Source organism: Astatotilapia calliptera, chromosome 4 (genome assembly GCF_964374335.1).
Source record: "Astatotilapia calliptera chromosome 4, fAstCal68.1, whole genome shotgun sequence".
Taxonomy (NCBI): Eukaryota; Metazoa; Chordata; class Actinopteri; order Cichliformes; family Cichlidae; genus Astatotilapia; species Astatotilapia calliptera.
This window is the reverse complement of record NC_137425.1, coordinates 15,009,583-15,081,671: the sequence shown is the minus strand read 5'-3', so window position 1 is coordinate 15,081,671 and position 72,089 is coordinate 15,009,583. Positions and strand designations below refer to the sequence as shown.

The window sequence follows — 72,089 nt, the reverse complement described above, 5'->3', positions numbered from 1 at the left end:
GAATGAAACTTGATGTCAAGGAGGCGCTTGCGCCATCTAGTGTTTTCCTTGTTTGTACCTATGAGGAATGGCACTATGAGCCAGTCCGCACGGAATCTTGTGGCTCAAATTCTAAGTAATGAGGAGCTAATTACCAACCTGGCAAATGCATGTTCTGGACAACCTAATATTTGTACTAGTATGCTGCATCGTACTACTTATGAAGAAATTTATTCACTTTTTCATCGTGGAAGACCAAATGCAGTGAACCTCTCCGGTCAACTGGAAATTAAGTTGGTTTAGTGTCTGTTACTTACTCATCTTAGGCATTGTGTCTTTGGTTAAGTGTCAAGTCTTTGTGAAAATCATATTTAAATTTAGTTAAATATTTTGAGCAGAACGAAATGTACCCCTGAATACATGAAAAGTAAAAGCTGTGATCTTAAGGATGGTACCTCATTATTGTGTTGGTGGGTTAGACAAGTATATTTCTTTACCGATTGTGTAGGTGTGTGTGTGTGTGTGTGTGTGTGTGTGTGTGTGTGTGTGTGTGTGTGTGTGTGTGTGTTTTAATCAGGTCAGTTGTCTCAGTGTTTGAGTCCTCTTGTATGGAGATTAAATTCTGATTGCCTTGTGTTATGTTCCCCATGCCACATCCTTGCGGTGAACAATGCTGCATCATACTTTACCTCCCCATATCAGATTACTTTTCTGAAATTTCACTCTTTTTCTCATGCTTCTCAAATAGCAGTTTATCTGTACTGCCGCACGTGGGATATATTCAGTCGAAATTTAAATTTCGTATCATGTGTGATGTCACCCTTCATTTTCAAAAACATTGTAAGGAAGGAGCAAACACATCAGGAGTCTGAAAGTGTGATTGAGCCCTCACATGGTCATAGATCCACTTTTCGGGGTTCTTTTTTAGATTTCCTGTGAAAGTCTGAAATGGTTCATATTTCCATTCCATTCCCTCCCCCCACCCTCTCTCTCTCTCGCTCTCTGTTTCATTCCCTGAATCTTTCTTTGTGTGTCAGTCTGTGTGCAGGTGGCAGCAGGACAGCTTCAGTGCAGACAGACGTTCCACGCTCCCTGCAGAATCATAGCCCATCAATCATGTTAACATGTTAACTAGTGGGATTTATTTTATTCACCAGAAAACAGTGAGGATCCCATTACAGAGAGTGGCCTAAGGGCAGAATGTGTATGTGTGTGTATGTGTGTAAATGTCTGAGTTGGGGGGAGACCCTCTGGGGAAGACCCCTTTCTCTTCTAGTGCAACATCCAATCTCTCTCAGTGGCACAGTGTGAGAAATAACGATATGTAACGAAGATGTAATGAACAAAAGTCAGTTGTTTTGCTTTGTTTTATTTTTTAAAAAGTCACTGAGTTGTTGTCAAAATTGCAATCTACTGCAGCGGATTTCCAGTATGTCAGGTTCGATTCACCTAAAAAAAGCAAACTTATATTCAAATCACTGGTTCCTTGTTATTGAGAGAAGTTAGAGTGTTAGCAGCAACTTACATGTGCGAATTGGAGGCCTGCTCAGATGCGACCAGAGATTTACACTCCACTGCTCACTTTCAGAGTGTAAATAGGATTAGCAAATAATACCAGGTGTTCAAGTTACCACACCTGACAGCATATGACAGGTTTCATTTTGCCTGAATCGCAGAGGCATGTATTACAGTCTGGCTGGGATGCATACACTGACTGTGTTTTTGCTTGAATTTGTTCTCTGTACCATGCTCTCCTGAGTTTTAAATGCACTTTAGAACAGCACACAGCAACACTACATATGAGCGGGCGTAGGGAGGTTTGAGGTCTTCACTCACCCCGGTTCTGTTAGCTGTCAGGGCTGGGAAGCTGGGAGGAGGTGCTGGCCGTCAGACTGAGGTCTGGGATGCGGGGCCTCCCTGGTACTGCAGATAAGGAGGTGGTCCGCTTGCCTCCACCCCAGAGAGAAGGGTTACATCTCCTGGGTCTAGGTGCGGCTTGCCCCTCTGAGGGCGGGGGTACCTGGACCTGGGATATAGAGTATGTTTGGGGAGTGCGACTGTCTGTGCAGTGTCTATTTGTGTCTGTCTACACGTTGGGTGAGTGCCGAGTATTTGGTTGTGCATATGGGGTGGGAATGCACGTCTGTGTCCGCGTGTGCCTGTTCGTCTGTGTCTATATGTCAGGTTGGGTCTTAGACTCAACCTCTCTGGGTACATCTCAGGCCCTCCAAAGTACGGAGGCCTATCTCCCCTCACCACACTCCCTGCCGGTGGCTGATGCCCTCAGACGTTGGTGTGTTGGTGGTCCTTGTCGTCTGGGGCTGGGCGCTCATGTATGTACCGGCTCACTCCTGGTGGCCGATTGGCGGGGCCGAGCGCCTGTGGCCCGGCTGGGCTCCTTCCGGGGGGTGGGATGCCCTCAGACCTCTGGCCTCTGGGCCTGAAGCTCGGTCCTCTCTGGCACAGCTGGCTGCCGGCAGAGCCCGCGGGCACACCACTGCAACCCCCTCTGGCCTCTGCTCCGTAGCTGCGGGGTGACCTCTCATTTGGGGCTCTACTCAGCTCTTCCCAGGAGGGTGGCACGGTTCCCCCCCCCTTTGGTGGTCCTCCTCGGGTCCTTGTTGATAGGTTTGTAGCTTGAACCCATCCGCTGGAACGTTGAAGACAATATAATTACACTGCAAAGCAAGACACAAGTAGGCAAAGTTCTTCATGTTACTCGTGCACGGGAGAAAACCGGACAGAGCGCTGTTCCTTCGCTTGACCCCAGTTGCTCTCGTCCGTTCTCCCGTACCACTGTTCTTTTATTGAGGTTACATGAATATGCATAGGTTCATTAACATATGACGTCTACATACACACAAAGAGTACCGTGTGTGTGTGTGTGTGTGTGTGTGTGTGTGTGTGTGTGTGTGTGTGTGTGTGTGTGGGTGGGTGTGTGTGTGTGTGTGTGTGTGGGGGTGTGTGTGTGTGTGTGTGTGTTACTGCTGATCAAAGGGTCCTATACGCACAAAGGCACACAACAAACATCCTTGGTCAGGAAGAGAGTAGACCCCCCCTCATCCTAGATAACACCGTGAGGAAGTCCAGCAGTTCATTTATAAACAAAAGCACTTAGACTAGAACAGACGCAACTACGTTAATCCTACCGTAAAACAATAAGACAAGGCACGAACTCTCGTGCCCTCAGTGTGCTCTCTAATACACACAAAGTTTGCAGACTATTAAGTATGATCAAACCTCTACCAATCTAAAACTAATTATAAACTCTAAGCATATATAAGTAAATATTTCTAAGCATAAATGACAATCAAAAATACAAACTCTAACACTTGTTGTCACGGTCCTGGGTCTCCTGACCCAGCGTTTTTAGTTCTTTGTGATTTTCGTATTATTGTACTTGTGTGTGATTTATTCTATGGCTTCTAGTTTTGATCCCTTGCCCTTCATGTCTCCCTGTGTGCCCCTCTGTGTATCTGTGAGCCCTCGTCTCTCCTTATGTTTTATTCCATGCTTCCCCTGCCCATTATGTCTAAGTTCTCCCCGTGTTCTCTCTTCCCCCTGTGTGCCCTCTATGTATTTATGAGCCCTCGTCCCCTTTCGTGTTTATTCCGTGTCTCCCCTGCCCGTTACGTTGGTGTTCTACTCGTGCTCTCTCTCCTCTGTACTTCCTGTTTCACCTCTCCCGTCAGTGTTCAGTTCACCCCGCCCTGTCTCGTTATGATTATCAGTGTCACCTGTGTTCCCCGTGTGTTCCCACTCCCCTCGTTAACCCTCTGTGTATTTCTGTCTGCGTCTCCCTCTGTTCAGCGTGACGTCGTCCCTCATGCTGTGTGTGGATCTCCCTGTGTCTCTCTGCGTATGTTAGTTTACTTTTCCCAGTTTAGTTTTGTATTTCCTATGTTCTGCCATTCCAGCATTAAAGCTGTGATTTTGAGTTCATCCCCGTGTCTGTGAGTTTTGCGTTTGGGTCCTCCTCCTGCCTGCCACACAGCCGAGCCTTGACAGTACGACGTCACCACAACATGGACCCAGCAGACTTACCCGGGGAGAGCGATCTGATACGTGTCCAACGCCTAGTCGAGTGGATAACCCACACTTCCAATACAAGGGCAAAGATTGTGGGGATAAATGCTATCGAAGCAATCCTCAAAGGAAATTCTCATCTCCGCCAGGTCAGGGGATGTTTGGACTTATTGGCCAATTTGAATGAAGCCCGGGAGGCGGCGCGAACTCGGGAAATATCAGACTTGGCCCAGCAGCAACAGACAACAGCCACCCTGGAGCAGCCGCGTCAGTTTCACCGGCCGGATGAGGTTTTGCCCGGCCCTTTGGAGCTATCTGCGGGGAAGAAGCGTCGATCACGCCGCGGGCGCGCCACCCCACAGCCGGACGTTCGGACTTTTACATCGCCGACTGTGGTGAATAAGGACTCTTTTTCTGTGTCGAACCGTGGGACTATTCGTTCAGGGGTTGTGTTTTGTGCTACGGACGGTAATGTGAACAGTTTATCAGCTGCCCAGCCTCCTGACGCTCTCTTAGCTGCCCAGCTACAAGCTGCGTCTCCTGTGTCCCCGCTAGCACAGCCATTAACTCCACCACACGCTCCATTTTCACCTCTACCATCGCGTCAGTCATCAGTTCGGTCTGCCATTCAGTCGCCCTTAGTTCCGTCATCCACACTACCACCTGTTTCTCTTCCACCACAACCGTCGCTTCACCCAGCCACTCAGGCTGCTACTCAGTCAGTCATTCAACCCATAGCCCTGCCGTTAATATGCTCTGTAGCTGAGCCACTAGCCGCACGACCCGCAGCCACTTCAGCCACTCCTCCACCCGTCACACCTCCACTACAACCATCACTGCAGTCTCTAGCGCAGTCACCTGCAGCTCTGCTTTCCCCAGTGCAGTCTCCAGTGTCCCCAGTGCAGTCTCCAGTGTCCCCAGTGCAGCCTCCAGTGTCCCCAGTGCAGCCTCCAGTGTCCCCAGTGCAGCCTCCAGTGTCCCCAGTGCAGCCTCCTGCAGCCCTGCTTTCCCCAGTGCAGCCTCCTTTAGCACAGTCACCCACTCAACCACCAGCACCACAACCGTCACTACCTCTAGTTCATTCCCCTATGAAGTCATTAACTCCACCACCTACTCCACTCTCACCACCACCGTTACTACAGACATCAGTTCAGTCCCCTGTGCAGTCATTTACTTCTCCACCGTTAGCAGCTCAGGTCCCCGTGTGTCCAGCAGCTCAGGTCCCCGTGTGTCCAGCAGCTCAGGTCCCCGTGTGTCCAGCAGCTCAGCTCGCACCTGAACCTTTGGCCCAGTTCCCCGTAGCAGTGCAGTTTTCTAGCCAGCTTAACATTGAGCCCGGGGTCCCAATCCTCTCTGGCTCTACATCGGCTCCTGCTGGAAGCTCGGATGAGCTCATCCAGGACTCCGCGGCTCCCACGCCGCCATCTACCTCGTCCGCTGGGGGTTCCAGTGAGCCCGGCCAGCACCTCCCTGTCTCCGCTGGAGGGTCCGAGGGGCCCGTTCAGCCTCCCGTCTCCGCTGGAGGGTCCGAGGGGCCCGTTCAGCCTCCTGTCTCCGCTGGAGGGTCCGAGGGGCCCGTTCAGCCTCCTGTCTCCGCTGGAGGGTCCGAGGGGCCCGTTCAGCCTCACGCCGCATCAGCTGGAGGGCCCGAGGAGCCTGTCCAGCCGCCATCTGCGACCGCCTCGTCATCGCCTGGCCCAGCTACATCCGCCTGTGCTGCAGCTCCGCCTGGCCCGGCTACATCCGCCTGTGCTGCAGCTCCGCCTGGCCCGGCCTCAGCCTCTGCAGCTCCGCCTGGCCCGGCCTCAGCCTCTGCAGCTCCGCCTGGCCCGGCCTCCGAGTCTTCGTCCTCGCCTGGTCCGGCCTCCGAGTCTTCGTCCTCGCCTGGTCCGGCCTCCGAGTCTTCGTCTGCCGCAGCCTCCTCAGAGCCTTCGTCTGCCGCAGCCTCCTCAGAGCCTTCGTCTGCCGCAGCAGCCTCAGCCTGTGCTTCGCCTGGTCCCGCCTTGACTGGTCCCGTCTCGACTGGTCCTGTGCCCACCGGGCCTCGGCCAGTACGCCTGACACTGGAGGGCCGCCGCCGCCTTCCGCACGGCCGGCCCCCGGACCGCCTTCGCCTGAGTGGCCGCCGTCGCCTTCCGCACGGTCGGCCCCCGGACCAGCGCTGTCATCGTCGCCGCCGCCTCCCGCGCGGTCGGCCTCCTGAACTGCTCTGTCGTCTCCTTCACCGCCGCCGTTGCCTTGCGCACGGCCGGCCTCCTGAACTGTTTCCACGTCTCCGCCGTTGCCTTGCGCACGGCCGGCCTCCTGAACTGTTTCCACGTCTCCGCCGTTGCCTTGCGCATGGTGGGCCCCCTGAACTGCTCTGTGTTTGAGTTATTTTCTTGGGCTCCGGTGTTTGCTGTGCTCTTCTTTTGTTTTCTGTTCCGAGCCCTCCGTCCTGGGCCCCCGCCGCCCGCCCTGGGTTGTTTTCTGTTTGGTTTTGTTTTTCTGTGTTTGGGCTGTCTGGAGCCAGCCCTTGAGGGGGGGGTACTGTCACGGTCCTGGGTCTCCTGACCCAGCGTTTTTAGTTCTTTGTGATTTTCGTATTATTGTACTTGTGTGTGATTTATTCTATGGCTTCTAGTTTTGATCCCTTGCCCTTCATGTCTCCCTGTGTGCCCCTCTGTGTATCTGTGAGCCCTCGTCTCTCCTTATGTTTTATTCCATGCTTCCCCTGCCCATTATGTCTAAGTTCTCCCCGTGTTCTCTCTTCCCCCTGTGTGCCCTCTATGTATTTATGAGCCCTCGTCCCCTTTCGTGTTTATTCCGTGTCTCCCCTGCCCGTTACGTTGGTGTTCTACTCGTGCTCTCTCTCCTCTGTACTTCCTGTTTCACCTCTCCCGTCAGTGTTCAGTTCACCCCGCCCTGTCTCGTTATGATTATCAGTGTCACCTGTGTTCCCCGTGTGTTCCCACTCCCCTCGTTAACCCTCTGTGTATTTCTGTCTGCGTCTCCCTCTGTTCAGCGTGACGTCGTCCCTCATGCTGTGTGTGGATCTCCCTGTGTCTCTCTGCGTATGTTAGTTTACTTTTCCCAGTTTAGTTTTGTATTTCCTATGTTCTGCCATTCCAGCATTAAAGCTGTGATTTTGAGTTCATCCCCGTGTCTGTGAGTTTTGCGTTTGGGTCCTCCTCCTGCCTGCCACACAGCCGAGCCTTGACACTTGTACTCTGGGGCCTCTGGATATCTGGGGCCTGGATCTCCTCCATGCCTGCTTCATACCCTGGTGGACGGGGCTATGGCTCCCCACACTCCCTAGCAGATCGTTACATGGAGAAACCTTTGGAATAGAAGCATGCTGATCCACACAGGTGTGCACACGGGTGTACACACGGGTGTTCACAGACGCGGACTACACCTTTCTTGGCTGCTGCCTCAAAGCACATTGTGCGCTGTCTATCTTGCGTGCTGCACAATATCGTTTATTATTTAGTATCTACTGTTATCTACTGCTAGCTAGTTTATTGTGATGGTGCTGTTTTTTTTATTATTATGTTGCTCTTTGTTGTTTGCTTTCTCTTCTGTTTTTTTTCTCCATACAGGTGACCCAGGTGTTTTGTTTGTTTTTCTTTTTTCTTTTTTTCTTTTTTTTTCTTTCTTCCCCCCTTCTCACCGTCTCTTCTCCCCTTTGGTTTTCTTTCTCTCCCTCTCTTTCTTTCATTCTTTCTCCCTGTCCTATCCCCCAGTCATGTCTGTCCCGTTTGTAGCAACTGAAAATAAAATAAATTCATAATTATAATAAAGGTCAATCAAATGGACCAATATGGCAAGGCCACGATGATCCACTTGGTAAAATAAATCCGCTTGGCATCTTTCTTGGCCTTAAGACAACAATTCTGATGGCTAAAGATCCAAACGGGACACAAAAAAAAGAAAAAAAAAAGAAAAAAAAGAATTTGTTCTCTGTGCATGTTCACGGGTGATGGGCAACGTAGGTATAAGTATGCAGTAAAGGTGATGCTGATATAAGAATGAGCAGAATGTCAAAGATATGCCCATAAAAGTTTGTATTTTAAATGTCCTTTCTTCTTCTTTCAGTCTTCTGACACATCAAATTTGATGGAAAATCACCATTAACCGTAAGTGACATTTTTCAGATGAAAAGTAACAAATGTGAAAGGATTTAATTAATTAATTTCACTCTAGGTCCAGCTCTTGGGATCAATTTCTCGATTTCTTGGGATCAATTTCTCGATTTGATCCTCAAGATGATACATACTTTCCTCATCAGTTCAGTAGGAATAAAGATTATTCATAAAATTAGTTCAGAAATACTTTTTTAAAGGAGTTCTGCATTGGTGTATGAATTAAATGCATGTTAATTCTCTTTGTTTTAAGCAAGGTGTTAACAGTTTACTCTTGCTTACACATTTTGTGTATGAAGTATAAAATCCACAAGTGATATTTTACTCTCTAAACATGGACAACATTTAGGCTGACCATGTTATAGTACGGAACAACATTTTAAGCTCTATTAGTAGCTCTTATGTTTCATAGTTAGCGTTACATAAGTATATATATATGTACCCACAATAAATGAAACATGTTAAACAAAACAAATGTAACAATTCACCTTCAAATGTCTCTGTTTTTTCACTTAGTTTCCATTCAGTCAGTTTTCTTTGCACAAAATCACCCATGACCAAAAATCGAAACTGAAAGATAAATTGTAATTTCCATTAAACCATTCCTCCTTTATATACTAGACCTTTCAACTCCCTAAACTGATCAGTAGAGCAGTTACATATATGGAAAGATTCATCAGAACAAAAAAATTTTGTGTGTGCTCATCTGCTTTTAAAGTTAATGCGAAAATGGTCAGTTATGGAGGATGAAGTTAGCAGGCAAAAGGAGAAGTCCAACAATAAGCAGGATTACAAAGAATAATAAGATTCAGATTAAACAGAAAATAAAAAGACAGACGTGAATGAGTCTGATGACGAGTTGATGAGAGGGACTGGATGTTTGTTAAATGTAGAAACTGTCTCGGTTCATTGTTGTCTGTATGTCAATTAGTTAAAGGGGTTAAGTAGAAAAAGAAAGGAAAACAAAAAACGTTTTAAAATAAATAATAATATATTAAATAATAATAATAAATAAGAAAAAGTAAAATCACTTACAACAACTTCTGCTAGTATATGTATTTTGCACTATGTAAGAGTGGTCCCCTCACATCACTGACACAGGACGTATTCTGGGTTTTTTTTCTACAGTCTCATTTATTTAGTGTCTTAGTATAATATTTACATTTTGAACACAACAATCAAACTCCAAACACTCCAGTTCATTTCTGAAGTACTGTGTTTTTACTCAGGTAATTCTATTAATAATTTTTTTTTTTTTTTAGCAACTTGAGTTTAGATGTGTGGAGTTAGATATGTTACAGAAAGTGTTGAAAGTAATGCACATACCAGAGAGTGATGCAAAGTGCACCCCGAGAAGTTTTTTTTTTTTAAGTATAATAAACAGGTTTCTCATTTGCATAGGGAAAAAGCTGTAGATATCCTGGAGTAGGTACAAGTAATTTGCACGCTAGTTTGACTAGCCACACCCAATTCTTCTCAAAACAAATGACCTCTTGTACAACCATCACAGCCACCATTTATCTTGCATGCAAATGAATTATTATGTGTGCAAATGATTTGTACTTGTCCTATTCTGGGATATCAACAGCGGCTCTTTGTTCATGCAAATAAGAAACGTGTTTATCCCAAAAATACTAATAATTTCTTTCACTTTGCTGATATGTGTATTTCTTTTAACAACATGTTAAAACGACCAAGGTTGTAAAAAAAAAAAAGTGTTTTCATCTTAAACCTAAAATAAATACAAATACTTTTATTGAGGTTTCAAGGTTTTCATGGACCATGTGAAGGTCATTTTTGGAAAGTTATTCTTGTTGCAGAATGTGAATGCTACCTGACAAAAATAAATGTTGGAGAAATGGAGGCTGAATAATGGACAGCAGAATACTAACATCATAAAATCAAAGGAAAGCTCACCACTCGGATGATTTCCAAGTTTCCATCATTTCTGATGGAGGCTTTAACATGTGAAGATGGGTGCCTATTTGTGAAATCTACATATTAGTCTTTCATGGAGTTCTCTGCATTACACCAAAGACACATACATCAACTAAAAGTGAGTGCAAATATTCTGGTACAAATCCAAACACAATGTCAAACAAAGGAAGTCTGGAAAGCAAGGACACTCCTTTTATTCCATCCTTCACGACCTAAAACTTCTCCACCTGCATAAGATTTTTTTAATTTTATTTTTATTTAACTGTTATTTAACCAAGATCCCATTGAGATTAAAAACCTCTTTTTCAAGGGAGACCTTGCCAAGTAGGCATGGGTATCGTTTAGGTTTTATCCGATACCGGTGCCAAATCGGTACTTTTGAAACTGTGCCGGTGCTCAAACGGTGCTCAAACCGGTGCTTAAAGAATGGAGAACACAAAATTGGTCCAAAAACATATTTGCATGGGCAAACAGCTTCTTTGATTCCCTGAAATATAAAGTACAAATGATTTGGGAACATGTCCTCCATCTCCTTTTCCCAACCACATTAAAGCCAATGTCCTGTTCCACCCACTGCACACAAAGCAAACAACCCCATGCAAACAAAACACACCATATTTACTCAGAAGAAAAATTAAGCTTGAACCATTTGCTGAACACAGGCCATCTGAAAAGCAAGAAAACTAAAAGCAAAATAAACAATCTGACCACTAATGAGCTTTAATAATTGATAAATCGCCAAGAGACCTTATATAAATCCTCGCTGTGAAGGAGATATTATTACAAATAATTAGCAAATAATACCAGGTGTTCAAGTTACCACACCTGACAGCATATGATAGGTTTCGTTTTGCCTGAATCGCAGAGGCGTGTATTACAGTCTGGCTGGGATGCATACACTGTGGTTTTGCTTGAATTTGTTCTCTGTGCATGTTCACGGGTGATGGGCAACGTAGGTATAAGTATGCAGTAAAGGTGATGCTGATATAAGAATGAGCAGAATGTCAAAGATATGCCCATAAAAGTTTGTATTTTAAATGTCCTTTCTTCTTCTTTCAGTCTTCTGACACATCAAATTTGATGTAAAATAAACATGTTAATATATATTCTGTGTGTGCATGTGTGTCTCCACATGTATGTTTTCATACATGCCTGAGTGTTTTTGTATTTGTGCATGTGACCGAGCTTTTTGTATCTCCGTGGGTGATATAAGTTTAGGGCTGTTTGATTGTTTCACCACCTGTGCCCGACATGTCTGCAGATTGGTACCTCCCACCCTGACACTCAAATCAAACACGGCTCAAGTTTCCTGAGCTGTCTTTTGTGTGGAGCGTGTTAAGCGATTTTTAAAGTGGCCCTTTCTGGTTTCTCCTCCAGGGCTGAGGGGACACACTCCCTCTGGCTCGCTCTATCTCTAACTTTCTCTCAGTTTTGTTTTCCCTTTGTCAATTGCAGCTTCTCTCAATGTATCTACCCATCTTTTCTGTGTGTGTGAGGAATGAACACAGTGAAGAGAAAAAGAAGAATTTATTTTAGAAAGTTTTCTAATAAAAAAAAAGTTTCCTTGAATCTTCAGTGGCTACAATAAGATGCATTTGCATTTTAGCAGTTAGTTCTCTGCATTCCACAGATGGTTCAAATGCTCATATCTCACTTCTCATTAAGTATTTAGCTGGCATCCTATTTGCATAGCTGAGAACAGAGGGGAGAAACGTGTAGATGTGTACGAGGTGGCTAACGAAGTGGCCTAGAGATTGCATGGATGGATTCTTGCCAAGCAACGCCCCACCTGCTTGCACCCGCCACTTACTCCCAGTCGTGACTGCCCCCAACCCCCTAGCTCATTGAGTGTGCCCACTCTAAAAGCTCACAAATTCTGCTCCCTTTGACAATGGTTAGGTCAGCCTAGATAAAGCACGTCTATTAGAGGCAATCGAGCTGGCGGGACAGAGTGACAGAGACACACAGGAGGGCAAAACAGGAGGGGAAGGAGTAGGAAGGCTTTGACAAATACCAAAGGTGGCCATAACTCTGCTTGTCTTCCTGGGAAATTTTTGCATGCTTTTTTTCCCTTAGAGCTTGATAAGTGTTTCTGAATTAAATGGGTTTTAATTAGCAGTCATTAAGAAGTTCATTAGCAAATTGCCTGGCTGTTTGGCTGTTTCGATGGGGATGATGGCGCTGCTCTCCGGGGCTCGCTCTGTCTTTTTACCGTGGCAGTAGTGCGTTTGGGTTTAAAGGAGAGGAAGCAGACATTTAAAGAGAGAGTGTGGATTTAAAAAGGAGAGAAAGCACAAGAGAGGGAAAAATCTGATCTGGACACTTTGCACTTGTTTCTAATTTTTTCTGACCTTTCTCACCTCCTCTCATTCTGCACCTTTTTCTCTCTCACTTCTGCATCCTCCCCATTTTGCCCACATCTCTCTCTCACTGTCAGTGGTTACTTTGTGGTTATGTGGTGATGGAAGCTGATAGCTGGCAGTTGAAGGCTGTTCTGTAGGGCTTAAGAAGAATCCATCTGTGACTGCGCGGTTGCAGTTTAGTCAGATGGTGCAGACTGGCCTGCTGAGGTGGCGTTACAGAACGATACTCGAGATGAAAGCACAGGACATGGACAACAAAAGCCATGATAGTAGCACAGTTATAGAAGCAGATAGTATTTGGTGGCTAGGCTGTTGTACTTACACTGCTTGAGAAATTGTGTGGAAATGTAGCATGGTTAAGCAAGACAAGTGACTGTGTGTGTGTGTGTGTGTGTGTGTGTGTGTGTGTGTGTGTGTGTGTGTGTGTGTGTGTGTGTGTGTGTGTGTGTGTGTGTGTGTGTGTGAGGGTGTTTTATGGAGAGGCACATGGAGACAAAAAAAAGCTTCATATTTGTTTATTTACTTTATGGTTGTGGTTCACTCATGTCATAACTGCTGCTGTGTTTCTTTAATTCATTACTGTAAAATTGTATACAAAAGTACACACAATATTTAGTCTTATTTACTTATTATTAGTCCTAGTTTTAGAGTTTTTTCAGTTTAAAATAATGATATAAAGAATATATAAATAAATACACCAATTGTGCTCACCTTGATAAAAGCTTTGGTCACATTCTCACACAGATAACCAGACCTATCAGCATGCACCAATATCTTTTAGGAGAATGATTAGAGTTTGGAAATGAGGAAGTGCGCTGGCTTCCCTCACATGAAGACATGTACAAATTAACCTTCCTTTAATCTCTCTTTCTCACTGCTGAACATACAGTGGGGCAAAAAAGTATTTAGTCAGCCACTGATTGTGCAAGTTCCCCCACTTAAAATGATGACAGAGGTCAGTAATTTGCACCAGAGGTACACTTCAACTGTGAGAGACAGAATGTGAAAAAAAAATCCATGAATTCACATGGTAGGATTTGTAAAGAATTTATTCGTAAATCAGGGTGGAAAATAAGTATTTGGTCACCTCAAACAAGGAAAATCTCTGGCTCTCACAGACCTGTAACGTCTTCTGTAAGAAGCTTTTCTGTCCCCCACTCGTTACCTGTATGAATGGCACCTGTTTGAACTCATCATCTGTATAAAAGACACCTGTCCACAGCCTCAAACAGTCAGACTCCAAACTCCGCCATGGCCAAGACCAAAGAGCTTTCGAAGGACACCAGGAAAAGTATTGTAGACCTGCACCAGACTGGGAAGAGTGAATCTACAATAGGCAAGCAGCTTGGTGTGAAAAACCAACTGTGGGAGCAATCATCAGAAAATGGAAGACATACAAGACCACTGATAATCTCCCTCGATCTGGGGCTCCACGCAAGATCTCATCCCGTGGGGTCAAAATGATCATGAGAACGGTGAGCAAAGATCCCAGAACCACACGGGGGGACCTGGTGAATGACCTGCAGAGAGCTGGGACCAAAGTAACAAAGGTCACCATCAGTAACACACTACAACGGCAGGGAATCAAATCCCGCAGTGCCAGACGTGTTCCGCTGCTGAAGCCAGTACATGTCCAGGCCCGTCTGAAGTTTGCCAGAGAGCACATGGATGATACAGCAGAGGATTGGGAGAATGTCATGTGGTCAGATGAAACCAAAGTAGACCTTTTTGGTATAAACTCAACTCGTCGTGTTTGGAGGAAGAAGAATACTGAGTTGCATCCCAAGAACACCATACCTACTGTGAAGCATGGGGGTGGAAACATCATGCTATGGGGCTGTTTTTCTGCCAAGGGGACAGGACGACTGATCCGTGTTAAGGACCGAATGAATGGGGCCATGTATCGTGAGATTTTGAGCCAAAACCTCCTTCCATCAGTGAGAACTTTGAAGATGAAACGAGGCTGGGTCTTCCAACATGACAATGATCCAAAACACACCGCCCGGGCAACAAAGGAGTGGCTCCGTAAGAAGCATTTGAAAGTCCTGGAGTGGCCTAGCCAGTCTCCAGACCTCAACCCCATAGAAAATCTGTGGCGGGAGTTGAAAGTCCGTGTTGCTCGGCGACAGCCCCAAAACATCACTGCTCTCGAGAAGATCTGCATGGAGGAATGGGCCAAAATACCAGCTACTGTGTGTGCAAACCTGGTAAAGACCTATAGTAAACGTTTGACCTCTGTTATTGCCAACAAAGGTTATGTTACAAAGTATTGAGTTGTATTTTTGTTATTGACCAAATACTTATTTTCCACCCTGATTTACGAATAAATTCTTTACAAATCCTACCATGTGGATTCATGGATTTTTTTTTCACATTCTGTCTCTCACAGTTGAAGTGTACCTCTGGTGCAAATTACTGACCTCTGTCATCATTTTAAGTGGGGGAACTTGGACAATCGGTGGCTGACTAAATACTTTTTTGCCCCACTGTACATTCATTACTCCTTTCCTAGAGTCTTGAAGCCAAGCCAAAGACAACATGTTTGTGCCTCAGGACAGCTTAACCGTCAGGAGCAAGTCTGTACCGGTACAGATTGTAAAACATCTATTATAACACACCCATTGCCTGAAGTCATTCTTTCTCAGTACATTGTCCACCGAGGTTTCAATATTTTTTATTATAATTAATTATAATTATAACATAATTTGTCACATATTAATAAAAGTAGCAGTCTTCAGACACAACCTGCTTTCGACGTATAAATAAAGATCTTTGTTTACACACTGGCATGCTGTTACATTAATTGTAAGGGGCAAGTTTGTACTTGTCCAGTAATTATTGTACCAGTATAGTACCAATAAACATTGTAGTCATCCTTTCTTAGCTCAGTGTCCGCAAAACTTTAAACATTTTTTGTTTTTTATAGATAATTAATTACAGTTCTAACATTATTTTAGTCACATATTCATAAATGCAGCAGTCTTCAGACGCACCCTGCCTTTAATGTATTTAAAGTCATGCCCTAACTGGAGTTTTTACTCTTTTAATGCAAACCTTTCACCACTAAGACTTTAGTCAATGCTGCTAACCACACGATGGTCCTTGAATTAGCTTTGAAAATTCACATGAATGAACTGTTGCTCACCGAGTAGAGCCGTATTGTGAGAGGGTCACCATGGCTATTAGCCAGGCCAGCTTCTGGGAGAATGGTTCTGGCCCCTGTTTTTTTGTTTACAGTGTGATGATGTGAGGGGAGCCGCGGTGGAGCAATGGACTCCAGGATGAGATGGGGATAGGAGGGTTCTCCTCTTCTGCCTGGGACGAGGCTGGTCTGGACCCTGCTCTGAAGGAGGAATTTCGGTCCTGCTTGTGAACACCTAACAAACATTTATCCTTTGTTGTGGGACAGTTACATTGTGGGACAGGGTGGGAGTTTAGCGAGCATAGAACATTGTGTTTTATATGTTTTTTTGAAATTGGGATTATTTATTTCTGGGGATTTTAGTACCTTGACAACATTTTATTGCTTGTTTTTAGAATTGTTTTTCATTCTTCCTCCCTGGTTTGGAAATAAGCTGTTTCTGATGAGACTTACATCATCTATGTGCCCTGGGTTTCTGACTCGCGCACTCTCCCCTTGTATCTAAAGAACCAGCCTGTATAGTAAGACATTCGCACCAGCGTGTCTACATATTCACGAACAAAAACATCACAGTGCTGTTGGTTTGACTGTTGCCACTCGCCAAAATAATTTGTGTCAACAGCTGATTGTCAATGAAGGAAAAAATAAGTAGCTGTAGTTAAATGTAAGTCAAAAGAAGCTAAATTAAAAACACTTAAAAACAGTTGTGTGCCTAATTACTCTGGCTTTGTTATCTGTCATGTTTTAGTGATGCATATATTTAATATCAACTGCTTATAGCTGTAAGTTCAGTTTAATACAGACAGTCAGACAATTTAGTTGTGGTCAAAATACAATATTTAAGTGTGTATGATTTATTCATTGCATTTTTTTTTCTTCAAGGGCTTTAATTACCAGATGCATGCTTAATCATCAAGGTAAGTAAATCCCAAATGTACTGTTTGGGAAAACCTGCAGTCAGTTGAGACTGAAGAAGTCACTTGGATGAGTGACAAAACATTTGTCTCACTGAAAACACTACGCGCAGATGAACACAATCAGCCTTTTGGGCTATAGTTACCAATTTGTACATTGTTTCCTTTTTTATCTATGCTGAGTTTTCAGTTCTCTGAGTCATATCAAAGTGTTTTAGTACTTGGTTTTAATGACTTATGAAAAGGAAAAAAGATACAATCTCTGACATCTATTCTGATTATTTTTTCATAAACTATAAACTACATTCACTCCTACAGGAGAAAGCTAAGTGCCCCAAAGAGAGAGTGGCCCTTTCTGCTGCCACACATCGGTCTCTGGACAGGAAGAAGAAGTAAGACAAGAAATGGAAACACATGTTTTGCAATAATGCTGTTGAGATCCAGTGATCAGTGGTGTATTTGGACTTCTTTAGGGTTGGTGAATCTCCAGCACAGACTAAAAAGATGCAGCAGAAGCCAAAAAGCCCCACTACCAACAGGTGTGAAACACGGCTGTGGGATGTTATTACTTTTTGGTTCATTTTGTGTTTCCCTTTATGCAATTTCCAGATTATATTCTCCAGAGGTTATTTACATACATTCAGCATTCCTTTCCTAGAGTCTTGAAGCCAAGCCAAGGACAAACGGTTTGTGCCCCCAGGACAGTTTAACCGTCAGGAGCAAGTCTGTACTGGTCCAGATTGTAAAACAACTTTATAATACAACCATTTCCTGAAGTCATTTTCTAGATAATCCTTCTTTCTAAGCTCATTGCCCACCAAGGTTTAAACTGTTTTCTCTATAATGAATTATAATTCTAACATCATTTGTCACATATTCACATAAAATGTCACATAAAAGTAGCAATTTTCAGGCACAACCTTGTTTCAACGTATAGACAAAGATCTGTGTTTACACTCTGGCATGCTGTTACATTAATGTAGCTTCACACAACCACAGATGCACAGCAGGCATTCAGTGTGGACTTTGTTTCAGAAATGACTGAAGAATAAGAAATTGATGGGACCAAGAAACAATATAAGACATTTATATAAAAAGTATTTCTGTAATATTGTGTGAATTGATGCGTGCACTGCAGCACCACGCTGATTTCATATTTGTGCACTTGTAGCATTCAGTGTTGAGTTTTTTCTCCCACACTGCCATGTGTGTCTTTTAAACGATGTTTGATTTCATTTAAAATGTCAGATTGTTTTTTCTTTTTAGTTTTAGGTCAACTTACGGCATAAGTCTATATACGAGCTTCTTTTCTGTTGTTTGCTTCACTGATGGTTCATGACCCGGTAAACATGTTTAACATGGTATTAAACAAGGGTCCTACTTAGATATTTAATTCTGGCCTATGATAAGGTAATAAAGCCACATATGAACAGTGGTCATGTTTATTTTTCAAAAATCTCTAAACATCATTTACTGTATTTACACATCCTTTTTTCTTTTTTAGGAACGAACAAATTTGAGTAATTTGAATTGACTCTGAATAGCAGCACAAATCCAGAGTGAAGAAGGAGGCCAAACAGATTTTTCAGGCATATTTAAGTAATAAGACTTTAATTATAATCATTTTTATGTAGCAGGATACAAACATTCTTGAGCAAATCAATCTGTATTATATTCAATAGACTTGCACACATTGCAGATTTAAACAGAATAAGTCTCATCAGCCATTACACAATAATATGAGGTAATATGAAGCTTTATGATCTGTTATCTCAGTAATAGCAATCTGTATCAGGATGCAGTAAACCACATTGATCCACTCACCCCGGATTTTTAGCGTTAATTCACAAAATGTTTATGTGTCACAATAATTTGCATTTCAGTTTGAATAGAGGTAAACTGACATGTATGATAAATACGTAGTGAATACAAAGTTGGGAAAGGCAAGCTTTTGGCTGTTTACAAATCACTCCATAATTTCCTCCATATACAGATAATACACATACAGTACTGAGTGATATAATCCTACATTACACTGACTACATTATGTCCACACTGTCACACCAAAAGAAAACGTAAGCCACAGATCTCGCACACATATGAACAAAATGACTCCAAACTCCTTTGAAAAAACTTCATCATCATTCATTTTTCCAAGATTTTCACTGTAGTAAAAACAGCCATGTGCCATGATATACAAGACAGAGAAAGCACCTTAGCTGTGCTGGAACTTTAATATCTTTCATATGAGTTTGGTAAAGTCACCAGCCAACCATCCACATACATGCATTTACACCTAACATCCCTCAAGAAGAAGGCTTTGAGCTGAGTTGTCCTTTCCACTTCCACAAAGATAGTCCTTGATGCACTGTCAGGAATCATCCTGCTGTCCTCTGCATCACGTTTGATATAAAACAGCTGGACCACAATGACTGAAATAGCCGAGCACACACAGTTGGATGTGCAAACACAGTTCTCTTTAAACCTGACGATGAACTGTATTTCTCCATAGCAGCCATTCTTGAGTTTTATGACACAGTCTCTTGTCTCTTCATGGTTTACAGAGTAAACAGTATTTCTGTTGATGAAGCTGTCAAAGGCTTCCACTGATCTGAATGAAACAGGTCGATTTAAGAGCTCTTCTATTGCTAGTTTTATGGATCCTGTGATATCCAGATGCCGTGAATTTCCAAGCAGATCGTAACAATCAGTGGTTTCATTTACTGGTGAAATTCTGGCTAACGGAGAATTTCCGTTAGAAACAAGGGAGCGAAGGTGACTCGGCAGGCGCTGCCAACGGAGAAACTTGTCTTGAATTTTTTGAGGATTGTAGTTTATGTTGCTAAGCAGTGCCCTTAAATTTGCACTGTTCCTCTCAAAACTGAATGCTGATGTTGCCCAGAGAGGCCCCCAGTTACGCACACAGTCAGCTAAGTGGATCAACTGATGGCAGTTGAATGAAACGTTTTCTTCACCATAGAGTTCTTCCATGTTTCTAACAAAGAGTACCAAGTTCTCATGGGCCAGCTGAAGGTCATTTTGGGAGACTGATTCTTGTAGCAGAATGTGAATGCTGATCGACAAACAAAAAAAATGCTGGAGAAATGAAGGCTGAAGGATGCCTGGTAGGACACTAACAGCATAAAATAAAAGGAAAGCTCGCCAGTCAGATGCTTTCCAAGAGTCCCGACCCTTCAGTGACTGTAGAGATCTGCTCATTTCTGATGGAGGCTTTAAGAGATAAGAGTCCATCTGTGAAATCTGTTGACCTACATACCAGTCTTTCTTGGAGTTCTCTGAGTTCAGCCACAATCCAATAAGTTGCTTAGTCACACCAACTAAAACTGAGTGCATATATTCTGGTACAAATCCAAACACAATGTCAAACAAAGGAAGTCTGGAAAGTAAGGACATTCCTTTTACACCATACTCTGAGGTGTTTTCAACAAACATATTTTTTGATCTTGATGCTTGTTTAGTTTCATCATATCGGTATGACCTCATAGAGCCAGAGCCTTTTGGTACCACTGTGCCAGGGTGTAAACACCAGTCACAACCATATTCTCCATTGAATTGTTTGCAATTCCGGAGAAGTGGCCTCGCCACAGCGTCAGAGGAGCAAACCAAGCAGAAGACTTTTGATGAATGAAGAGTGCCTCTGCTGTCTCTCCACTGAAATGGATTTTGGGCTAAATCACAACATTCATCCACAAATGGTTTCAGAAATGTGTTCATATGAGGTTTTCCTTGGCCAAACCAAAATCCAGCAACTATCATATTTTCCTGTCTTTGTGTGTAAGGAAGTTCATTAATAACAAACTGAAGGGGCCAAATTGAGTATCTGGTGGTGCTAAAAATTGGTACTTCATCAAAATTCCATGTCAGTGTGAGATCATCTGCAGCTAGTTTACCCTCTCTGAGGAGATTCTGGTACATCATCCCATCCATCACATCTTTGATGTTATCATGCTCATCTTTAACTGTTTTAGGTAACAACTCAGTGCTGTGGTTCTCAAGGATACCTTTCAGAAGGTCTTTCAGGGATGAGTACAGAAAGAAGTTTCCATTTTGAATGCTGCTTGCTTTGTTGAACACAGAGGCACAGTGAGAACAACAAGAATCAGGATCGTTTCCCATGAAGTTTTTACACTCTTGACAGTAAAACATTGTAAATGTGGTTGGACTTTGTCCTTGTGTCACTGTTGCCCAGGAGCAAATTGGTTCATTACTCTGAAAAGACAAACAAACATGTGTTTTATATACACAAATAATATTGGGATAACAACATGACTTGAGGAGAAACATCAATATTCCTTCTTACTGTGTCACTGCCTCTGTCAACTGCTGAAGCAGACTCCAACTGAAATGGATAAATGTTGTGGTCCTGCATCTAAACCAAGGCCAAAACATCAGCCAGGCCTACCTATACTCTTAATATTTCATATTCACGTGATGAAGGTGCATTTCAGATATTTATATTAAACTAATTTGAAGCAGTTTGAATTTGTTAGCTTCATTATTTATTGCTCCTCTTATTGCAGCATTATGGAGACAAAATGTTTGTCTTCAGATAAAATCATTGTAAATCACTGGATCTTCAACCAGTTTAAAAGTATCTTTTCTGACTTCCTTTCTTACCCTGTCTTTGCCATCTGTTGTGTCAGACGCTGAAGAAGATTCCAAATGTTGAGGAAAAATGTTTGGCTCCTGCGTGAAAACAAATACCAAATAATTATCCAGACAAGGCACAGGCCTTCATGTTGTTTACTCACAGTTTGTGAAAAACAGTTGAGCTGTGTTGGAGAATTCTGCAGAGGACTTAGGTAAACAGCTAACCTGGTTCACTTTGCTCATATTGACACCTGTTTTACTCTAAAGATATGAGTCCTTGAATCCATCAAAATGTATTTTTGATTAGTGCTGTCAACATTAATCTCTTTAAAATGACATTAACGCCATAATGTCATTTTAACAATATGGCACAAGCTTGTTATTGTTTAGTGGCGTCCAGCTCACCCATGGGGAGATCCACGGTAACCAGCTAACGTAGATTTGCTGCGTTAATGCGGCTATGGTGTCAGGACGTCAAGTCTGACATCCTGTCAAGTTCAGGGTTCATTTTAAGATTATAATCATGACCTATAGGGCCCTGCACGGTGTAGCTCCAACTTACATCAGTGATCTCCTTCTGCCTTATCGCCCCAGCAGGTCCCTGAGGTCTTGTGACCAGCGCTTGCTGGTTTTCCAGCATACAAGGTTAAAAACAAACAATGACAGACCGTTTGTGTCAATGGCTCCCAGACTCTGGAACTCGCTCCCTTTGAGTTCGAGATCTGTGGACTCAGTCATTTCATTTAAAAAGCAGTTAAAAATGTATCTGTTTAAACTTGCTTTTGGTTGCTTTTGTTTGTTTGAGGTTGTATGTCCATTTCTGCTTGTGTGAAGCACTTTGTGATTTTATCTTGAAAGGTACTATTTAAATAAAATTTTACTTACTTACTTTACTTAAGGAGATTAACGCTGACAACATTAATTTTTCTATAATAACATGATGACATTAATAACAAAAATGATCAAAGATTAATCACTCAATAATGAACCATGTTCAGGCACAATGAGATCATACCATTTCTGGACTGTCCTCTTGCTCTGCGCTTGTTTCCATCATGTCAGCAGAATCATCATGTGTTCTATTCAAGTCCTGCAGTGGTGAGGGATAAATTTAAGATGTATTTCGTATAATAAAAGAAGTGTGATCAGTTTTGTTATATTGATACCTGCCAGTGTGAAATGCATTACATGCACAGTAAATGCTACATTAAATACATTATCTTGTACTCGAGTATTGTGAGGTTATTTTTCTGAATGTCACAGCGCTCACACACAACCTCCACTCTGATGCATTGCATACACTATTAATCTACTGATCTTCACCGCCATTTTTTTTTTTTTATAAAAAAAACCCTCAGTATATTTAAACTTTTATGGCTTTATGTTCCAGGATTTTTTTGTAACATTTAATAAAACATTACCTGTAAGTATTCTCTGAGTCTCCTTTTAAACTTTACTCTTGGTCCAATTTTTGGAATCAAAGTATTGATTCTGCCTGACTCGAGACTTAGGAAAGCTTCTTTGTCAATACCCTCCTCTGCAACAAAACGAAGTATTCCAATTGAAATTAGACAAACAAATATCAATATGGCATTACAGTACAGCAGTAATTTATGAAGGACCAAACCAAACTATAATAAAATACCTTCAAATCTGTGAATCAGCTCACTGAGATGCCATTCAGTTAATTTTTCCTGGACAAAATGACATGTCTCCATCTACAGAATCAAAACAAACACATCACACATTAATGAAACAATAGACCTGCTGATATAGAATAAAAAATAGCTGCCTTACCTGTAAGTAATCTTTGAGTCTCTTTCTAAACTTTACTCTTGGTCCAATTTTAGGAAACAGTAAATTAATTCGGATTGAATCTCCAAGGTTTAGAAACGTCTCCTTGTCAATGCCTTCATCTGAAATAATGCCAACAACAAAATAAAATATTCAAAAGTCAGATGAAGCTAACACTGCAAAACATTAATATTCATCAACTTTGAATATGAAAGACTTTTTTTATTGTAAGTCATAAATCACAGGAATATCCAGACCGACTTCTGAATCAGTAAATTTCGATGCTGTTCTAGTGCCATTACAGATACAACAATTTCCATTAAAGAATAATAATAAACTCATACCTTTAAATCTCTGCATGAACTCACTGAATCCCCATTCAGTTAGTTTGTCCTGGACAAATCCAGATGTCTCCATGGAATTTGCTGTGGGGACAATCAGCAATAACTGATTTATTCACATTTAAAGTATTATTCACTAAATAAGATCATTTACTTTCCTTTGTGGTTCTGAAGTGTCAGAGGTTTACGTTTCTATTTATCTCAATAACCCTTTTCATGTGACAACAGGAGGTAAATGTTTTTGTCTTTTAGCTGAATTGAACTCCTGCAACTTTTGCGACTTCATGTCACTCTGTAGAGTTCATCTAAATATCTAAAGTTTCCAGTTTAGTGAAATGTGTTTACACTGATACAAAGTTTCAGTTTTAATTTTCATTTGATTTCTTCTGTCATAGTGGAATAATATGATTTTTACAGAGCCAAAGTTTTTTAAGGGGCAAAAAATGTGAAATTAGCAGGAAACTGTTGTTGCAAACATACTGACATTTTCACAAAAACATATTCTAAAAGATCTCATTAGATCTTATTAATTTCAGCGTTGATAGTTTACATACACATAATGTGCTACAGGCACCGTTTCAAAACGTTTTAGTCTCCAGATGTCATTTACATAAAACGTATTTGTGATATCTTGTTTAATCTCTCCACTCACCTTTGCTGTCATCAACATGTTGACAAAAGCATGCATTTTTGTCATTGGCACTAAAACTATAGAGACTAAAGACCTGAGACTTTACCATCAGCATACTTTTTTCTTCATACAAGGAAGCAAAAGCAACTGAACTACTCTAACCTTCATTTCTTACTTAATAGTCAACAGGAATAAAAAAAAAAACAATAGGAAGGACATTGTCAAGACTGACAGGCAGGAGTAGTGTTGGCCGTATGACACTGATGCTCCCACACAAGCTTCAAACTCAAAGTTACATTTTCCTTGAACCACTATTTCAAAGGTTGCTTCGGTGTGGAAAATCACATGTCCCATGTACATGATCACTCCCCACCCTAGTTACTGAAACATGCGCTACCATCCCAACACATCCTGTTTCCCCTAGGACACCTTCATCTACCTGCTACATTACATAAGTTTACAGAATCAACTGACCAATCACAAGCCACCCCTTCTGAGCCTCTATCTCTCCAACGCCAGATCTCTCGTGCAAAAAACGGATGACCTGGAATTACAACTAGTGGGAAATCGCTATGTTCGTGACTGCTGTGCCTTGATCATCACTGAAACCTGGCTTCACCCGGGAATACCCGATGCTAGCGTGCAGCTAGCAGGCCGCACTCTGCTCCGCTGGGACAGGACAAAGGACTCCGGTAAGAGCAGGGTGGGAGGGCTCTGTATTTACGTGCATGAAAGCTGGTGCAACAACGGGACAATTATAAACAGTCACTGCTGCCCGAACCTCGAGTACATGTCGGTAAGATGCCGGCCTTTCTTTCTACCGAGAGAGCTAACAGTAGTGATCATCACGGCTGTGTACATTCCACCCGATGCCAATGTAATCACGGCACTCTCTATCCTGCTGAACACCATTAACAAATAGCAGCGGGCCCACCCGGACGGTGTTCACATTATCGCAGGTGATTTTAATAAGGCCAATATAAAGACTGTACTCCCAAGGTTCTATCAGCATGTCAAATGTCCCACCAGAGGACACTATTTATTACATATTACTTATGTCTTGTATATTGTATATTTTATATATATATGTTTTTCCCTTTGTTAATACTGTCCATATGTACATAGCGCTGCAGAATTGTACCCCCCCAGCATGTTTACACTGAGCAGGAGAAGCTCTGTATCTCATTGTACAACTGTATAGTGACAATAAAGGCATTCTATTCTATTCTATTCTATAGAATCAACTGACCAATCAATCCATCGTTATAAAATTGTATTTATATCATTCACACAATGAATGATATAAATACTTTGATACAATCAGCAAATGGAAATTGAGATTTCATGTGCTGTCTCCTATTTCATTACTAGATGTCACTGAACAAAGCTTTGAATGAATGAACCAATTTTCAACAGGACTGATGAAGTGGTTCAATAGAGGTTCATTGTTTTATTTGCACATCACTAGGCAGGAGTTGGACCCAAACGCAGCATTTGGAAGATGGAGTGGTAAACTAAAAAGTGACCTTATTAACTTGAACTAAGTGCAAAATAATTCAGATAAAAACAAAACAAACAAACAAACAAACAAGGAGATCTGAATCTTCGAGGAAAACAGACTACACAAGACTAAGGGAAAGAAAAGCGTCTGGACTTCGCTTGTTCACCTCTCATCCGAGAAGCTTCTTCAGGTCTAAGGTTAAATAGTGGAGAGTCTCAGAGACTCCCAGATTTAAGCCCTATGGGAGAGTTCAAATAGTGAACAGAGGCAGTGGCTTACAACACCAACTATCTGCCATCTATAATCCAGTTTTGAGATCCCTTCCCAGACACCTCAACACCCACACACATCATAGGGCCTTCTGACCTCAGGAAATCACATGATAGGGTGGGGCTAGGTTTCACAATGCCTGTGTCCCAATTCAGGGTCTGCATGCTTGAAGTACGCGCACTACGTATGGTGCGTACTATAAGTATGAGAAGTGTGGAGGTTTGTGAAATGGGACGGTATACGCTTCGTCGCGCTGTTCAAGTTGCCTAGCAACCATGATACTAACCGCGAGACACGTTACATACAGCTTTGTTCGACAGAAATGAAGGAGAAAAATGTTTTGTTAATCATTCATTTTTGTCATGACATCACTTTGATTAGTTGAGTGTCTGAGGCTGAGACCACAGGACTGTAAAACATGATTGTTGGGCTTCATTTCTGTACTGAACAGTCATTTCAAGATTAGTTAGTAAATAACAATTAGTTAATGTTGTTCATGAGACTAAAGTCATCTCACTGTGGTAATGTAAATATAATATGGCCAATATTATAGTATTGTCAGATTATTATGATATTTATATATCTATATATATATATATATATATATAAAAAAAAACACCCAGCACGCCCCTGCGGGCGGTTTATCCTTCAAGCTCGGGTCCTCTACCAGAGGCCTGGGAGCTTGAGGGTCCTGCGCAGTATCTTAGCTGTTCCCAGGACTGCGCTCTTCTGGACAGAGATCTCCGATGTTGTTCCCGGGATCTGCTGGAGCCACTCGCCTATCTTGGGAGTCACCGCACCTAGTGCTCCGATTACCACGGGGACCACCGTTACCTTCACCCTCCACATCCTCTCGAGCTCTTCTCTGAGCCCTTGGTATTTCTCCAGCTTCTCGTGTTCCTTCTTCCTGATATTGCTGTCATTCGGAACCGCTACATCGATCACTACGGCCGTCTTCTTCTGTTTGTCTACCACCACTATGTCTGGTTGGTTAGCCACCACCATTTTGTCCGTCTGTATCTGGAAGTCCCACAGGATCTTAGCTCGGTCATTCTCCACCACCCTTGGGGGCATCTCCCATTTTGACCTCGGGACTTCCAGGTTATACTCCGCACAGATGTTCCTGTACACTATGCCGGCCACTTGGTTATGGCGTTCCATGTATGCCTTGCCTGCTAGCATCTTGCACCCTGCTGTTATGTGCTGGATTGTCTCTGGGGCATCTTTACACAGCCTGCACCTGGGGTCTTGCCTGGTGTGATAGACCCCAGCCTCTATGGATCTTGTGCTCAGAGCTTGTTCTTGTGCTGCCATGATTAGTGCCTCTGTGCTGTCTTTCAGTCCAGCTTTGTCCAGCCACTGGTAGGATTTCTGGATATCAGCCACCTCCTCTATCTGCCGGTGGTACATACCGTGCAGGGGCCTGTCCTTCCATGATGGTTCCTCGCCTCCCTCCTCTTTCTTGGGTTTCTGCTGCCTGAGGTATTCACTGAGCACTCGGTCAGTTGGGGCCATCTTCCCAATGTATTCTTGGATGTTCGTTGTCTCATCCTGGACTGTGGTGCTGACACTCACCAGTCCCCGGCCCCCTTCCTTCCGCTTAGCGTACAGCCTCAGGGTGCTGGACTTGGGGTGAAACCCTCCATGCATGGTAAGGAGCTTTCTTGTCTTTATGTCAGTGGCTTCTATCTCCTCCTTTGGCCAGCCTATTACCCCAGCAGGGTACCTGATCACGGGCAGGGCGTACGTGTTGATGGCCCGGATCTTGTTCTTACCATTCAGCTGACTCCTCAGGACTTGCCTGACCCTCTGCAGGTACTTGGTGGTTGCAGCTTTTCTTGCGGCCTCTTCATGGTTCCCATTCGCCTGCGGGATCCCCAAGTACTTGTAACTGTCCTCTATGTCTGCAATGTTGCCTTCTGGTAGTTCAATCCCCTCAGTTCTGACTACCTTCCCTCTCTTTGTTACCATCCGACTACACTTCTCCAGTCCGAACGACATTCCAATGTCATTGCTGTATAGCCTGGTAGTGTGGATCAGTGAATCGATGTCTCGTTCACTCTTGGCATACAGCTTGATGTCATCCATGTACAGGAGGTGGCTGACAACTGCTCCGTTCCGTAGTCGGTATCCGTAGCCAGTCTTGTTAATGATCTCACTGAGGGGGTTCAGGCCTATGCAGAACAGCAGTGGGGACAGAGCATCTCCTTGGTAGATCCCGCACTTGATGGTGACTTGTGCTATGGGCTTGGAGTTGGCCTCTAGTGTTGTACGCCACATCCCCATTGAGTTCCTGATGAAGGCTCTTAGGGTCCCATTGATCTTGTACAATTCTAGGCATTCCAGTATCCAGCTGTGGGGCATTGAGTCATAGGCCTTCTTGTAATCAATCCAGGAAGTGCACAGGTTGGTCAGTCTGGTCTTGCAGTCTCGGCTGACTGTTCTGTCTACCAGTAGCTGGTGTTTTGCGCCTCTGGTATTCTTGCCAATTCCTTTCTGTGTCCCGCTCATGTATTGACCCATGTGCCTGTTCATCTTAGCCGATATGATGCCTGACAGGAGCTTCCATGTAGTACTGAGGCAGGTTATTGGTCGGTAGTTGGAGGGGACCGGTCCCTTCTTTGGGTCCTTGGGGATCAGGACCGTCCGGCCTTCGGTTAGCCATTCCGGGTGTCTCTCGTTAACTAGCAGCTGGTTCATTTGTGCTGCCAGACGCTCGTGGAGTGCAGTTAGCTTCTTCAGCCAGTAGGCGTGAACCATGTCGGGCCCTGGTGCTGTCCAACTCTTCATACTGGAGACCCTTTCTTGGATATCTGCCACTGTGATGGTTACTGGACCCTGTTCAGGGAGGTCGCTGTGGTCTGCCCTCAGATCCTCTAGCCACTGAGCATTGCCGTTATGGGTTGCATCCTTCTCCCATATGCTCTTCCAGTATTGCTCCGTCTCCAGCCTTGGTGGTGCTGTTCTCTTATTGTTCCCTTGCCACTGAGAGTACACCTTTGCTGGTTCTGTGGAGAACAGCTGGTTTATTCTCCTGCCTTCTATCTCTCTGGTGTACCTCCTCAAGCGGCTGGCCAAGGCTGTGAGTCTTTGCTTGGCAGTTTCCAAGGCCTCAGGTATGGACAGCTTGCTGTATTTCTTAGGCACCTTATTCGTCGCACCTTTCTGCAACTCCGTTAGTTGGCTAACCTCTCTCCGTGCTACTTTGATCTTGCCCTCTAGCCTCCTTCTCCATGGAGGGTACTGCCCCTTGTGGCTGTTCAACTTGTAGCCAAGCATCTCACTGATCACTGCTGCCGTATTGTAGATCAGCTTGTTAGTGTCGGTAATCGTGGTTGTAGGTATTGCCCGTAGTGCTGCATTAACATCATCTAGCAGACCTTCTGAGGGTACTTCACGTAATCTTGGTAACCGGCTACGGGGGATCCAGGTTTCAAGCTTGGCCATGATCCTATTTTTCAGGTCAGTTCCTCTCGCACTCAACGATCCTTCTCCTATCGCACTTGGGGCTATGTACCCAATCTCGGGTGGGGGTGATGATATCTCCCCCCTGACCTGGCGTCCTGACTCCTCCTTGCCGTAGCATTTGTGTTGTACCTCGTCAATCTCTAGCTGTGAGAGCAGTCCCTTCTTTCGAATGTTGGAACACTGAGCTACTAGTTGTTTCGCCGTCATTGTGGATGTTGGGTATCGAAGAATCCATAGGTCCCTCATCCTATTCATGTAGCCCCTTCCGCCGGGGTTACTTGCGTAGTAGCATTCCAACAACGCCCTGTTTTCGTCCCTTGCCCACCGATGCCTTCTTGTTCCAGTAGCCCACTTTTCGTCAGGGTGCCCTGGTTCCTCAACACCTGACGCGGACCTTGTTGATCCGGGCGACGTCCGAGCCGGCATGCCTTCATATTTATCTGTCTCGCTCATGTCTGCGGTAGGCTTGCTTAGCATACGGGGTCTAGCCTTAGGACCCTTACTGGATACAGACGCCCCAGGCAGGAATCGAACTTGCGATCCTCTGTTCCAAAGGCGTGTAGTCTAACCACTACGCTATCCAGCTGCTATATATATATATATATATATATATATATATATATATATATAATGTATATTGTAATAACATGATATTATGTTGTTCAAATGTGAAAAGTATATTGTGAGAACAATGAAGTTTTCACATCACATGTGATATAGCTCTATTTTTCTTTTGCCTGGGTGGGAGCTCTACGCTTTCCTAATGTATCGCTTTGAAACCAGACTGAAATGTCTCTGAGATATCGTTAATTTCCAGTAGAGCCTGGAACTGAAGGAAGACATTTTTTGCAGGATTTTGGACAGGAAGGAGAGTTTAGAGATTGGTTTAAAATTTGAGAACACTGTTGCATTGAGATTTGTTTTTTGTTTTTTTGTTTTGGGTTTTTTTTTTTTGAGAAATGGGTTCACTATGGTATGGTTAAGATCAGCTGGGATGGTTTTAATAATGGTTAAAACTTTAGGTCCAATTGTGTCAAAGACACTATTATCTTTGACATTATTAAAAGAGAGAGGGGATAATAGTGTCACAGGACATTCACAGACACATTTACACCTAACATCCTTCTAGAAAAAGACTGAGTTGATTTGCCCTTTCCACTTCCACAAAAACAGTCTATAAAGCAATGTCATCTTGTTGTTATTAATACATTGTTTGTAATATATAGCACCTTTTCACCAAAGCAATCGTCAGATAAGATATTCATTTTTGACAATCTAAGACTTTTTTCAGTATTATGAATATTTTCTCATAAATTTTAAAGTCTAAGGAGCTTAGAAAGAAAAGCGTCTGGACTTCTTTAAGTTGCTTGAAGACATTTCACCTCTCATCCGAGAAGCTTCTTCAGAGTCCCAGATTTAAGACCAATGGGAGTGTCCCCCATGGGTGTAAAGGGAATCAAAACTGGATTATAGATGGCAGACAGTTGTAGACCGTGTCGTAAGCCACTGCGTCTGTTTACCCTCTGCTTTACCCTCTGTTTACCCTCTTTGAACAGAGGCGGTGGCTTACAACACCAACTATCTGCCATCTACAGGGAGTGCAGAATTATTAAGCAAATGAGTATTTTGTCCACATCATCCTCTTCATGCATGTTGTCTTACTCCAAGCTGTATAGGCTCGAAAGTCTACTACCAATTAAGCATATTAGGTGATGTGCATCTCTGTAATGAGAAGGGGTGTGGTCTAATGACATCAACAGCCTATATCAGGTGTGCATAACTATTAGGCAACTTCCTTTCCTTTGGCAAAATGGGTCAAAAGAAGGACTTGACAGGCTCAGAAAAGTCAAAAATAGTGAGATATCTTGCAGAGGGATGCAGCAGTCTCAAAATTGCAAAGCTTCTGAAGCGTGATCATCGAACAATCAAGCGTTTCATTCAAAAAAGTCAACAGGGTCGCAAGAAGCGTGTGGAAAAACCAAGGCGCAAAATAACTGCCCATGAACTGAGAAAAGTCAAGCGTGCAGCTGCCAAGATGCCACTTGCCACCAGTTTGGCCATATTTCAGAGCTGCAACATCACTGGAGTGCCCAAAAGCACAAGGTGTGCAATACTCAGAGACATGGCCAAGGTAAGAAAGGCTGAAAGACGACCACCACTGAACAAGACACACAAGCTGAAACGTCAAGACTGGGCCAAGAAATATCTCAAGACTGATTTTTCTAAGGTTTTATGGACTGATGAAATGAGAGTGAGTCTTGATGGGCCAGATGGATGGGCCCGTGGCTGGATTGGTAAAGGGCAGAGAGCTCCAGTCCGACTCAGACGCCAGCAAGGTGGAGGTGGAGTGCTGGTTTGGGCTGGTATCATCAAAGATGAGCTTGTGGGGCCTTTTCGGGTTGAGGATGGAGTCAAGCTCAACTCCCAGTCCTACTGCCAGTTTCTGGAAGACACCTTCTTCAAGCAGTGGTACAGGAAGAAGTCTGCATCCTTCAAGAAAAACATGATTTTCATGCAGGACAATGCTCCATGACACGCGTCCAAGTACTCCACAGCGTGGCTGGCAAGAAAGGGTATAAAAGAAGAAAAACTAATGACATGGCCTCCTCGTTCACCTGATCTGAACCCCATTGAGAACCTGTGGTCCATCATCAAATGTGAGATTTACAAGGAGGGAAAACAGTACACCTCTCTGAACAGTGTCTGGGAGGCTGTGGTTGCTGCTGCACGCAATGTTGATGGTGAACAGATCAAAACACTGACAGAATCCATGGATGGCAGGCTTTTGAGTGTCCTTGCAAAGAAAGGTGGCTATATTGGTCGCTGATTTGTTTTTGTTTTGTTTTTGAATGTCAGAAATGTATATTTGTGAATGTGGAGATGTTATATTGGTTTCACTGGTAAAAATAAATAATTGAAATGGGTATATATTTATTTTTTGTTAAATTGCCTAATAATTATGCACAGTAATAGTCACCTGCACACACAGATATCCCCCTAAAATAGCTAAAACTAAAAACAAACTAAAAACTACTTCCAAAAACATTCAGCTTTGATATTAATGAGTTTTTTGGGTTCATTGAGAACATGGTTGTTGTTCAATAATAAAATTATTCCTCAAAAATACAACTTGCCTAATAATTCTGCACTCCCTGTATAATCCAGTTTTGAGATCCCTCCCCAGACACCTCAACACCCACACACATCATAGGGCCTTCTGACCTCAGGAAATCACATGGTAGGGTGGGGCTTGGTTTCACAATGAGCTCACCCCAAACCTTGGCTGATTGTGACCAACACCTGTTTTCACACCTTGGCTCATGTGATTAGGTAGAGGATCAATAGGGGGTCCATGTCCATCTTAGGGGACACTCCAATAGGGTTTAAATCTGGGACTCTCCACCATTTGACCCAGGAACTGAAGAAGCTTCTCGGATGAGAGGTGAAACGTCTTCAAGCAATTTAAAGAAGTCCAGATGCTTTTCTTTCCAAACTTCTTAGACAAGCCTGACCTGGATGACTGAGAACATTCACAGACATACTACAAGAGACAAAATGTCACCAAAATAAGACAGGAAATGTCTGAGATTTACCTGGACTAAAATACATGCGCTTCACACACACAGAAGGCAAACCACAGAGACACGATAGGCTTAGCAAAAGAGACACTAAGGACAAAACACATAAACAAGACTAGGAAACAAAAGAGAACCAACAAAATTAAACAAGACACCGGAGACTATAAATATAGATAACAAACCTCAGAACCCCTATGAAATACTGAACTCTGGGCAAAATAATGCAAAGTATCAAGTGAAATTATTCCTGAGATTGAAGAAAAAGAACCATGAGTCCATAACAACAACAAAAAATGCTGGGACTAAGACCCAGGACAATGACAAATATAATAGACTGATTCAGTATCTACTTACATGTGGTCTCTTCTACTGAACTGAAGTCTGTTTCTTCTGTGTATTTTGCACTTTGTATGAATAGTCCCCTCCCACCACTGACACAGATCACATGGTGACATATTTTGTGTTACGCAACAGAACAGCAGATCTTAAACACTGTGTCATTACTCAGATAAATCTGTTGATTCATGTTGATTAGAAGAAATAGAAAAAAAATCATTCTAGCAACTTGAGTTTAGATGTGTGGAGTTAGATATGTTACTGAAGGTGTTGAAAGTAATGCAGATACCAGAGAGTGAAGCCAAGTTGCAGACCCTGAAGTTTTTTTTTTTTTTTTTTTTTTTTTAATAAACTGGTTTCTTATTTGCATAGGCAGAAAGTTGCTGTTGATATCCAGGAGCAGGTAGAGGTGATTTGCACACTAGCTTGAATACCAGAGGCGGAGCCAGACATTTGAAACACCCGGGGCTTAGCCCTGAAGGGTAGTATGCATGTGGGATTTCTTTCTTTCTTTTTTTTTTTTGGGGGGGGGGGGGGAGAAATGACTGAAAGATTAATTGGCTCTGTTTTGAATTTTGTTCAAAAAAAGAATGACTTCATATAGGGAAAATATATATCACATATGCAGGACACCTTAAACTAGTTTTTTAACTAAGCAGCAAGGCAGAACAAGGTCAGGGCTGTATCAAGACACGAGGAGTAAACCCCTTTTCAACCAGACCCAAAACTGATCAGAATTAAAACAGGACTACAACAGTTCAAAATCAGGACTAAGGACTTAACTGGTGGTGGTCAGAGGGCCCGGTGGCGCCAGTGTCCGGCAGCCTCGCCTCTGTCAGTGCGCCCCAGGGTGGCTGTGGCTACAATGTAGCTTGCCATCACCAGTGTGTGAATGTGTGTGTGAATGGGTGGATGACTGGATATGTAAAGCGCTTTGGGGTCCTTAGGGACTAGTAAAGCGCTATATAAATACAGGCCATTTACCATTTAACCAAGACAGAACCAAAATCAGAACTAGATGATAGTAGCACTAAAAATCATCATAGACCTGCACTACACTTATTTTTTTAATTCTACCAAAGTCCACTATTTAGATTGAGAAAAGTTTATATAATTATTTAGCCTTGTTGTGCAAACAAGCCTAATAAATGTTCAAGCTTAATAAATGTAGAATTTGAAAAATAGCAAACCTAAAAAGAAACACTAGGTACGAGATACATGAGGACCTATGATACGGTGATACTTTTGGTAAACAACCATTTGACTAACATGTGTGTCTCACCTGCTCTTGTTCATCTCTGTTCTGTCCTCATTCTCCATCTCCCTCTCTGTTCCTCTCTCTCTCTCTGTTCCTCTCTCTCTGTTCCTCTCTCTCTCTCTGTTCCTCTCTCTCTGTTCCTCTCTCTCTGTTCCTCTCTCTCTGTTCCTCTCTCTCTCTCTCTCTGTTCCTCTCTCTCCCTCTTTGTGCTGACAATCATCAAATATACAGTTGAAACCACATATTTATGTACTCTTCAGATCAAAACACAAACACTTTTTTAATTGTAACATCAAATCAGACTAAATGTTAATTTTTTTAGATTGATAAATATAAAAAACATATTTGTTAACTTTAAGAGTAAGGAGAGAAATTATCTGTATTTCTTAATTGCAAATGGCACCAAATTGTATGCAAAACTGAGCCACACTTATGGAGCTCCACAGTTCTTTTCCTGGTGTTGTGGTTGACATCTCTTGATTTTCCCATGTCACAGAAACAGGCTCTGTGTTTTGCCTTATATGCATCCACAGGTGTGCCACCAGTTTACTCACCTGGACTCTACTAACCTATCAGAAGCTTCTTCAGCTCAGAATGGAATCGTCTGGAGTTTTCTTATTAATTAACAATAAACTTAGTGTATATGTACTCCTAAATTTGATGAAAGTGATAAAAAATAGAAGCTCTGTCTCTCTTTATTCTGACATTTAACTAATTCAAAAGATATTTCAATATTTATTTAACCAAAACAAAACAAGTTTACTCTAAATTGATGTTGTACAGTAAAAAAATGTTCTTGTGTTTTCCATAAAGTGTATGTAAATAGATGATTTAAACTGTGAATATACTGCTGTGTATTGAAGTTCCTCTTGTTTTGCATAGAAATATACTGAACAACACAATGACTTAGGCACTTATGCTATGAAGCTAACGATATATAAAATACTACCAGAGTTTTTTCTTTGAAAGAAGCTCCTTATGTCCATTCTTGTATATCAGTGCATTACTGAAACCGATTTATTTAGCCGTGGAGGGTAACAACTGAAAATATGAAATAAACACACATGTAAGCTAAGAAACAGCATTGTTGTTGTTCGGCTTTTCATTTCGCCATTTGTTGATTCACTTGAAGACCAAGTAACGTAATATGGGTCAAGTGATCAGTTTGATATCAATCTTTCGTGATGCACCGTCATATTTACATTATTTGTACGGTACGAATGATTTGCTTTGGTACCTGGTCAAACTTAAGCTCTCCTTAGTATGGCTGGCTCCGTTTCTCCAACAGCGCACTCACTGCTGGCAGCAGCTGCCCCGCCCTCTCGCTCAGTCGCTTAGTGCCTGAGCTCGGATCATACCAATATCAGGGGGGATTCACGCACAGTCGTAAATTCCCACAGTGTGCACTATGTGCTTCGAATATTGTGTGTACTTTTTGTTTTATACAGTTGTCAGCCAGACATCTAACTATGAAAAAAATTACACTCCAAAAGACCCCGGGCTTCTGACAAAACAACCCGGGCTTAAGCCCAGTAAGCCACCCCCATGCTCTGCCCCTGTTGAATACCCGCTCCTAATTTTCCTCAAAACCAATGACCTCTTGCACAACCACCACCAACACCATTTATTATGCGTGCAAACAAGTTATTATCTGTGCAAATGATATGGTATCCCTATCCTGGGATATCAACAGCAGCTATGAAGACTATATAGATGTGCTCATTGCTGATGCAGGCCTTAACATGTAAAGACTGTTGTTGTACCTACATGCATTTAACCAAAGACACACACACCAACTAAAACTGAGTGCAAATATTCAGGTACAAATCCACACAAGGAAACACAATGTCAAACAAAGGAAGTCTGGAAAGCAAGGATACTTATTTTACTCCGTACTTTGATGTGTTCTTTTCAGCCTCTCTTACATTTTCAACAAACATATTTGATAAAGGAAAAAATAAGTAGCTATAGTTAAATGTAAGTCAAAAGAAGCTAAATTGAAAACACTTAAAAACAGTTGTGTGCCTAATTACTCTGGCTTTGTTATCTGTCATGTTTTAGTGATGCATATATTTAATATCAACTGCTTATAGCTGTAAGTTCATTTTATACAGACAGTCAGACAATTTAGTTGTGGTGAAAATACAATATTTAAGTGTGTATGATTTATTCATTGCATTTTTTTCTTCTTCAAGGGCTTTAATTATCAGATGCATGCTTAATCATCAAGGTAAGTAAATCCCAAATGTACTGTTTGGGAAAACCTGCAGTCAGTTGAGACTGAAGAAGTCACTTGGATGAGTGACAAAACATTTGTCTCACTGAAAACACTACGCGCAGATGAACACAATCAGCCTTTTGGGCTATAGTTACCAATTTATACATTGTTTCCTTTTTTATCTATGCTGAGTTTTCAGTTCTCTGAGTCATATCAAAGTGTTTTAGTACTTGGTTTTAATGACTTATGAAAAGGAAAAAAGATACAATCTCTGACATCTTCAGTATTCTGATTATTTTTTCATAAACTATAAACTACATTCACTCCTACAGGAGAAAGCTAAGTGCCCCAAAGAGAGAGTGGCCCTTTCTGCTGCCACACATCGGTCTCTGGACAGGAAAAAGAAGTAAGACAAGAAATGGAAACACATGTTTTGCATTAATGCTGTTGAGATCCAGTGATCAGTGGTGTATTTGGACTTCTTTAGGGTTGGTGAATCTCCAGCACAGACTAAAAAGATGCAGCAGAAGCCAAAATGCCCCACTACCAACAGGTGTGAAACACGGCTGTGGGATGCTATTACTTTTTTGTTCATTTTGTGTTTCCCTTTATGCAATTTCCAGATTATATTCTCCAGAGGTTATTTACATACATTCAGCATTCCTTTCCTAGAGTCTTGAAACCAAGCCAAGGACAAACAGTTTGTGCCCCCAGGACAGTTTAACTGTCAGGGGCAAGTCTGTACTGGTCCAGATTGTAAAACAACTTTATAACACGACCATTTCCTGAAGTCATTTTCTAGATAATCCTTCTTTCTAAGCTCATTGCCCACCAAGGTTTAAACTGTTTTTTCTATAATTAATTATAATTCTAACATCATTTGTCACATATTCACATAAAATGTCACATAAAAGTAGCAATTTTCAGGCACAACCTTGTTTCAACGTATAGACAAAGATCTCTGTTTACACTCTGGCATGCTGTTACATTAATGTAGCTTCACACAACCACAGATGCACAGCAGGCATTCAGTGTGGACTTTGTTTCAGAAATGACTGAAGAATAAGAAATTGATGGGACCAAGAAACAATATAAGACATTTATATAAAAAGTATTTCTGTAATATTGTGTGAATTGATGCGTGCAGTGCAGCACCACGCTGATTTCATATTTGTGCACTTGTAGCATTCAGTGTTGAGTTTTTTCTCCCACACTGCCATGTGTGTCTTTTAAACGATGTTTGATTTCATTTAAAATGTCAGATTGTTTTTTCTTTTTAGTTTTAGGTCAACTTACGGCATAAGTCTATATACGAGCTTCTTTTCTGTTGTTTGCTTCACCGATGGTTCATGACCCGGTAAACATGTTTAACATGGTATTAAACAAGTGTTCCACCCCAGCCTAGGCAACCGGCGTGCAACACAGAAAAAAAAAAAGGAAAAAAAAAAAAATACTACTACGGTTCTCCACCAAAATCCCAAAACGAAAGTATCGACAGCTATTTACATCAAAGCAAAATAGGACATTTATTTACATCAAAACACCAAACTGTTTACAACCGGGGGGGAAGATCGCGACCATGACAAACTGAAACACAGGGCTTAAATACATAGAAGGAGCAATCAGGGAATGGACAACAGGAGGGAAACACAGCTGGGGCAAATCAGAACTGACGAGACAAGGAAGCGTAAATTGAACACACTGAGATAAGACAGACTTTCAAAGTAAAGCAGGAAACACATAACAGTCACGCCTAAAACAAAACACTGACAACACCGAATCGTAACACAAGGGTCCTACTTAGATATTTAATTCTGGCCTATGATAAGGTAATAAAGCCACATATGAACAGTGGTCATGTTTATTTTTCAAAAATCTCTAAACATCATTTACTGTATTTACACATCCTTTTTTCTTTTTTTTTTAAGGAACGACACTAAAATTTGAATTGACTCTGAATAGCAGCACAAATCCAGAGTGAAGAAGGAGGCCAAACAGATTTTTCAGGCATATTTAAAGTAATAAGACTAATTATAATCATTTTTATGTAGCAGGATACAAACATTCTTGAGAAAATCAATCTGTATTATATTCAATAGACTTGCACACATTGCAGCATTAAACAGAATAAGTCTCATCAGCCATTACACAATAATCTGAGGTAATATGAAGCTTTATGATCTGTTATCTCAGTAATAGCAATCTGTATCAGGATGCAGTAAACCACATTGATCCACTCACCCCGGATTTTTAGCGTTAATTCACAAAATGTTTATGTGTCACAATAATTTGCATTTCAGTTTGAATAGAGGTAAACTGACATGTATGATAAATACGTAGTGAATACAAAGTTGGGAAAGGCAAGCTTTTGGCTGTTTACAAATCACTCCATAATTTCCTCCATATACAGATAATACACATACAGTACTGAGTGATATAATCCTACATTACACTGACTACATTATGTCCACACTGTCACACCAAAAGAAAACGTAAGCCACAGATCTCGCACACATATGAACAAAATTACTCCAAACTCCTTTGAAAAAACTTCATCATCATTCATTTTTCCAAGATTTTCACTGTAGTAAAAACAGCCATGTGCCATGATATACAAGACAGAGAAAGCACCTTAGCTGTGCTGGAACTTTAATATCTTTCATATGAGTTTGGTAAAGGCACCAGCCAACCATTCACATACATGCATTTACACCTAACATCCCTCAAGAAGAAGGCTTTGAGCTGAGTTGTCCTTTCCACTTCCACAAAGATATTCCTTGATGCACTGTCAGGAATCATCCTGCTGTCCTCTGCATCACGTTTGATATAAAACAGCTGGACCACAATGACTGAAATAGCCGAGCACACACAGTTGGATGTGCAAACACAGTTCTCTTTAAACCTGACGATGAACTGTATTTCTCCATAGCAGCCATTCTTGAGTTTTATGACACAGTCTCTTGTCTCTTCATGGTTTACAGAGTAAACAGTATTTCTGTTGATGAAGCTGTCAAAGGCTTCCACTGATCTGAATGAAACAGGTCGATTTAAGAGCTCTTCTATTGCTAGTTTTATGGATCGTGTGATATCCAGATGCCGTGAATTTCCAAGCAGATTGTAACAATCAGTGGTTTCATTTACTGGTGAAATGCTGGCTAACGGAGAATTTCCATTAGAAACAAGGGAGCGAAGGTGACTCGGCAGGCGCTGCCAACGGAGAAACTTGTCTTGAATTTTTTGAGGATTGTAGTTTATGTTGCTAAGCAGTGCCCTTAAATTTGCACTGTTCCTCTCAAAACTGAATGCTGATGTTGCCCAGAGAGGCCCCCAGTTACGCACACAGTCAGCTAAGTGGATCAACTGATGGCAGTTGAATGAAACGTTTTCTTCACCATAGAGTTCTTCCATGTTTCTAACAAAGAGTACCAAGTTCTCATGGGCCAGCTGAAGGTCATTTTGGGAGACTGATTCTTGTAGCAGAATGTGAATGCTGATCGACAAACAAAAAAAATGTTGGAGAAATGAAGGCTGAAGGATGCCTGGTAGGACACTAACAGCATAAAATAAAAGGAAAGCTCGCCACTCAGATGCTTTCCAAGTGTCCCGACCCTTCAGTGACTGTAGAGATCTGCTCATTTCTGATGGAGGCTTTAACATTCGGAGATAAGAGTCCATCTGTGAAATCTGTTGACCTACATACCAGTCTTTCTTGGAGTTCTCTGAGTTCAGCCACAATCCAATAAGTTGCTTAGTCACACCAACTAAAACTGAGTGCATATATTCTGGTACAAATCCAAACACAATGTCAAACAAAGGAAGTCTGGAAAGTAAGGACATTCCTTTTACACCATACTCTGAGGTGTTTTCAACAAACATATTTTTTGATCTTGATGCTTGTTTAGTTTCATCATATCGGTATGACCTCATAGAGCCAGAGCCTTTTGGTACCACTGTGCCAGGGTGTAAACACCAGTCACAACCATATTCTCCATTGAATTGTTTGCAATTCCGGAGAAGTGGCCTCGCCACAGCGTCAGAGGAGCAAACCAAGCAGAAGACTTTTGATGAATGAAGAGTGCCTCTGCTGTCTCTCCACTGAAATGGATTTTGGGCTAAATCACAACATTCATCCACAAATGGTTTCAGAAATGTGTTCATATGAGGTTTTCCTTGGCCAAACCAAAATCCAGCAACTATCATATTTTCCTGTCTTTGTGTGTAAGGAAGTTCATTAATAACAAACTGAAGGGGCCAAATTGAGTATCTGGTGGTGCTAAAAATTGGTACTTCATCAAAATTCCATGTCAGTGTGAGATCATCTGCAGCTAGTTTACCCTCTCTGAGGAGATTCTGGTACATCATCCCATCCATCACATCTTTGATGTTATCATGCTCATCTTTAACTGTTTTAGGTAACAACTCAGTGCTGTGGTTCTCAAGGATACCTTTCAGAAGGTCTTTCAGGGATGAGTACAGAAAGAAGTTTCCATTTTGAATGCTGCTTGCTTTGTTGAACACTGAGGCACAGTGAGAACAACAAGAATCAGGATTGTTTCCCATGAAGTTTTTACACTCTTGACAGTAAAACATTGTAAATGTGGTTGGACTTTGTCCTTGTGTCACTGTTGCCCAGGAGCAAATTGGTTCATTACTCTGAAAAGACAAACAAACATGTGTTTTATATACACAAATAATATTGGGATAACAACATGACTTGAGGAGAAACATCAATATTCCTTCTTACTGTGTCACTGCCTCTGTCAACTGCTGAAGCAGACTCCAACTGAAATGGAAAAATGTTGTGGTCCTGCATCTAAAACAAGGCCAAAACATCAGCCAGGCCTACCGATACTCTTAATATTTCATATTCACGTGATGAAGGTGCATTTCAGATATTTATATTAAACTAATTTGAAGCAGTTTGAATTTGTTAGCTTCATTATTTATTGCTCCTCTTATTGCAGCATTATGGAGACAAAATGTTTGTCTTCAGATAAACTCATTGTAAATCACTGGATCTTCAACCAGTTTAAAAATATTGTTTCTGACTTCCTTTCTTACCGTGTCTTTGCCATCTGTTGTGTCAGACGCTGAAGCAGATTCCAAATGTTGAGGAAAAATGTTTGGCTCCTGCGTGAAAACAAATACCAAATAATTATCCAGACAAGGCACAGGCCTTCATGTTGTTTACTCACAGTTTGTGAAAAACAGTTGAGCTGTGTTGGAGAATTCTGCAGAGGACTTAGGTAAACAGCTAACCTGGTTCACTTTGCTCATATTGACACCTGTTTTACTCTAAAGATATGAGTCCTTGAATCCATCAAAATGTATTTTTATTAGTGCTGTCAGCATTAATCTCTTTAAAATGACGTTAAAGCCATAATGTCATTTTAACAATATGGCACAAGCTTGTTATTGTTTAGTGGCGTCCAGCTCACCCATGGGGAGCTCCACGGTAACCAGCTAACGTAGATTTGCTGCGTTAATGCGGCTATGGTGTCAGGACGTCAAGTCTGACATCCTGTCAAGTTCAGGGTTCATTTTAAGATTATAATCATGACCTATAGGGCCCTGCACGGTGTAGCTCCAACTTACATCAGTGATCTCCTTCTGCCTTATCGCCCCAGCAGGTCCCTGAGGTCTTGTGACCAGCGCTTGCTGGTTTTCCAGCATACAAGGTTAAAAACAAACAGTGACAGAGCGTTTGTATCAATGGCTCCCAGACTCTGGAACTCGCTCCCTTTGAGTTCGAGATCTGTGGACTCAGTCATTTCATTTAAAAATGTATCTGTTTAAACTTGCTTTTGGTTGCTTTTGTTTGTTTGAGGTTGTATGTCCATTTCTGCTTGTGTGAAGCACTTTGTGATTTTATCTTGAAAGGTACTATTTAAATAAAATTTTACTTACTTACTTTACTTAAGGAGATTAACGCTGACAACATTAATTTTTCTATAATAACATGATGACATAACAAAAATGATCAAAGATTAATAACTCAGTAATGAACCATGTTCAGGCACAATGAGATCATACCATTTCTTGATTGTTCTCTTGCTCTGCGCTTGTTTCCATCATGTCAGCAGAATCATCATTTGTTCTATTCAAGTCCTGCAGTGGTGAGGGATAAATTTAAGATGTATTTCGTATAATAAAAGAAGTGTGATCAATTTTGTTATATTGATACCTACCAGTGTGAAATGCATTACATGCACAGTAAATGTTACATTAAATACATTATCTTGTACTCGAGTATTGCGAGGTTATTTTTCTGAATGTCACAGCGCTCACACACAACCTCCACTCTGATGCATTGCATACACTATTAATCTACTGATCTTCACCGCCATTTTTTTTTTTTTATAAAAAAAACCCTCAGTATATTTAAACTTTTATGGCTTTATGTTCCAGGATTTTTTTGTAACATTTAATAAAACATTACCTGTAAGTATTCTCTGAGTCTCCTTTTAAACTTTACTCTTGGTCCAATTTTTGGAATCAAAGTATTGATTCTGCCTGACTCGAGACTTAGGAAAGCTTCTTTGTCAATACCCTCCTCTGCAACAAAACAAAGTATTCCAATTGAAATTAGACAAAAAAAATATATCAATATGGCATTACAGTACAGCAGTAATTTATGAAGGACCAAACCAAACTATAATAAAATACCTTCAAATCTGTGAATCAGCTCACTGAGATGCCATTCAGTTAATTTTTCCTGGACAAAATGACATGTCTCCATCTACAGAATCAAAACAAACACATCACACATTAATGAAACAATAGACCTGCTGATATAGAATAAAAAATAGCTGCCTTACCTGTAAGTAATCTTTGAGTCTCTTTCTAAACTTTACTCTTGGTCCAATTTTAGGAAACAGTAAATTAATTCGGATTGAATCTCCAAGGTTTAGAAACGTCTCCTTGTCAATGCCTTCATCTGAAATAATGCCAACAACAAAATAAAATATTCAAAAGTCAGATGAAGCTAACACTGCAAAACATTAATATTCATCAACTTTGAATATGAAAGACTTTTTTTATTGTAAGTCATAAATCACAGGAATATCCAGACCGACTTCTGAATCAGTAAATTTCGATGCTGTTCTAGTGCCATTACAGATACAACAATTTCCATTAAAGAATAATAATAAACTCATACCTTTAAATCTCTGCATGAACTCACTGAATCCCCATTCAGTTAGTTTGTCCTGGACAAATCCAGATGTCTCCATGGAATTTGCTGTGGGGACAATCAGCAATAACTGATTTATTCACATTTAAAGTATTATTCACTAAATAAGATCATTTACTTTCCTTTGTGGTTCTGAAGTGTCAGAGGTTTACGTTTCTATTTATCTCAATAACCCTTTTCATGTGACAACAGGAGGTAAATGTTTTTGTCTTTTAGCTGAATTGAACTCCTGCAACTTTTGCGACTTCATGTCACTCTGTAGAGTTCATCTAAATATCTAAAGTTTCCAGTTTAGTGAAATGTGTTTACACTGATACAAAGGTTTAAGTTTTATTTTTCATTTGATTTCATTTGATTTGGAATAATATGATTTTTACAGAGCCAAAGTTTTTTAAGGGGCAAAAAATGTGAAATTAGCAGGAAACTGTTGTTGCAAACATACTGACATTTTCACAAAAACATATTCTAAAAGATCTCATTAGATCTTATTAATTTCAGCGTTGATAGTTTACATACACATAATGTGCTACAGGCACCGTTTCAAAACGTTTTAGTCTCCAGATGTCATTTACATAAAACGTATTTGTGATATCTTGTTTAATCTCTCCACTCACCTTTGCTGTCATCAACATGTTGACAAAAGCATGCATTTTTGTCATTGGCACTAAAACTATAGAGACTAAAGACCTGAGACTTTACCATCAGCATACTTTTTTCTTCATACAAGGAAGCAAAAGCAACTGAACTACTCTAACCTTCATTTCTTACTTAATAGTCAACAGGAATAAAAAAAAAAAAACAATAGGAAGGACATTGTCAAGACTGACAGGCAGGAGTAGTGTTGGCCGTATGACACTGATGCTCCCACACAAGCTTCAAACTCAAAGTTACATTTTCCTTGAACCACTATTTCAAAGGTTGCTTCGGTGTGGAAAATCACATGTCCCATGTACATGATCACACCCCACCCTAGTTACTGAAACATGCCCTACCATCCCAACACATCCTGCTCCACCAAGGACACCTTCATCTACCTGCTACATTACATAAGTTTACAGAATCAACTGACCAATCACAAGCCACCCCTTCTGAGCCTCTATCTCTCCAACGCCAGATCTCTCGTGCAAAAAACGGATGACCTGGAATTACAACTAGTGGGAAATCGCTATGTTCGTGACTGCTGTGCCTTGATCATCACTGAAACCTGGCTTCACCCGGGAATACCCAATGCTAGCGTGCAGCTAGCAGGCCGCACTCTGCTCCGCTGGGACAGGACAAAGGACTCCGGTAAGAGCAGGGTGGGAGGGCTCTGTATTTACGTGCATGAAAGCTGGTGCAACAACGGGACAATTATAAACAGTCACTGCTCCCCGAACCTCGAGTACATGTCGGTAAGATGCCGGCCTTTCTTTCTACCGAGAGAGCTAACAGTAGTGATCATCACGGCTGTGTACATTCCACCCGATGCCAATGTAATCACGGCACTCTCTATCCTGCTGAACACCATTAACAAATAGCAGCGGGCCCACCCGGACGGTGTTCACATTATCGCAGGTGATTTTAATAAGGCCAATATAAAGACTGTACTCCCAAGGTTCTATCAGCATGTCAAATGTCCCACCAGAGGACACTATTTATTACATATTACTTATGTCTTGTATATTGTATATTTTATATATATATATGTTTTTCCCTTTGTTAATACTGTCCATATGTACATAGCGCTGCAGAATTGTACCCCCCCAGCATGTTTACACTGAGCAGGAGATGCTCTGTATCTCATTGTACAACTGTATAGTGACAGTGTCTCATTCTGAGTGGAAGGTTTTTCCTTCTTTAAGTTGAGTTACCACTGCCAGTCTCCTTACGATCCTAACTGAACCCAACAAGAGGAGATTCTGAAATATTGTTTTTTTCCTTGACCTTGGATGACAGATTACTGTGGATTTGACTGATTTTGACTACTCAGTTAAAAATGGTGACACAAAGCAGGAATAAGTGTGAGGATTTCATATATGTGTGTACCTGACTGTGATCCTGCTGCACAGTTGTCTTGTCGTTTAGGAGATGGTTGACATTCGTCGAACTCAAGTTCTGACTTTCTTTTTCCTATTTGGATTTAAACAAAATAATACAATTTAAAAAGAAAATCTGAATATTGAAACTTCTGATTATGGTGTATTTTAGATGTTGCAAAAATAATACTGTGAAAATAAATAAATAAATTAGATGTATTAAAATGAGAGTGAGATACATTTTTCTCACCTTTTTCACTTATGGATGGCAAATCCTGTGGAAGCATATAAATATTCAACTTTCACATGAAGTTAAATTATTATAAATTGTACATGTATGCATAATTGAATTTATAGAAGAAATCATTGCTCCTGTACAGAAACAATTTGTTCTTTAACAAACTGTCAAAAACTTTCACATGCACTTTTTAAAATGTACACACTTATATGTACATATATTCTCAGCTAGCACAGTGATTAAAAAAAAAAGGAAAACTTTTGCATTCTTGCCTCTCAGTAAACATGATCCCATGAGTCAATGTTTCTGCCTAATTCAGCACCAGTGACACAGACCTAGAGACCAGTTGGTGACCACCCCATCCCTGGCAACCACCAGCTGTTAGGGTAAAATGTGTATTCCAACATCAGGCAACTACATCAGTTGTTTAGTGGTTTTTAATAATTATGGTGGATGGTGGATCAAACTGCTAAATCAGAATGAATTTTCATGACCTGTAAGTGTTTGGGGGATTTTCTTTTCTTTGGATTATTAATTAAAACCAAGGACAGAAAACATATAATGAGAAGTCTGTATCACATCTACTTGTAGTTTAAATATAGTAACTGCACAGTATCCCTTTTACAGTTAACACAAAGGGGTTATGATATATTCGGGATATTTGTTTCAATCACAATAAATGTTATTATGACACTTGAAAGCAGCAGCACTTAGATAGACGGCCAGGTTGCCTCTTTGATGATTCTAGGAGTAACAAAGAAACAGAAACCAGTATCCCAAAAAGTTAATTCTGTTCATCTGGACTGTTTTCAGTGGGAGAAACGTTTCATCGCTCATCCAAGTGACTTCTTCAGTCTCAGCTAACTGCAGGTTTCCCCAACCTTATAAACATTTGCACTTTATATAGTTGGGAAAACTTGGGATTTACTTACCTGGATGATTGAGCATGTATCAAGACAGAAACTAATATCAGTCTCATTATGCTCCTATTTATCAATATCAAAACAAACTTTGGCATCTATATTTTGGTTTGATCCGCCCACCACCAGGGCCATGCAGATCTGTTTAAAGGGGCGGGTGCTCAAAGTTAAAAACAGGCACATAGAACCAGGCTGAACAACAACACACATTCTTTAAGAATCTAATACAGAATCGCATCATACTATATCACTGTTTTACCTGATGGGGTACAATGTTGCTGTTGAGGAGTTTCTGCTGATCCTGCTCCTGATAGTGCAGGAGGAACGGGCTGTGTTGAGCTGCGACTGGAGACTGTAAAAAGTCCATAGGAGAGATGGTAGCTGATTAAACAAATGCTATGAGATAATAATAAAAAGATTGGTGAAAGTGCCATGTCAGCAACCATAAGGCAACAAAACTGTGAGAAACAAACTAGGCTCTGCCTATGAATCACTCTTTGCCTCTCTTCTTCCTCCCATCTCCTCATCTCATTTATCACTCTCCACTTGCTGTCCATCTGAGGCACAATTTACTATTGCAATAAACTATTATTTAATTATCCACACTTAAAAACTCATCCATCTATTCTATAATAAAACAATAAGAGAAAAATGTTATAGAACCAAAACATTGCAGGTGTGTTTATCATTGTTTTATGCTGGAATACCTCTGCAATGCAACAACTGGTACATGTGTTCTTGTGACCTGTGCTGTTTTTTTTTTATTCCAGCCAGAGAGGGATCCACTGCATTTAGCCTCAAAAAGCTCCCTTTGTCACTGTTTCCTTACAGGGCATGTCTGGACAATGTCATATCATGAGTAAAAATGATAAAAAAAAAATCTATATACATAAAATATGCACACATACATACAGGTACACAGGCACATACAGTGATATTTTATACCGTCTCCAGAATACTGCATATATCCTACTATGGCCACATGTTTGCATCATGGTCCTGATCAAGAATCCTTATTGTTTATTCCTAGCGCTCTAATAATAAAGTAATTAAAATAAAATAAAAAAGTAATAAATATATAATAAAGTATTTATGATGATTCAGTTTGTTTGACTATCTACTCTGTGCAGGCAGAAAGCCTATTAAATGCTTAAACTGTAGAGATACAATAATGTTGCTGCTGTAAAATCAGCATTTTGTCATATTTGAAATATAAATCTAATATATTGCGTTTAATATCTTTTCTTTAAAACAGTGTTTTTCCATAATACTGTAATTATAATGAACCATAATTATGTGGACATGTATATTAGATAGTTTTTAGTGAAATATAAGCCCTCCAGAAAGGCAGGAAAACGCCCTGTAACTTACTTTAATACAAAACACGTTCCCTAAAACGGTGGACAGAGCTACAGACCCATGACAGCGTTACCCAGTTAGCTGGTGGCTAAAACCAGCACTGCTTGTGCAGTTAATAAAAGGACAGGTAATGTTTGTCCCGCTGTTACACACACAGCACGCTCATTTGTTTCAATTCGTCAGTTGTCACAAGACAGTTTACCAACGTGTATAAAATAAGCTAATACTGCTGTGTGCTGTAGACTAAAGAGTACGCTGTACACCTACTTACTGGCTTTTGTTGCATCAGTCTCCTACAGCTCTGCACCGCTCAGACGGCAAAAAATGCTCGTGCTCTTTGCGAGTTCGTTCCCGGTTCGTAACCAGCGCGCTCTGCCATCAAGGGCGATCATTGGTTAATGGTAGTCATGTGACTGATGGAAACCACATCCTGTTACTTAGCAAAACTATGATTAATAGTTAAATATTATTGTTGAGGGGAACAGACAGGACTCCACACGCACACAAAAATAAACAAAAAACAGTAATAAAAATAAAAAATAAATAAAAATTATACTCAAGAAAAGGGCACTTGGGGAATCCATCAGGAAAGGGGCAGGTGCTCAAGCCCCCCCCCCCCCCCCCCCTCGCACGTGCCTGCCCACCACTAATACACACATCTAACCTTCACCAACTCCTCCAACAATGAGTAGTCTGCGTGCAACCCCAATTCCCTATCGTACAATCAGTGGCGTGTCCAGCGGGGTGGCCTGGGGGGGCACAGCCCCCCCCCCAACCAGACTGGCCACCCCAGGTGCCACCCCAAAGGCAAAACAATAAAATTCAATCAAATATCAAATGTCCGATTATGTTTTCACGGTGAAGCTCAGATATCCGAGTGTAATGGAATGCAGCATCGGCTTCTGTGCTATGCCTGTTAGCAAAGGTAGGAGAGCCAAGCACGAAAGACGGCACTGCAGGAAACAATTTTTCGGTGAAAGAAAATGAGGACAGAATAAATGTCCCGGTAAGTAATATTAAGTTTGTTGGGTTTAGTAAACTTCGGTGAAATTAGAATACCAAGGAAAAAATAACACTTAAAGAATTATTGCAGCCGTGGAATATTTCAGACAGTATGCTACTGAGGGCAGCTAACATAAGAGTTATGAGTTATAAGATATAATCTAAGTCGTAACATTGCTGTATGGAGCTGCAGATTTGGTTGCAGGTTAACATAGCTGGACTGGCCATCGGGCATACCGGGCATATGCCCGGTGACTTATTTTTTATTTTTTATTTTTGTAATGGCATGAACAATGAGAGGTGGTGGATTGGCCAGATGCAGGTCGATGTGTAAAAATAACTCAGTTGTTTGGTGGTGGCTATGGCGGAGCTTCCACAGAGGCCAGCAGGTGGATGAGGGAAGGGGAGGCAGGAGGAGAGCCCCGAGGCAGCCGCTGGTCTGAGTGTCAGGTGAACTGAACTTCAGGTAAGAAGTTATGACCTGCAGTCTATCTGGGTCAGATATAAACCAAGTTTAGGTGGAGTTTATTTTCGTTGTGCTGACTTTTTACCCTCAGTTGCAATAACTTGTACTGCGTTCTAGCCAGCTTGACGGAGTTTTTATACAGCTGGGTGGGTGCTATGATGTTACTGATAGTGAACTTTATTTTATTCATAAGATTAGTTAGTAGAGTTGCCAACGGCTCCTTAAAGCTTTAAAGCTTCCTTTAGCTAGAATGGAAAAAGACACAAAGCTGGATTTATTCTGTCGTTACGCTGCACAGCTGCCTCTTCTTCTCTCGTTCTCTCCCCTCCCTCTCCTGTTGCTACTTCAATCATGAAACTGATCAATGATCAGCTGATCGGCTTTTCTCTCTTGTTTGTTTATTGCCCACTTTGCGCCAGAAAGAGGAAACCAGCAGATGTCGCGCTAAACAACAGCAGCACGTTTGATCAGCTGTTGTTAGAATTTATTTAATATTAATTTCTAGTATCAGCTGATGTTGGCTGGAGCAACAGCTGTAAAGCTGCTGGTCATGATGTCGGTTTGGATATGTGGTGAGAGGGAAACATGAAGATGAAACCAGGAGATGTCCTTACTGAATCATCAGAGCTGTGATGGAGAAACAGGTTTACCTTTTAGGTGACATGAATGAGTTGAAGGGAAGTTATGAACTGTTTCTGAGAGACAAATAACCCCAGGATCCTTTTTTAGGTAGCTGACAGCTGGTAACTGTGCAGGGGCGGATCTAGCAAAGTGTTGCCAGGGGGGCATGTAGGGCATTAACAGGGAAAGGGGGGCACAAAGAAATACTTTTCTTTCTTATTCTCATTTAAAATATCTAGCTTTTATTAAATAATTATCTAAATTTTACAACCAAAGTTTTAATCTGACGTAAAATGTATAGAAATCATACATATATCAACAAGACAGTGTACATATGGAAAAGATATATATAAATCTTATAAAGTTTGTATCTGTCTTGTGTGAAACTTGTATGAAAAGCATACAAGAGTAAAAACAGATATAAGATCCCTTGAAAGATTATATAATGAATCTTGTATGTTTTGGATACTAAAACAATATATGAAAGTAATGAGAAAGTGGCCACTTTCATGAGTAAATCATGTAAGTTTTTACTATTTCTTTTCCATATGGGACTGTCACAACAGCATTTGTTTTCATTCAAAGTCTTTATGGCTTTAATGCCTGGTGGGCCGGTCTCTAGTCAAAATTCCCAATTTTCTGTCCCAGTCCAGCCCTGCAGGTTAATACTGGCAGTGTCACCATGCCAGCTGATTGTATTTTATCATCAGCCAGTGTTGCTCTTTATCAATATTACCAAAGTTTACCATAAGGCAGCAGAGAAAGTATTTACTTGCTTTCAGGTTTTATTCAAATGTTAGTCTTTTCAGTTGTTTCTCCACTTTTTTCCTGTTTCAAAATCAAACACCAGTTTGTGAGAAGATTATCTTCTTTTTTTAACAGGCAGATAAAGTTTTACATTGGAATTGGCTAATTTGTCAATTGTTTGTTACAAATGTTCGTATTTTAATATTCAAAAATGTTTTTGCCCAAAACATATGTGCACTACATGTCAGTAAAAATACTATGCAAATATTGCTGTCCTTGAATGCTGAGTAAACACTGACAAAGCACTGATTGTATCTCTTGTACTTTATCAACACAGTATCTAAAAACTTTGCACCGTAGTGGTTAAAATCTCATTGTAATAAGAGTTAAAAGCTCATTCGGTTATTAGGTTTATAGGATTATTGAATTATGGTTAATGGTTGGTAGAATTTTTTTAAACATTATCTGCCAATTACATCTGCCACCCTTCTCCAAATCTGTGCCCCTACCTGGCCCCCCCAACAAAGATTTTCTAGACACGCCACTGCGTACAATCCCTTGGCACCTTACCGGAACGCTGTACAGCCCTCCTCGACCAGAGTTGGGTGTAGACATCCCGGTAACACTGTACACCTGCTGCACCTCCATGGCGTCCTCCTGGCATTCCTGTTGAAAATGTCCCAGGCCCCCACACTGCTCACGCACCTGTCCCTGTGTCTGTGCAGCCACCAATGAGCCAGGTACAGCGCCTGTCGCTGCCAGGACCTGGGGATAGAAAGCAAAGAGGAAATGGTTGTTGGAGCGTAGCCAGTGGTCCTCGATGGTCAGTGTCACTGGCACAGACACGGAAAGTTTGCTCCTTGGGGCCAGTAGGGTACCAAAAAGTGATCATCTGCCAAAAAGGGGTTTCCAGCATTTGCCAAAAAATTTACTGCAGAAATTTAAGCTGTTATAAATTACTTGTTGACTTAAAATCTGTCAAAAAATATCGCTCATGACGAATATCAAGTAACTTAGAGAACATTTCTATCAAATCAGGGTAAAACGTAACTGACAATAACAATGTTTTTTTCAAGAGAGAGCTAGCCAAGAGGGCATCAGAAATAACAAATATAACATCACAGTTCTATAATCAAAAAGAACTGGATTGATGACAATATGGGTACAAATACGCATAAAGTCATAAAGATACTTGGAAGACAGATCATTTCTTTATTTTATATACAACCCCTTCATAAACCCTGTTGACTAAAGTGTATTTACTAACATAAGTAAAGATATTAGACTTAAAAAACCAAAACATCAAAAATCACTCTTTTGCAGATGCTCACCTCCCCTGGCTGCGATCTTCTGGGGTTTTCCGTCCGCGCCGCCAGGTGTTCTTCAGCCAGCCTCACTGCCGCCTCCAGATTGGGTGGCTTGCGACACTTGACCCAGTCCGCCATTTCCCTTGGGAGCCCCTCCACAAACTGCTCCAGAACGACAGCCTCCAGCAGCTGCGCCTCCCCACTGCCAGGATGCAGCCACCTCCCCGCGTCATACCGCAGCTGCTGGGCAAAAGCCGAAGGCCCTTCTTGTGGTCCCATGCGGCAACCACGGAAGCGGCGACGATGGTCTTCTGGAGAGAGTTCCAGGTGGAGCGGATTCGCAGCGGCCCCAGACTGAGGCAAAAGGTTTAGTAGCATCTGCGTCTGCCGCTGGTGCAGTACTGCCTGCTGCTGCTGCAAGTCTGCCATGCTGGCCATCATTTGAGCCAGTGCCTGAGCTGGCTGTAGATTCTGTGGGTTTGACATGTCGTAGCGGCAAGCTGGGCACCACTGTATCACTCTGTTACTGATCTCTGTTATGACACACACAAGGAGACAGTTCTGCGTCACGTTTCACTAATAGTTTTTATTTAGTTCACAACTCGAAGCCACTCGTTTCACACCGTGGCAGGCATCAGCTCTTTCTCCCAGACTCCCCTGCCACTGTCACCTGAACTCGCTCTACCCCTCACCTGATGCTAAACCACAACCTGCCACAAAATGATATGTTGAAATTTAATGTAATTAGCGCACCATAAAAGTTCTAAAACAAAGTCACCTGTATGTATTAACGTAAGTGACACTTTTCAGATGAAAGATAAGAAATAACAAATTAATTTCACTCTGGGTCCAGCCAGGCATGGACTGGGACAAAAAATCCGCCCGGGCATTTTGACTAGAGACCGGCCCACCAGGTTATATAGGAAAAACCACAAAGCCTTTGAATGAAAACAAACACTGTTGTCACTATGATGTACACTGTCTTGTTGGTATATATGTATCAATCTAATAAACTTAAACCTACACCATCCTCCCTTCCTCCCTATTCTGGTATTCGAAACAGTACTTAACGGAAATATTAAACAACCTAGGGTTGACAAATCCTACCCCCCCCCCCCCCCCCAAAAACAAAAAACCAAAAATAGGGAACCACCCCCCACCCTCCGCCTCGTGATGCTTAATTGACATAATCGTCTTTAATTTAATGCACATGTAAAAACAAATGCACAGAAATCAATTATTAACACATTACAATAATTAAATAATAATTTCTTCAACATAATTGTAGACTGCACAGATGATACCTTCAGAAAGGAAAAACTACCATAGCTTAGAGTATATATTAGACTTAATATTTACTAGATACAATAATGGATTTTTATACATTTTACATCAGATGAAAACTTTGTTTGTAAGATTCAGATAATTATTTATTAAAAACCAGACATTTTAAATGAGAATTTCCCTGTTAATGCCCTACCTGGCCCCCTGGCAAAACTTAGCTAGATCCGCCCCTGCACAGTTACCAGCTGTCAGCTACATAAAAAAGGATCCTGGTGTTATTTATCTCTCAGAAACAGTTCATAACTTCCCTTCAACTCATTCATGTCACCTAAAAGGTAAACCTGTTTCTCCATCACCTGTTCAGCTCTGATGATTCAGTAAGGACATTTCCTGGTTTCATCTTCATGTTTCCCTCTGACCACATATCCAAACCGACATCATGACCAGCAGCTTTACAGCTGTTGCTCCAGCAAACATCAGCTGATACTAGAAATTAATATTAAATAAATTCTAACAACAGCTGATCAAGCTTAAACGTGCTGCTATTGTTTAACTCGACATCCGCTGGTTTCCTCTTTCTGGCGCAAAGTGGGCAAGCACGAGAGACGGGACAGAAAAGACGATCAGCTGATCATTGATCGAGGGTGCATCCAACCTCCTCGGCTGTAATTGGTCCAGCCCAGAGTTTATCATGACACTTTGGCCAATCCATGAACTTTCATTGTTTATACCGTTACAGAACAAAACAAAACAAACAAACAAAAAAACCATCTGCCCATCAAAAAACGAAAAATCACCGCCTACTGGGCAAATGCCCGGTATGCCCAATGGCCAGTCCAGCTATGGTCAGAAACAAAGTAAAACCTGATCTGCCGATCAGGGAATGAGAAAAGCAGGAAGGGCTGACGAGAGTGGCTGGATGTTTGTCAAATGTAGAAACTGTCTTGGTTCATTGTTGTCTGTATGTCAAAGTTCAAATGAGTTAAAGGGGTCAAGTAAAGAAAGAAAAACAAAAAAAACTTTGCAAAAATGAATAATAATAAATTAAATAAAAATAACAAAGAAGAAAAAGTTACATCACTTACAACAGCAACAATGAGTTTGGTGACAAACAGAGGTGCTGTTTCAACTTATTCAGATTATTCTCATGTACTATTTCATCAGAAACACACATTGTTGACAAAGCAGAACAACAGGATCTGACTATCCTTCTTCCTTCTTCTTCTGACAATAAGAGAAGTAAAAAAACAACAACAACAAAATGCAGGGAGGCACACACTGGAACAGGGTGAAAAGAAAAATCTAGCAAAAAGTAAGATAAAGATAAATAATAAACCAAAATAATAAAGCGCTAACTATATATATATATCTGAGCACGTTCCCTCACAAAATGGATGATGATAGCCACCTTTCTAGCTCCTGTCGTTTGCTTAACGGCCATTATATAGTACAAAACTGAGGCTTAAAATTACTTTGTCTGTCTACTAAAAAAACTATAATAAAATGCTTCAAGTTTGTTAGGATAAATTGAAATATTTAACCAGACAGTGCTGCTTTACAGATTTGACATTTGTGACCAACTTTAATGCATATAAAATCAGAGACACTGATATTAAATTCAGATTAAAAATTCAAACTGCTCACCTTTTGTTGAAAGTAATGCTGGAAAAGGCTGCTGAGGGAGATGTGAAGTAAGCAGTGGGACACAAACAGGACACATTAATTATTATTATTTAAGTCATCCTTTGCTTTGCTCCTGCTAAATAGCTTTAATAAAATATCCTGCATTCAGAAAGTCTAAAGTAAAGAGCACAGAAAAAGTGGTTGTATGAATGGGCGTGAATGAGGCAAGTTGTCTAAACCCCAATTTAAGATGGGCAGCAACACCTCAACTGAACATAATGTCACTGGACACAGAATAAAAAAACTTTCTGACAAAATACTTAAAGACTTTTGCACTTTAAGAACGGAAGGAGAGGAGAGTACTTTTTCTCAGACTTAAGCTGAGTTTGATAGAAAAGTTCTAACGGTCTTAAGTTCTCCGTTCTAAGACCTCCACCCATTTTGTGGATGAAAAAGTTATTTTAGCCACAGAACATCTGATATGATTTTCTTGGCTGTGCGGACCAATCAGTTTCAGTTTATACTGTTTATTCTTGTGCTCTGTGTGCAGCTGGGTTTGCTAGTTCACAGACTTTATAGAGCGCATTAGATCATGACAAGAAGGAATGCAATGTACATTTTATCTCTTACACCCTAAACCTCCCCACCCCCAACTTCCTGGCACAACCCACAGCTCTGGAGAATGTACAAAATGTTTACATTGGACTGCAGAACAATGTTGCAGCACTTTTAGTAAAAGATTTTATGTTTCACAGTTAACATATCACAGCAGTATCAATATCTGTACCCATCAGGGACACATTTCAATACTTCACCTTCAAATCTCTGCAGCCACTACTTAGGCCCAATTTTTTTGCACAAAATTATCCATATGCAAGAAACTAAAACTAAAAGATAAACTGTAATATTTAATTTTAAAAGTACTGCTTGAAAATGAGGCCTTTGTAATCAACTGCTCCTTAAATGCAGTGACTCTGATCCTATATTCAGATAAACTTTTATTCAATTCGGATTAAAAGTTTAAACTACTTACCTTTGGTTTAAAGTAATGCAGAAAAGACAGTTGACAATAAGAGAAGTAAATAAAAAAAATGCAGGGAGGCACACACTGGAACAGGGTGAAAAGAAAAATCTAGCAAAAAGTAAAAGTCCAAAAACAAACTGAGACTCGGTTTTGCAAAAGGTGTAGTTGACTGTTTGGCAAAAGGCAAGTGAAAGTGGATCTCTACATATAACACAACGCTAAACCTAGACAGAGTAAAGTGGGTGTGCAGGGAAAAGCAGAGCTGAGAAAACAAAAAAGGGGGTGGGGGAGATGAAGAAGTGGTGTTGATGCATGACTATCCTTCTTCCAGAGCTGTTTAGATAGATAGGCATAGTCAAAAGATGCTTATATTTAACTCTGTGACGATTAAACACATAAAATATGTAATAAAATAGCCTTGTCCAGATAACAGAAAAATAACTGCTATGGAAAGTCACACGTAAAGCAAGGTCAGGAAGCCTGCTGGAGGCAAAAAGTGTCATGTTCTTAATGAAAGAGTACGACAATAAGACTCACTTTCAGTTTCTGATAAAAAGGAAATGAAACTGAACTAAAGATTAAATCCTGCCATCTTTCCATTTACAGGTTTTCATACACAAATCTCTCTAATGCAAAACTTCCCAAAACCTAAATGCATTCACCAAATTGTTTCTGGTTTTCTTTATTACCAGTGTTGGGGAGTAACAGAATACATGTACCGGCGTTACGTATTTTAAATGTTATACCTCTGAAAACAGTCGTTTATTGCAATGAAAGTGAACATAAATATTTCACATTCTGTACTGCTCAATGTCACAGAGTGGAAGGAAAAGATAAATAATAAACCAAAAATAATAAAGCGCTAACTATATATATATATATATATATATATATATATATATATATATATATATATATATATATATATATATATATCTGAGCACGTTTCCTCACAAAATGGATGATGATAGCCACCTTTCTAGCTCCTGTCGTTTGCTTAACGGCCATTATATAGTACAAAACTGAGGCTTAAAATTACTTTGTCTGTCTACTAAAAAAAACTATAATAAAATGCTTCAAGTTTGTTAGGATAAATTGAAATATTTAACCAGACAGTGCTGCTTTACAGATTTGACATTTGTGACCAACTTTAATGCATATAAAATCAGAGACACTGATATTAAATTCAGATTAAAAATTCAAACTGCTCACCTTTGGTTGAAAGTAATGCTGGAAAAGGCTGCTGAGGGAGATGTGAAGTAAGCAGTGGGACACAAACTGTCACGGACCTGGCTCTGGAGGACTTGGGGGTCCGTGAGCAGGATGGATTATTATTATTATTATTATTATTATTGTTGTTGTTGTTATTTGGGGATGTGTGTTTTTCTGCACTATGCTGTGTTCGGTGTTCCACTCATATGTAGAGGCAGGGTGTGTACATGTGTGGCTGGAGGATGGAGAACAGCCACATGCAGGCCTGATGGGTGTGGCCCTGCAGGAGGACTGGCCACACCTGAAGTTCCTGCCACACACCTGTTGGTGATCAGGGCTCATCGGGGGAGCTACTTAGGAGAGTGTTGGAGCTCCCACCGGCACGGGATCATTAAGCGAAGACTCCAAGTGGAACGAGGGACTAGAAGGGCAGCATGCACAGGGTGTGCAGAAACACAACTGCCGGGAGCACGAGCACGGACGTCGGAGGGGAACACACACATGGGAGTCTAGGGAGCAAAGGGGATTTATTGTGCATCTGTTACCTTCACTGTAAATAAAGTGCACTGTTTGCATCGCAGAACTATGCGTTTTGGGTCCTCATTCCCCCATATCCGCACGGTCTGCCAGCCAGACCATGACACAAACAGGACACATTAATTATTATTATTTAACTCATCCTTTGCTTTGCTCCTGCTAAATAGCTTTAATAAAATATCCTGCATTCAGAAAGTCTAAAGTAAAGAGCACAGAAAAAGTGGTTGTATGAATGGGCGTAAATCGGTGAATGAGGCAAGTTGTCTAAACCCCAATTTAAGATGGGCAGCAACACCTCAACTGAACATAATGTCACTGGAAAAAGAATAAAAAATTTTCTGACAAAATACTTAAAGACTTTTGCACTTTAAGAACGGAGGGAGAGGAGAGTACTTTTTCTCAGACTTAAGCTGAGTTTGATAGAAAAATATTTACAGTTTAAAAACCAAATATAAACAGTTCAGCTAATATGACACTTTTGGTTCAATCCTTTTTTCTTCCGTTCTAACACCTCCACCCATTTTGTGGATGAAAAAGTTATTTTTGATCTGATATGATTTCTTGGCTGTGCGGACCAATCAGTTTCAGTTTATACTGTTTATTCTTGTGCTGTGTGCAGCTGGGTTTGCTAGTTCACAGACTTTATAGAGCGCATTAGATCATGACAAGAGGAATGCAATGTACATTTTATCTCTTACACCCTAAACCTCCCCACCCCCAACTTCCTGGCACAACCCACGGCTCTGGAGAATGTACAAAATGTTTACATTGGACTGCAGAACAATGTTGCAGCACTTTTAGTAAAAGATTTTATGTTTCACAGTTAACATATCACATCAGTATCAATATCTGTACCCATCAGGGACACATTTCAATACTTCACCTTCAAATCTCTTCAGCCACTTACTTAGGCCCAATTTTTTCACACAAAATTATCCATATGCAAGAAACTAAAACTAAAAGATAAACTGTAATATTTAATTTTAAAAGTGCTGCTTGAAAATGAGGTCTTTGTAATCAACTGCTCCTTAAATGCAGTGACTCTGATTCTATATTCAGATAAACTTTTATTCAATTCAGATTAAAAGTTGAAACTACTCACAACGCTAAACCTAGACAGACTAAAGTGGGTGTGCAGGGAAAAGCAGAGCTGAGAAAACAAAAAAGGGGGTGGGGGAGATGAAGAAGTGGTGTTGATGCATGTAGAAAGCGGTTTTGTTTGGTGACAAACAAATCGAATGGATTAAAGTTTACAGATTATTACAGATTAAAAACAAAAGACAAGAAATAAGAACACTGTCTTATATACGTATATAGCAAAAATAGTGATAAAATCGCACAATTATGTCCCGTTTTCTAAGCTTCATTCCGTACTAACAAACAGAGGCGTCATAAGAGAAAAGTGATAACATGAGCGCTAGAAAAATAGTAAACCGTCAATTACTTTTAGTTTTAAAAACTATTATTAACCTATTAGAATAAAGGCATGTTTGTTTCATAAGGTACGTGTTGGGGGCGTTACAGGAGTCAATTTCGTTTTGTTCTGGCAGCAAATAATGAAATCGAGTCAGCGTCTAATGCCCCCCCCCCTCCTTATTTCATGATTTGGTTCGGTCCAGTGCGCCAGGCTGAGCGCCAGAGCACTAACGGATCCGGTGTTTCATAAGAGTGAGAGAGACAGATGGAAATAATAAGAAGATAACGAAGTCCATATGAATGAAACTGCTCGACATTCCTGGTATTTGTAATGTGTTGTATTGTTTATTGTTTGGTTTTCCAAAACAAAAGGAAAACCAAACAATAATGATTATTTAAAAAAAGGGGAAAAAAGTGAAGGAAACGGCTTCCAGGGCCTAATCCGTGGATCGGCTTCCTCCGAGGCGTGGGCGTCTATCAGCAGAGATTGTACCTTCACCTATCAGCAGAGATTGTCCCTTAATCTGTAACACAGTCAAATATATTCTCAAGTAACATTCAAGCATGCCATTCAGCGTGTTAGTACGAGCTCGGGAGCAGCTTGGGAGAACAAGAAAACAGAGACTGCTTCAGGTTGTCTTCCCAAATCGACTCAACTTTATTCTCAAGTACAACAGTTTATATAGAGGGAAAAATTCATGAGTCAGCAGATTCTCAGTTTAAACCAGTACAGACCAAGATAAGGGAGCGTCTTCCTGCCCTTGGGTGAAGAAGCACCCTTTGTATAGTTTATCAGTTCAGCTACAATTGTGATTATCTCAGCGACATATTTTCAAGGGACGAAATAAAGAGTTCTTTCATTAGTGAATTCTGAAACAAACCATCTGGCCTTCAACAGGCGTCTCCTAAGAGATTTAGAAACTAATGTAGCTGAGGGAGTGATCTCTGTGGTATTTCAACCTTGTACCAGCCTGTGATTCTCACACATCAATTCTTGGGTCAAAGAGAAAAATAACTAAAACAAAGGGGCCTTATTGAATGACAGAGTTTTCCTGTATAATGTCACTATAAAACAATATCCAGTAAATGCTCCCATGGTACTAAAATACCTAACAAAAAGCATAGCATAAGCATAAGCTTTTTTAATCCCACCCTCTTTCCACTAGTTGGTGTCGTGCAAAATTTAACAATAACCTGCAACACACCCAGTGAGCTTGATTTGAAGTGGGTTTAATAAACACATTGCAATGTGGAGAGAGCATCCCAGTGAAACACCAGGACCATCTCTGAATTGTGGCCACCGCCCTTACATCTTATATACAGACACACAGACAAAGAACATTCCACAAACTCGTACACGTTGGTATAGCCCCCCCTCTCACGGGGGGCTATACCTTCTCTCTCACGGAGAGAATTATGACCTTGTTTTCTGCTTGCCCATCACCTAAAGATTTACATCCCTGATAAGCAGAAGGAGTCTCACTATCTGTTTAACGTCTCCCATTACAATGGCCTCACTGTGTTAACTTTCCACATGCATGTAAACTAGTGACAGGAGTGCTCTTACTATAGTAAAGTGAGAAAGTGATATTACTATAACTGATGTACTATGATTAAATATGTGATTAATATATGAGAAAAGAAATCTGCCACCACATTGGTTACTAACAGTCAGCACTTTTTCTTCCTGTTGATCGATCATAAATTCTTCCTTACAATTTGTTACATGTATTTGCTTTTATAACCCCAGTAACGCATGTAAAATCTAAAAAATACAAAGCAATGATAGGAACAAAGGATGATGATAACAACAACAACAAACTTTATTTATAGAGCACATTTAAAAACCAGCGGTATACCAAAGTGCTTAACATAAGAGACAGAGAAGTAACACGAGTATTATAAGGCTTTAGCAAAGTATCAAATATACTCACAGGTCAATGCCACTAATACACAGGGGTAACGTACAGTTTTGTATAGACCTATTCCACTAACACAGAGTAAAATGGGTTTAAATGAAATTGTGACTAAAAAGCACATGTGTAACAAAATAATGATAATATTTCTTTATAAAACATGACAAACCATCAAATCAGGCAACTCTGCCAACATGGTGTTTTTTTGCCTCTTCAAACATGTCCTTCTTTGAGTGCACATGGAATTCAATAGTCTCCCTCATGTTGTCCAGCACGCCTTCTCCACTAAATACAGCAACATCTACAATAACACATAAAGCTCCAATCAGATTTCTCTTGGTGAATAATGATAAATGTGGCACACCCAAAATACATGGCCAGTTTTGTGTTAATCATTTAATGTAATTTATTTAATTTGTTTATTTGTGATTTTCTGTGACTATGAATATTCACAATGACTTTGGAAACATGACCAATTTATGCAGTATATTATTTTGTCACATGAACTGTACAGAAGGACAGAAAAATGGAGCAACACCTCAGGTGGAACTATTATGTCAAGGCAGGTGCACCCCAGTTGCTTTAGGGGGATGGACATCCACCCACTATTCAGATGTATTTGCAAGTTAGTACTTTGTAAAAAAAATACTACCACTATGTATGTGTATATATATATGTGTGTGTGTGTGTGTGTGTGTGTGTGTGTGTGTGTGTGTGTGTGTGTGTGTGTGTGTGTGTATGTATGTATGTATACATCTCACTTACACCCTGAGCTGTTTCCTGTTGTTTTCGTTATAAGGCCAATGATCATGAGTTTCACATCCTGAGCACATCCTGTACCATATGCAGTTACAAGCAGAAAACTTCTTTTAATACCCTATGATTTGCACATTTATTAACTTCTGGATTACTATGTATGTATTATATTACTATGTAATATATATATATATATATATATATATATATATATATATATATATATATATATATATATATTGCAATCAAATTCTGAATATATACATGTAGAATGATCTTCTGAATGTATGGAATGAAACTTGATGTCAAGGAGGCGCTTGCGCCATCTAGTGTTTTCCTTGTTTGTACCTGTGAGGAATGGCACTATGAGCCAGTCCGCACGGAATCTTGTGGCTCAAATTCTAAGTAATGAGGAGCTAATTAACAACCTGGCAAATGCATGTTCTGGACAACCTAATATTTGTACTAGTATGCTGCACCGTACTACTTATGAAGAAATTTATTCACTTTTTCATCGTGGAAGACGAAATGCAGTGAACCTCCCCGGGCAGATAATCTCTGGTTATCCAGCTAACGTTATGGAGAAGGTGCCTTCCACATCACAGCAGTCCCCCACAACGGGTCCCATCTACAATCTTAGACCTTTCACTCGAAAAGGCCCAAGGCAGAAGAGGTAAGAACAGAACTAAATGCACTGAACTGACTAGTGGAAGGTTAGTAATTGCCCGTAGGTTTCAACTGCTCAACAATGCTAAGTAAACAATAATATCACAAAAAAACAAAACAAAAAAATTGTGCGATAGACTGACATCATGTGGATGTGGAGACTAAACTGTGCACAAGTCATTGGTGCACAACAGTTAATTTGTTTAATTGTAGAAACAAGCAATTTCTATAATACTTCACGTCCTGTAAGCTTAATCTGCAAACATTGTGTAAAAGCAAAGCACATCATTCAGTTGTTACAATACATAGTTTTTCGGCAGTATATAATTTAATGAAACTTTTTTAAAGCAACAAAAGTACTCCGTGAATTCAAGAACTTTTTTTTATGTGATTGTTAAGTTTCTCCACCCACCCATCCCACTCCATCATCTATCCACCCATTCATCCATCCATTCTCTTTCACTTATCCAATTCAGGATTCCAAGAGCCTATCCTAGCTACCATGGGGCTAGAGGGTGTTTATTAATGCAAATTGGACATGTGTACAGCATGGTGTAATTTTTTTAAATCAAATATACTTCATTGATTGGAGGAGTGTGAGTATATTACATGCAGAAATGTTTACTTTGCCTTTATCCTCTATTAGGTTTCCAGCACAGCTAAACAGGTCACATTCTTTCACCAAAGAAGTGATTGTCTTGCAGGACCATCTAACTTCACATGTGCCAAGGCGTAACAAAAAAACTTGGCTTTTTGAAAATGGAAATTTAAAATCTGCACTGGAGTTTAGCTGTGACTGTGACTAATTATTAATGCAGGCAATAAGGACTGCCTTTCAGCCAGTTGTTGTAGGATGCAGGCAAGCTTTAGATCCTTTTTGATAAAAAGATTTTTTTTGTTACTTAGATTATTATACTATTAAAGGTCAACTTTGGGTATTTCCAAAAAGGATCTGGGAGCACTGGTCGGATGACTGGATTGATATCTTTTAGAAACCTTTTAATGTACTGTATTGTATTGTAGTCTGTTAGCCTTAACAAAAATTTCAAATACATTATGTTTTTTTCCTACCCCAGACTACAGATTTGCCAGCATGCCACACCAAACTTGTTGAGCCATCACTCACTTCCAAACAGACTTTGAATGGAGACCTTGTGAAAAAACTGTTTCATCAGAAGTCAATTTATGTCAGACCTGACAAGGTCATCTTATGTGAGGACAATGAATCAGTAAGTAATCCTGAGCATTTCAGCAAATTTATGAATGTTCATAAAATGAGAGTGAAAAAGGCAAAGACGGATTTTAAACTCCCTTAAACATGGTCACTTGTGTTATGTTTTAATACATAATACATAAACATAATACGAATATTTACTATGCCATTTTGTTGTCAGTATAATCAAATGTATTATCTGTTTTAATTTACAGACATATTCTGATGGAGAGAGTAAGATAAGATAAGATAACCTTTATTAGTCCCACACGTGGGAAATTTGTTTTGTCACAGCAGGAAGTGGACAGTGCAAAAGTTATGAAGCAAAAATTAATAAGAATAAATACAGTACACAACTGTACAGAATAGAATAAAATACTATATACAGTAGAATAAAATAGAATAAAATATACAATAAGATAAAAATAGAATACAAATGCTATATACAACTGAGTAAAAATACAACGATGCCAGAAAAGATTATTGCACTTAGTGTTATTGCACATGTGTGGATGTGTGTGTTTGATCAGTTAAAGTCTTTGTTGTAGAGTCTGACAGCAGTGGGGAGGAAAGACCTGCGAAATCTCTGCGAGTAGCCATACAAGCAGGCAGGATTTCACAGAAACTTTAAATTCTGACAAATGTGGTAAATATTCCTATCTAAAAGTCGCTCCAAGTAAAGTGTTTTGTACATGTTTGTATCCTTTAATCTTTTGAGCTATATTGTGCAAAAGTCATGAGCCACTCCTTCTTTCTTTGTTTTTTGCTGTAAAAATAGGAAATAAGCGCAGTGATTTACTGAAGTCTACAAAATAATGTCTACAAACAGACATGGAAACGCAGTATATTAGAGTAGAACAAAACTATGATATGAGCAACTTTAGTCTTGAACTCTCTTAACCAAGCTTTCTGGATGGCGATGTCTTCTTTTTATTGAATTTCTTTAAGCATGGTTCAGGAATAGTTCTCCAGGCTTTTTGTTCTGTTCTCTGTCAAGATGATCCCACACAACTTTAATAATGCTGAGGCCAATCTATGTATTGTGATAATGTAATTATGTCAACATCATTAATATGTAATTTAATAACTAAATAATTTACAAAACATTCTGGCTTTGGCCTGTTTGAGGAAGAATACCTGTCAGATGACCCCGAGCTCCAAGAAGCCATTTCAAGGTCTTTAGCCTCAAGTGCAAGTGAAAGGTCAGTACAACACAAACTTTTACTTGTCATGTTGAAAGGTCAACATATTACCGTTATTTGATGTTTGTTGCAGAAAACGAGTCACCTACTGTCTAGTTTTGGATCAGTTTGAATAAGCAAACTACAAACTGCAACCTGTGATTTCTGTTGTCATTTGAAGATTACCAAGGCTATCAGATTATATATATTTTACTTGATATATGTTTTGGTTTATTTTTACTTTTTTGAATGGTGGTTGGTTGTCAGTGTTGGATCTTGTTTTTTTTTCTTGTTGTTCTTGTATTTATGTAGTGTATTTATATTATTTATAAATACTAGTGTATTTATGACAAGATAAAAATTTAAACTTTTTTTCCATTATCACAAACATTCTTGATTTGTATCTTTTTTGTTAAATATCAATTACAGTCTTAAGGATGGTACCTCATTATTCTGTTGGTGGGTTATTGCCATTTAGACAAGTATGTATGTATACATCTCACTTACACCCTGAGCTGTTTCCTGTTGTTCTCGCTATAAGGCCCATGATCATGAGTTTCACATCCTGAGCACATCCTGTACCAAATTTACCATATGCTGTTACAAGCAAAAAACTTATTTTAATACCCTATGATTTGCACATTTATTAACTTCTGGATTACTATGACACTTACTGAAATACTCCTACATAATATCTATCTATCTATCTATCTATCTATCTATCTATCTATCTATCTATCTATCTATCTAATGCCGTTTAGGAAAATATTATATATATATTGCAATCAAATTCTGAATATATACATGTAGAATGATCTTCTGAATGTATGGAATGAAACTTGATGTCAAGGAGGCGCTTGCGCCATCTAGTGTTTTCCTTGTTTGTACCTATGAGGAATGGCACTATGAGCCAGTCCGCACGGAATCTTGTGGCTCAAATTCTAAGTAATGAGGAGCTAATTACCAACCTGGCAAATGCATGTTCTGGACAACCTAATATTTGTACTAGTATGCTGCATCGTACTACTTATGAAGAAATTTATTCACTTTTTCATCGTGGAAGACCAAATGCAGTGAACCTCTCCGGTCAACTGGAAATTAAGTTGGTTTAGTGTCTGTTACTTACTCATCTTAGGCATTGTGTCTTTGGTTAAGTGTCAAGTCTTTGTGAAAATCATATTTAAATTTAGTTAAATATTTTGAGCAGAACGAAATGTACCCCTGAATACATGAAAAGTAAAAGCTGTGATCTTAAGGATGGTACCTCATTATTGTGTTGGTGGGTTAGACAAGTATATTTCTTTACCGATTGTGTAGGTGTGTGTGTGTGTGTGTGTGTGTGTGTGTGTGTGTGTGTGTGTGTGTGTGTGTGTGTGTTTTAATCAGGTCAGTTGTCTCAGTGTTTGAGTCCTCTTGTATGGAGATTAAATTCTGATTGCCTTGTGTTATGTTCCCCATGCCACATCCTTGCGGTGAACAATGCTGCATCATACTTTACCTCCCCATATCAGATTACTTTTCTGAAATTTCACTCTTTTTCTCATGCTTCTCAAATAGCAGTTTATCTGTACTGCCGCACGTGGGATATATTCAGTCGAAATTTAAATTTCGTATCATGTGTGATGTCACCCTTCATTTTCAAAAACATTGTAAGGAAGGAGCAAACACATCAGGAGTCTGAAAGTGTGATTGAGCCCTCACATGGTCATAGATCCACTTTTCGGGGTTCTTTTTTAGATTTCCTGTGAAAGTCTGAAATGGTTCATATTTCCATTCCATTCCCTCCCCCCACCCTCTCTCTCTCTCGCTCTCTGTTTCATTCCCTGAATCTTTCTTTGTGTGTCAGTCTGTGTGCAGGTGGCAGCAGGACAGCTTCAGTGCAGACAGACGTTCCACGCTCCCTGCAGAATCATAGCCCATCAATCATGTTAACATGTTAACTAGTGGGATTTATTTTATTCACCAGAAAACAGTGAGGATCCCATTACAGAGAGTGGCCTAAGGGCAGAATGTGTATGTGTGTGTATGTGTGTAAATGTCTGAGTTGGGGGGAGACCCTCTGGGGAAGACCCCTTTCTCTTCTAGTGCAACATCCAATCTCTCTCAGTGGCACAGTGTGAGAAATAACGATATGTAACGAAGATGTAATGAACAAAAGTCAGTTGTTTTGCTTTGTTTTATTTTTTAAAAAGTCACTGAGTTGTTGTCAAAATTGCAATCTACTGCAGCGGATTTCCAGTATGTCAGGTTCGATTCACCTAAAAAAAGCAAACTTATATTCAAATCACTGGTTCCTTGTTATTGAGAGAAGTTAGAGTGTTAGCAGCAACTTACATGTGCGAATTGGAGGCCTGCTCAGATGCGACCAGAGATTTACACTCCACTGCTCACTTTCAGAGTGTAAATAGGATTAGCAAATAATACCAGGTGTTCAAGTTACCACACCTGACAGCATATGACAGGTTTCATTTTGCCTGAATCGCAGAGGCATGTATTACAGTCTGGCTGGGATGCATACACTGACTGTGTTTTTGCTTGAATTTGTTCTCTGTACCATGCTCTCCTGAGTTTTAAATGCACTTTAGAACAGCACACAGCAACACTACATATGAGCGGGCGTAGGGAGGTTTGAGGTCTTCACTCACCCCGGTTCTGTTAGCTGTCAGGGCTGGGAAGCTGGGAGGAGGTGCTGGCCGTCAGACTGAGGTCTGGGATGCGGGGCCTCCCTGGTACTGCAGATAAGGAGGTGGTCCGCTTGCCTCCACCCCAGAGAGAAGGGTTACATCTCCTGGGTCTAGGTGCGGCTTGCCCCTCTGAGGGCGGGGGTACCTGGACCTGGGATATAGAGTATGTTTGGGGAGTGCGACTGTCTGTGCAGTGTCTATTTGTGTCTGTCTACACGTTGGGTGAGTGCCGAGTATTTGGTTGTGCATATGGGGTGGGAATGCACGTCTGTGTCCGCGTGTGCCTGTTCGTCTGTGTCTATATGTCAGGTTGGGTCTTAGACTCAACCTCTCTGGGTACATCTCAGGCCCTCCAAAGTACGGAGGCCTATCTCCCCTCACCACACTCCCTGCCGGTGGCTGATGCCCTCAGACGTTGGTGTGTTGGTGGTCCTTGTCGTCTGGGGCTGGGCGCTCATGTATGTACCGGCTCACTCCTGGTGGCCGATTGGCGGGGCCGAGCGCCTGTGGCCCGGCTGGGCTCCTTCCGGGGGGTGGGATGCCCTCAGACCTCTGGCCTCTGGGCCTGAAGCTCGGTCCTCTCTGGCACAGCTGGCTGCCGGCAGAGCCCGCGGGCACACCACTGCAACCCCCTCTGGCCTCTGCTCCGTAGCTGCGGGGTGACCTCTCATTTGGGGCTCTACTCAGCTCTTCCCAGGAGGGTGGCACGGTTCCCCCCCCCTTTGGTGGTCCTCCTCGGGTCCTTGTTGATAGGTTTGTAGCTTGAACCCATCCGCTGGAACGTTGAAGACAATATAATTACACTGCAAAGCAAGACACAAGTAGGCAAAGTTCTTCATGTTACTCGTGCACGGGAGAAAACCGGACAGAGCGCTGTTCCTTCGCTTGACCCCAGTTGCTCTCGTCCGTTCTCCCGTACCACTGTTCTTTTATTGAGGTTACATGAATATGCATAGGTTCATTAACATATGACGTCTACATACACACAAAGAGTACCGTGTGTGTGTGTGTGTGTGTGTGTGTGTGTGTGTGTGTGTGTGTGTGTGTGTGTGTGGGTGGGTGTGTGTGTGTGTGTGTGTGTGGGGGTGTGTGTGTGTGTGTGTGTGTTACTGCTGATCAAAGGGTCCTATACGCACAAAGGCACACAACAAACATCCTTGGTCAGGAAGAGAGTAGACCCCCCCTCATCCTAGATAACACCGTGAGGAAGTCCAGCAGTTCATTTATAAACAAAAGCACTTAGACTAGAACAGACGCAACTACGTTAATCCTACCGTAAAACAATAAGACAAGGCACGAACTCTCGTGCCCTCAGTGTGCTCTCTAATACACACAAAGTTTGCAGACTATTAAGTATGATCAAACCTCTACCAATCTAAAACTAATTATAAACTCTAAGCATATATAAGTAAATATTTCTAAGCATAAATGACAATCAAAAATACAAACTCTAACACTTGTTGTCACGGTCCTGGGTCTCCTGACCCAGCGTTTTTAGTTCTTTGTGATTTTCGTATTATTGTACTTGTGTGTGATTTATTCTATGGCTTCTAGTTTTGATCCCTTGCCCTTCATGTCTCCCTGTGTGCCCCTCTGTGTATCTGTGAGCCCTCGTCTCTCCTTATGTTTTATTCCATGCTTCCCCTGCCCATTATGTCTAAGTTCTCCCCGTGTTCTCTCTTCCCCCTGTGTGCCCTCTATGTATTTATGAGCCCTCGTCCCCTTTCGTGTTTATTCCGTGTCTCCCCTGCCCGTTACGTTGGTGTTCTACTCGTGCTCTCTCTCCTCTGTACTTCCTGTTTCACCTCTCCCGTCAGTGTTCAGTTCACCCCGCCCTGTCTCGTTATGATTATCAGTGTCACCTGTGTTCCCCGTGTGTTCCCACTCCCCTCGTTAACCCTCTGTGTATTTCTGTCTGCGTCTCCCTCTGTTCAGCGTGACGTCGTCCCTCATGCTGTGTGTGGATCTCCCTGTGTCTCTCTGCGTATGTTAGTTTACTTTTCCCAGTTTAGTTTTGTATTTCCTATGTTCTGCCATTCCAGCATTAAAGCTGTGATTTTGAGTTCATCCCCGTGTCTGTGAGTTTTGCGTTTGGGTCCTCCTCCTGCCTGCCACACAGCCGAGCCTTGACAGTACGACGTCACCACAACATGGACCCAGCAGACTTACCCGGGGAGAGCGATCTGATACGTGTCCAACGCCTAGTCGAGTGGATAACCCACACTTCCAATACAAGGGCAAAGATTGTGGGGATAAATGCTATCGAAGCAATCCTCAAAGGAAATTCTCATCTCCGCCAGGTCAGGGGATGTTTGGACTTATTGGCCAATTTGAATGAAGCCCGGGAGGCGGCGCGAACTCGGGAAATATCAGACTTGGCCCAGCAGCAACAGACAACAGCCACCCTGGAGCAGCCGCGTCAGTTTCACCGGCCGGATGAGGTTTTGCCCGGCCCTTTGGAGCTATCTGCGGGGAAGAAGCGTCGATCACGCCGCGGGCGCGCCACCCCACAGCCGGACGTTCGGACTTTTACATCGCCGACTGTGGTGAATAAGGACTCTTTTTCTGTGTCGAACCGTGGGACTATTCGTTCAGGGGTTGTGTTTTGTGCTACGGACGGTAATGTGAACAGTTTATCAGCTGCCCAGCCTCCTGACGCTCTCTTAGCTGCCCAGCTACAAGCTGCGTCTCCTGTGTCCCCGCTAGCACAGCCATTAACTCCACCACACGCTCCATTTTCACCTCTACCATCGCGTCAGTCATCAGTTCGGTCTGCCATTCAGTCGCCCTTAGTTCCGTCATCCACACTACCACCTGTTTCTCTTCCACCACAACCGTCGCTTCACCCAGCCACTCAGGCTGCTACTCAGTCAGTCATTCAACCCATAGCCCTGCCGTTAATATGCTCTGTAGCTGAGCCACTAGCCGCACGACCCGCAGCCACTTCAGCCACTCCTCCACCCGTCACACCTCCACTACAACCATCACTGCAGTCTCTAGCGCAGTCACCTGCAGCTCTGCTTTCCCCAGTGCAGTCTCCAGTGTCCCCAGTGCAGTCTCCAGTGTCCCCAGTGCAGCCTCCAGTGTCCCCAGTGCAGCCTCCAGTGTCCCCAGTGCAGCCTCCAGTGTCCCCAGTGCAGCCTCCTGCAGCCCTGCTTTCCCCAGTGCAGCCTCCTTTAGCACAGTCACCCACTCAACCACCAGCACCACAACCGTCACTACCTCTAGTTCATTCCCCTATGAAGTCATTAACTCCACCACCTACTCCACTCTCACCACCACCGTTACTACAGACATCAGTTCAGTCCCCTGTGCAGTCATTTACTTCTCCACCGTTAGCAGCTCAGGTCCCCGTGTGTCCAGCAGCTCAGGTCCCCGTGTGTCCAGCAGCTCAGGTCCCCGTGTGTCCAGCAGCTCAGCTCGCACCTGAACCTTTGGCCCAGTTCCCCGTAGCAGTGCAGTTTTCTAGCCAGCTTAACATTGAGCCCGGGGTCCCAATCCTCTCTGGCTCTACATCGGCTCCTGCTGGAAGCTCGGATGAGCTCATCCAGGACTCCGCGGCTCCCACGCCGCCATCTACCTCGTCCGCTGGGGGTTCCAGTGAGCCCGGCCAGCACCTCCCTGTCTCCGCTGGAGGGTCCGAGGGGCCCGTTCAGCCTCCCGTCTCCGCTGGAGGGTCCGAGGGGCCCGTTCAGCCTCCTGTCTCCGCTGGAGGGTCCGAGGGGCCCGTTCAGCCTCCTGTCTCCGCTGGAGGGTCCGAGGGGCCCGTTCAGCCTCACGCCGCATCAGCTGGAGGGCCCGAGGAGCCTGTCCAGCCGCCATCTGCGACCGCCTCGTCATCGCCTGGCCCAGCTACATCCGCCTGTGCTGCAGCTCCGCCTGGCCCGGCTACATCCGCCTGTGCTGCAGCTCCGCCTGGCCCGGCCTCAGCCTCTGCAGCTCCGCCTGGCCCGGCCTCAGCCTCTGCAGCTCCGCCTGGCCCGGCCTCCGAGTCTTCGTCCTCGCCTGGTCCGGCCTCCGAGTCTTCGTCCTCGCCTGGTCCGGCCTCCGAGTCTTCGTCTGCCGCAGCCTCCTCAGAGCCTTCGTCTGCCGCAGCCTCCTCAGAGCCTTCGTCTGCCGCAGCAGCCTCAGCCTGTGCTTCGCCTGGTCCCGCCTTGACTGGTCCCGTCTCGACTGGTCCTGTGCCCACCGGGCCTCGGCCAGTACGCCTGACACTGG

At 41.5% G+C, this 72,089-nt stretch overlaps 3 protein-coding genes across 3 annotated transcripts; all 3 read right to left on the bottom strand.

Annotated features, from left to right (window-relative positions):
• Nucleotides 1–18,067: 18,067 nt before the first annotated feature.
• LOC113018025 (uncharacterized) lies at nt 18,068–33,108 on the bottom strand. The gene is made up of 10 exons (XM_026161100.2): nt 33,035–33,108; nt 23,236–23,316; nt 22,895–23,013; nt 22,743–22,815; nt 22,519–22,634; nt 22,113–22,187; nt 21,125–21,193; nt 20,808–20,876; nt 19,212–20,716; nt 18,068–19,178 (listed from the first exon to the last, which is right to left on the bottom strand). Exons 2-10 carry the CDS (start codon nt 23,306–23,308, stop codon nt 18,719–18,721), a joined length of 2,559 nt encoding a protein of 852 aa, XP_026016885.2. The 5' UTR covers nt 23,309–23,316; nt 33,035–33,108; the 3' UTR covers nt 18,068–18,718.
• Nucleotides 33,109–37,993: 4,885 nt separating this feature from the next.
• On the bottom strand, nt 37,994–45,848 carry LOC113018018 (uncharacterized). Its single transcript, XM_080300268.1, has 9 exons — nt 45,710–45,848; nt 43,652–43,732; nt 43,311–43,429; nt 43,159–43,231; nt 42,932–43,047; nt 42,526–42,600; nt 41,554–41,622; nt 41,237–41,305; nt 37,994–41,145 (listed from the first exon to the last, which is right to left on the bottom strand). Exons 2-9 carry the CDS (start codon nt 43,722–43,724, stop codon nt 39,142–39,144), a joined length of 2,598 nt encoding a protein of 865 aa, XP_080156394.1. The 5' UTR covers nt 43,725–43,732; nt 45,710–45,848; the 3' UTR covers nt 37,994–39,141.
• Nucleotides 45,849–45,856: 8 nt separating this feature from the next.
• On the bottom strand, nt 45,857–55,765 carry LOC145428260 (uncharacterized). Its single transcript, XM_080300302.1, has 4 exons — nt 55,288–55,765; nt 52,384–52,892; nt 51,623–51,817; nt 45,857–47,209 (listed from the first exon to the last, which is right to left on the bottom strand). Exons 1-4 carry the CDS (start codon nt 55,361–55,363, stop codon nt 47,105–47,107), a joined length of 885 nt encoding a protein of 294 aa, XP_080156428.1. The 5' UTR covers nt 55,364–55,765; the 3' UTR covers nt 45,857–47,104.
• Between the last annotated feature and the right edge of the window lie 16,324 nt (nt 55,766–72,089).

Excerpts from the sequence above, each read along its gene's own strand:
- LOC113018025 (XM_026161100.2), bottom strand. The coding sequence starts at position 23,308 with ATGGAGACATCTGGATTTGTCCAGGACAAACTAACTGAATGGGGATTC. Across the intron at positions 22,635-22,742 it reads GCTGATTCACAGATTTGAAG|AGGAGGGTATTGACAAAGAA; the intron begins GTATTTTATTAT and ends GTTTTGTTGCAG. Across the intron at positions 20,717-20,807 it reads TTGACAGAGGCAGTGACACA|AGTAATGAACCAATTTGCTC; the intron begins GTAAGAAGGAAT and ends TTGTCTTTTCAG.
- LOC113018018 (XM_080300268.1), bottom strand. The coding sequence starts at position 43,724 with ATGGAGACATCTGGATTTGTCCAGGACAAACTAACTGAATGGGGATTC. Across the intron at positions 43,048-43,158 it reads GCTGATTCACAGATTTGAAG|AGGAGGGTATTGACAAAGAA; the intron begins GTATTTTATTAT and ends GTTTTGTTGCAG. Across the intron at positions 42,601-42,931 it reads GACTCAGAGAATACTTACAG|GACTTGAATAGAACAAATGA; the intron begins GTAATGTTTTAT and ends TCACCACTGCAG.
- LOC145428260 (XM_080300302.1), bottom strand. The coding sequence starts at position 55,363 with ATGTGTCCTGTTTGTGTCCCACTGCTTACTTCACATCTCCCTCAGCAG. Across the intron at positions 51,818-52,383 it reads GAAGATCGCAGCCAGGGGAG|GTCCTGGCAGCGACAGGCGC; the intron begins GTGAGCATCTGC and ends TTCTATCCCCAG. Across the intron at positions 47,210-51,622 it reads GAGGGCTGTACAGCGTTCCG|TCTCCAGTCGCAGCTCAACA; the intron begins GTAAGGTGCCAA and ends GACTTTTTACAG.